This window comes from Manacus candei, unplaced genomic scaffold (assembly GCF_025592945.1).
Source record: "Manacus candei isolate 608988 ecotype Guabito, Panama unplaced genomic scaffold, ASM2559294v1 h1tg000017l, whole genome shotgun sequence".
NCBI classification, from domain to species: domain Eukaryota; kingdom Metazoa; phylum Chordata; class Aves; order Passeriformes; family Pipridae; genus Manacus; species Manacus candei.
The window spans coordinates 4,284,365-4,356,453 of NW_026138065.1; the positions used below are offsets into that span (position 1 = coordinate 4,284,365).

Consider the following 72,089-nt stretch of genomic DNA (forward strand, 5'->3'; position numbering starts at 1 on the left):
CTTGTGAACACATAGCCAGCAGCAGCTCCCTATTCCAGCCTCTGAATCTCTCTTCCCATAGTGCACTGCAGTCACTGAGGGCTTGACTTGTGTGCTGTGGATAATGAATAGCATTTTGTGGGTTGTGTGAATGAGATTGGAATTACATGGATTTAAAACCTATGACATAATATGTTTTGATTATGGAGGGCAAAGCATGGTGACTAACCTGGTCCTTTGCAGGCCTGTTTTCCCAGATAATTCTCATGATTTTCTAATTTCTGGCCACAAATACAAATAAATAACCTGAAACCAAGATAGCAGTGAGTCACATAAGAGATTACATAGCTTTTGAATGTAGAGAGGCTTATTCTATCGCTGTTATTAGTCACTTTAGTCACTGTGTCTTTTTGTTGTCTTGGTATGGAGTCATTGGTCTGTTGTGACACTGCTATTTCGATTTGGTTTTTGCTTCGAGCAGAATATTTGTTTAATGTATAGAAAGCTCTGACTGTTATGTTATGGCTAGTTGCAGAGCTGCTCTTGAGCTGTGAATGGTCATGCAATTGGTAGACATAAGTATCCTTATTCGAGGTTATATTTTGAATACAGATAGTAAGAAAAAAAATCTACCAGCTAGTGAGCAGTTACTTACCCTATTTGTACTCTGCCAGTGAGGCTGTTGAGAAACAGATTTTGACCAGCATATTTTAACTCTGTACATTCCCATCAGTCTGCAGGCTGGTCATAAGAGGTGTAGTACAGGAGAGAAGACTGGACTGTCCTCCCACTCCAGACAAAGATATACCATTGAAGCAGGGAATGATGTCTTTAGAAACATAGGTAAGCATTTAACTACTTATTAAACCATGAAATGGCAGTAAATATGACTTTGGTTTATTCCTTTAAATACAAAGAGGCTTAACTAGCCTTCCCTGTGTAAAGTTGGGACAATCTTTTGACATGTAACCTCCTGGGAAGGAGGAGGTTGAAACCCAACCAAACTTGAAATCAGAATAAAGTACTTTCTCAGGAGTGCTGTATCATTTCATGTGTGGGTGCTTATTGTATCCAGGTCAAAACACTGCAGCCCATTTACTGACTTACCTCCCTCCTCCCCCTAATATACTCGTACATTTCTGTGTCACCAAAGCACTGTACAGTGAGGAAATTGTTCCACGGACAAGGTCCTGTGCATGTGCAAGAGGGAACCTAGGGATGGGAAGGGATGGGGTCAAGGAGGATAACGATCCTGAGAGTAATGTAGTATCTCCATTTGGAGGAACTTCATCCCGAATGTACACTAAAGGGCAGAAAATATTTATGTTTTGTTGATCCTTGAGAAAAAGCAGGCATGGTAATGGTATAAAAGCTTTTTAAAGGGGCAATAAATAATAGTTATGATAAATAAGCCTTGGAGCCATAAAAATCCCTCCTTGGCCACCTGAAAGCTTCTGTATTACCATTATTTCATTATTTCACTATAAATAATAGTATTTTTCTTAGATCAAAGCATATAATACACGCGAAGTTTTTAGACCAAGTTACCTTATTTTCCTAAATGGTAGTGAGTGATATGTTATTTATTGTAAGATTCAGGTTAATCCTAATTTTACTCAGTTTCTGAAGAGAAGCTTAGGTCAATCTCCAATTTTTTAACTGCAGATGTTTATGAGCACAAAGAAACACTGGTGCCATCGCTGGCATTAGAATGTCTTTCAGATTTTTTGAATCAGATTTTTTCTCTTTCAGAAGGTAAGCAGAGACTGTGAAACACTTCAGAGCAGCAAAGAGTTGCCCATGAAAGGACATGGTGTCTGTTGTTCGTTTACAGCAGAATGATTGATACTGAACAGTGTGGAAAACAGCTGCCAGAGTGCAGAGCCCTTCAAGGCTTAAAGCTGTGACAAGCAGGGGCAAAATTGTAACTATATTTGCGTATACACTGCAGCATCTTCCAGGCTCAGAAACATTATCACCATTGATAAATACCTCTAGATATATTTATTTAGATGTGGCAGCATCAGGTCACAGCTACTCCTAGCATTATGGGTGGTTGTAGCCATTAAACAGCTGTATAAAAGGGTGCATGTGTTAGAAGCAAGTATTGCAGAGACACAGAGTTACTTCTAGTTTAGTAGAGCACGAGGGCTTGTTGTGATCCGATTAGTGAGAGAAGCCTCTGCCCAAATGAAGGTGCAAACAAGACCATATGCCAAAGTCAATAATATGGGTTTTAGTTAAAAATGAGGGTGAGGTAGATAGAAAGAAATAGAAAAGAGTGGAGTGGAGAGAGAGATCAGGTAGAAGGTAGTCACCACCTATGGATCCAGCGGTGTCCTGTTGGTCCTTTTTCACCCTGGGCTTCTTGGTGGGGGGGTCTCAAGGTCATCCAAAACTTTTCACTATTTATATATTTTAGCAAACAAAGGAATAAATGCGCATTTGTTACACAGTTCTCTATCAGTTAAATGATTCCCTAGCTTCTAATGCGAATTAGTCTGCATGCTCAGTCTTTCTCTTCTTTTGAATCTGGGGGTTTCCTGAGTCAGTGGGTTGTGAGTCAGTGCTTGTGATCTCTCCCTGCCAGAATTACCTTTTACCCAGTCAGAGCTGATTTCATCACAGTTACTGAGTTGGCTTTCCTTGTAGTCCATAAACTTTGCATTCTTTGTGTCCATAATCAGTAATACATTCTTCTCCCTCAGCTTTGTTAACCTCCCCTTAAGTCTGAAATAACACCTGGACAATAGTACCGCCTTTATCTTGTCTCGAGTTCCTGCTGTGGTAGCTTAACTTGCAGTCCAAGTTTCATGTCCTATTTGGCAGGGACTTCAGTGGTCATTGCAGATACCACCTGTCCCATAACTTGGGGTGATATTTGTTTGACCAGTGATATGCATACAACCTGTTGCTTCTTTACACAGTTCGCCCCAGTGGGAGTTTTTGTCTGGATGGATTATTCAGGAGGTACTATGACGGGGGGAGAGCTGTAACCCCCCTTATGTAAGACTCTGAAAGGATCACTCTGCACAGGGTCATGCTGTGACACAGAATGAATGTTTATTGAACATGGATGCCAGTTTTTATAGGGAGAGCAGGGACTTTTCTGGAACAAAGGGTAGAGAGTGGGAGGAGTATTTCAACAGTGGCAAATCACAGCAAAAAGGGGTGGAACTGTATGAACCTGGGCAAATGAGAAACTGTCTCTGGGGAGAACAGGTGAAGCAGGTAGGACAAATAAGGAGAGGGCTTATGTTGAACCAATAGGAAAAAAGGGTAACAGGGGTACAATACCGGGAATAACACATTTTTATAATAAAATATATTATACTAATAATAAAACCAATGCACCATGGAGTAAAGGCACTTTGAAACAAACACTCTTGCAGTCCCGGCAGGCACAATCAGTGCACCATGACATAAGTGCATTCTGATGTTATTTCTTCTTCTTCTTCTTCTGATTTCTTTTCACTAATTTCCCTCCACCACTTGTAAGCCTCCATTGGGGCACCTCCAACACTACTCTTGCCTCTGCCAGGCCTGGAGTTAGCAACATCCTGTCACTCCATTCTGTGCTTATCTCATGAGAAAGTCCTTCTGTGGCCTTAACTGTCTGAGACAGGCAACTGTTCTCTTTAAGTCCTTACAGGGCTGTATCTTCATGTTGAGAGAAAAGATAATAGCAAACTTTGAGTCATATGCTGGCTGCCAACACAAAGCCTTTCAGGATTCAGCTGTTAAATCTCCTGTCTTTTGGCATCTCAGCACATGAAGAGCTTCCAGGAGTTTCTCAGTCCTTAATATCTTTTTCCTTAGCAACAATCTTGACAAACGAAATCCACAGCATGCTGCCTGTCCATGTGATTATCCGGCAGTATGAAGAAAGGGACTAAAACACACACTAAATTGCACCATAATTTACCAGGCAAAGTTTATTACTATAAGGTATTTTTTTCCCACAAATGTTTATGTATGTATTGCAGTATTCACAGAACCACAAAACATCAGCTGTTGGCCAACTACTACCTGTATTACACTCCGTATCACACTCCTAGATGATACCTTTAGCTACCAATATGAAGTTCATCTAGGTTAAACTCCTGTTAAGAAACAGCAAAATTGCTAGCAGCAAAACTATTATTTATCCCAGAATAGTGAGTCTGGATACACCTGGAATAATACACTGAACAGTAGCAGAACCTGTTCTTTGTCCTTGAACCTGATGCCATAAGATCTTTAGGATATTTTAGCTTTTCATAGATTTTAAAGTAGCTTTGTAGTAAACATAGATTTTTAGTATAATTGTATAGTCTCTCACACTTTAGTACAGTAGTTAATACTTACCAAACCCTATTCCCCACTTCATGTCAAATTTTCTAATTTCTTTAGGCTTGTTTACCCTCCTTCCAATTCAGGACTATAGTAAATACACCTTGTTAAAGAACATATGCACCCCAGGCCGGAACGAGAAGATACCATCATAGTCAAAGCAACCTTCAAGCCTGGAACCTTGGAGAAGCTCCAGATACAGTACATGCCATGAAGAAGAGGAAGATGAGGAAGAAAGGGATCTTGTGACCTTTGACTCAATTCCAGGAAAGTGTACCAAGGGGACAGATTTGGGGAGGATCTGGGAGCAGATAGTTCTTGGATTGGACCATAAATTGTGAAACCCCTGGACATGGGTGTGTGTCTTTGTACTCCTTGTGCCAAAAGGCCTTCATTAAAGACCTTCTCTCTGTCTTACTTATTCTAATATGGTCTGGTGAGTTTTTTTCTCCCAGTTTTAGGCAACAAACCCAACCAAAATTTTTTTACTGTGCCTCTATTTTTAAATTCAAAACAGAGGGTCTGTATCCAGATGGCCTACTGGAAATGGTCCCTGACTCATCAGAAACCAACATTGTCCCTGAGAATTGCCTAAGAGAGTGTTATTTGCCCCTGTTCCAAAACCATGTTAATCTCCTTCCGACAGTTATGCAGTAAAGAGGCTACAATAGCTGGCACTATTAAACTTACTTATTAGTTTAGATGTCAGCAGTAAAGCTGGGTTGGGTACAGGGATGCTGAACCCATTTCTCAGGCGCTCTTTGGGTTTCTCGGTAGCTTCTGTGACCTTTGACTTGCAGGACTTCAGCATCTCTAACCACAAATACTTGGCCAAGTGGGCAGCTTGAATAATTTTAACACCCACTTTTGCCTCCTGAGCTTGGATGCATTGAAGGTCTGCCTCACCAGCACATCAGTAGGACAGGGATGATCACTTTAATATGTATTGTTGGGGTAATATTCTCAATCTGGGCAGCTTCTTTAGGCACTTGCTTCTCTTTTGACCTCTGTGTCTCTTTTAATAATTCTGGATAATATTGAAGATGAACTGCAGGCTTCCTTCACAGCTGGGAACCTCTGAGAGACTGTCAGGTGTTCAGGTATCTAAGTCTATTCAGATGAATTTCAGGCCATGTGCTTGCCTCTGCTTTGTGGGGATCAAGCTTAGTGGTGGATAACCCTAATCAACAGTACATTGTCTCCTTAGCCCTCCCTGCTACTTCCTTTCTGCTCACCAAGAATAGCACCACCTTCCCTGGACCTCAGATTTGTCTTCAGCTGAGCCTCTGCCCATGGCTGACTCTGAACTTCGAAGATTCCTCTTGCCTAGTAGCTCTAAAATGCAGATGCTGCTCCAAACCCTTAACTAGTTCCATCCCTCAACCTTTCGTAATTTGACTATTGCAGCATCCTCTCTTCTTCCGTCCTGCATTTCTCACGTTTATCTACAACACTGCTAACTCGGAGCTTTCCCAGTTAAGAACTTTGGTCCTGTCTTCCCTCTCCATTCCTCATTCTTCTTTGTCCATCCTTTTTCAGCTCTTTTTTTGTCCATCACACCTGAGAAGCATATTGTTTTTGCTAGGAGATCATCATTGGCTCTGTTTTGACTAGTAAATGAACAGGTAGAGGGGCAGAAGTAGGCTGCCTGCGCTGTTAAACTGTTCAAACAGTGCTGCAGTGTATTATCAATCTTCTAGGTAATTCCTGGGACAATTTGAGAATTAATATAGGATAAGCTATTAACTTTGGGCAGTTTGGATATAGTTTCAGGATGGATATGACTAGACTGTGCTACCTGGTCTCAAGACCAGAGAAGGCACTCAGGACACCTGTGTAGCGCTTCAGGCTTCCGGGGATCTGAAGCAGTGGTAGATTTCTGTTGCAGAAAGCTGAAGTGCATAGTACAAAGTAATTGAGATGTGTAATAAACATTGTCATTGTAGCATATTTTCTCTTGGGACTCACACTCCCGCTGTGTTACTTAGTTACTGTTGCTTAATATCCCTGTTCTAAACAAGCTCTTGGTTCCCCTGAGATCATTTCAGTCACCTTTACCAAAGTTTAATGGTCCAGACAGTGATTAAAATTTTGTTATCTAGAAATTACTCTGTAAAGAAATTGAGTCTCCAGACTTTAAAGATGTGTAGACATCTGCCTACGAGTTACTTTCTCATGAAGAAAGGAAGGATATTTTCCAAAAGTTTCATCAGTGTTATATTTAAAATCATACTGCTGTTATAATCTCTGCTCAGACGGCCTCAGATTTGCCTTCCCCATGTAGAATTTAATTTGTATATTTCACACAGATGCTTCATTTGTCAAATTTGTTGTTGCACTTAAAGTATTATTGAATTAAAATGTTGCCTATAAAATATTGGCTAGATACCAAAGCCTATCAAGAATAAGTCTCCAGAGTGAAAGTTTCAAAACCATATTAATATGTAGGAAAGCACCTGAGTGGCAAATTTTGTTACAATTGATTATGGAGGTAATCCATTTCTCTCTAGGTCATCACTACATTGCATTAAAAAATGACTTTACAAACACTGGAAGTGTCAGACACTGCAGAGACCACCAAAATGCAAATACCTTGTGTTTTCCAGAGGGCCTTCAGTTTCAGAGACATGTGAGTGATTGGGTAATGTTGTCCTCTGGTGGTTAAGATGGCCATTCATTTATTGTTGAGGACAGAACACTGGGCTGGGATTCAGGAAACTCATATTTATTTCCAAAGCTGTGTCAGCCTGAGGGATGACCTTGGGCAGTCACTCTGTCTTTTGTGGCTTGTTGTCTCTTCTGGCAAATGGAAAAATGACCCTGATACCTATGGATGAAAAGCAAAGTGTAAGAGATGGCCATTTTTATTATTACTCAGAAAACTTTATGTAATCCTTTTATTCTTTCATTTTTTTAGATACATAAAGAATTTTGCGTCTTTTTCACAAAGAAAATATGATGCCATAATGAGAAGCCAATTTTCTTCTATTGCTTCTTCTGCTTTAAACAAAGCATGTGACTTTCAAAACAAGCATGTGGAAAGTCTAGGTAAGTTTATGCATGAAAACTTGCAACAATTACTATTTTATTACCGATTTCAGCTACTTGTATTTTTCCACTCTCTTTAGTCTTCTACTGCTAGAAATAGTACTTATATCTAAAGACTACTTGCTGTACTTTTTAAAAAGAAATTGTACTTATACTTCTTATAGCACAAATTAAGTCACAGAAGTGATCTTAGAAACTTATTGATTGCTAAAAAATATTTACACTGATATGGATAAAAGGATGAGATGAAGCTGTGAAGTCTCTTGCAGTCTGGACTCTGTATGCTCCATCTTCCTCTTCCTTCTGAGGCTGCAGAAGTGGAAGATAAACTATTAACTCTGGAGTGTGGCTGCTGAAGTGAGCTGTGCAAGCAATGTGGCAGTTATCAGCACCTCCTCATCCCCTCACAGAATCATAGAATCGTTTAGCTCTGTAAAGACCCTTAAGATTATCATTTCCAACTCTTTGCCTGGCAATGACAAGTCCAGCACTAAACTATGTCTCCTACATGTCTTTTAAATACCTCTAGGGATGATGCTTCAACCACTTCCCTGGGTAGTGTGTTCCAATACTTGACAACTGTGTCTGTGAAGAAAATTTTCTAATATCCAACCTAAACCTCCTCTGGTGCAACTTGAGGGCAAGGGACTCTGACAACTACTTTCATACACAGGTCGAAGTCTGCCCTACAGAAGCCCAAGTGAACAGTTCTACTGACCCGTCTTCTTACTTCTTCAAGAATCTCCTACCATTTCATGGTCATTGTGCCCAACTGTCACATAACCTACCAATCCTTCTCTCTTCACAAGCAACAGGTCCAGTGGGGCACTTTCTCTACTTGTTTTACTCATCCACTGGGTTAGGAAGGTTTCTTTCACACACTACAGGAACCTCCTATACTGTTTCATCTCTGCTGTATGGTATTTCCAGCACATATCTGGTAGTTTCCCCATGAGAACAAGGACTGGCAATTACGAGACTCCTCCCAGCTGCTATTTCCTCTGCCTCTTCACCTGTTTGGGTGGTCTGCAACAGACTCTCACCATGGCATCTGACTTGCTGGCCTCCATCCTCAGTCTTATCCATAAACATTCAACTCTATCATCCTCATCATAAAACTCTAGACAATTGAAACACTTCCTAATATACATGGCTACCCCACCACCTCTCCTTCTTTGCCTATCCCTTCTAAAGCGTTTATAGTCATTCGTTGCAAAACCCTTTAGGTCTGGATCCTCCAGAGGATCTGTCCCAAAAACCAAATAGCATCTCTGTAAGCAGAATTGATCTGCATCTCTCTTGTGATGACTGACAGATGGGAACTGGAAGATGTTGGAGACAACAAGTCTGTAAGAAGGAAGTAAGAAGATGGAAGACAGGAAGTACAAAAATGGACTTCCTGAACTTTCTGCAAATCATTATGACTCTGCAAAAGCTGTGTCAGCATGAGTTTACTATTGCAGCCAATCCTGATGTATTTATACATGAAGACACCAATAGTAAACTGACATGTGTATGTTTACATGGAAGGCACCAATAGTAAGTTGACATGTGTGTTGTGTGAAAAGTATAAATGTCTACAACCTGTTACAATAAAGATCTCTTCCAACCTTCTTGCTATCCTGTCCCTGCTTTGGAAGAAGATTCTATGTCGCTTTGGCCATCTCAACATAACAGCGACAGGAAGAGAGGAGACAGAATATATTTTTCATGTCCTGTCTCTAACCTATAAAGTATTTGGAGCTCAGAAGGGGAATGTCTGTCATCTAAAAGGAAGAAGTTGAAAGTTGTTTTTTATTTATAAATTCTTTTCCCCCCCCCCACTTAGGATCTTTCTATTTTTTTGTCATCTCCTCACCCTAGATTTTTTTCTTTCTTAACTGGTAGAAATCCTTAAGGCTTAGGCACTGGAACGATTGATGAAATTTTTCAGAGACATAGGAGAAGTGCAGGCACTTCCGTGTTTCCTACATTTTGCTGTTTTCCAAATTAATGTAAGTTCTGCACTGCTCTGACAGATACAGCTGAGTTTGCCATGGGAAAATGCACAGCCACATTCTGTTTTTGTGTGACAAGTGTCACAGGTGGGAGTGGAAGGCTTAGGCAAAATTTATTAAAAAAAAACCAAACAAAACCCTGCCGTTGAGCCACAAGGTGCAGAAAGGACTCCCTTGCTTTCTAAACTCCTCAGAGAGAAGTCTAGGTGCAGTTGAATCCAATCTTAGCCTTGGATTATGTCAATGGTTTAAATTTAAGGAATTATAGAAGTATGATGGGATGACTTTTGTCCTGCAGGTTTTAATGATTGGCAAAATGAGAGTATTTATATAAAATGAACCATTTATTATTAAAAATGATCAGACAAAGATCTTAATCAGAATTGCTTACTACACAGCACAAGTGTTAAAACTACTAGTAGTATAGTATAAGATAGGACAGTACACTATATTGAAGCAATTATATTAAAGCTAGCAAAAAGAAATAATTATTAATTAAAGATTGATGTAACTCACTCATACCAATGCTCATGGGGAGATATCTTTCTCTCAGCCTTGAGGAGTATCCTTGGAGGGCATCGCCACCCAAGGGAGGAATCTCCACACATACACACCAAGAAGGGTTATGTCAGAAGAACCTGACTGCATGAGAGTTCTTTGAAAGAGAACTTTTATAGTATAAAGTGATTGACTGCTAGTCATACATTTGCAGGCCAGCTGCCAGCTTATCTGATTCGAAGTCTGGTGAACCAATATGGTTTTAGCATAATCAATACCAAGACAGCACCCTGGCGCCAGCAGTTGGACTTGCATGACAGCTTGCATAATGCCTTGCATTGTATGCATTCTCTGACTGGATTTTAGGTCTTACCAAGGTGGGCTATAATGCCACACCAAGATGCAAGTTGCTGCAGAGCAGATTTTTGTGTATGTTACAGTGGTGCCTGGGAGCCCTGTTACCGGCCCAGGTGCTGCTGTGATAGGGGTTGCACAGACACAGCTCTTGTCACCTGGCCCTTCTCTGGTTGCTGTACAAAATCTTTTCTTTCCTTTCCTATGGCAGGCTGAGTGTGTAAGTGGGCAAAGCTTGTTTGGTATCAGGTCTACAGATAGACCAGCAGAGCCTTGAGGCTTCATGGCTGTATTTCCTGTGTATATGATATCAAGATTTGAGTCAGGACTGCTTCCAAGAGAGAAAGACAAGAGTTAAAACATGCATCCTTTTTCCTGTTTCCTCCTCATTGTGTCTAAGCAGCTGTGTATTTGGCGTGCATGCCTTTTTGTTTACATCTCAAACTGCACGCTCCTTCTTTCTGTAGATAGTGTGGAAAAGGCCTCCGGCTCTCAGGGTAGCTCAGAGTTACACAGACAGAACTGGAAGTGTCCAATTAAATACTCTAAGGATCTTTATTTATTTCTTTGGACTAATTTCAACAGAGGAGTCAAGTTGGTACCTAATTTAGAGTATTAGCTATTTCACTGAATTCAATGGATAGATTGCAAATGCTCATGAATGTGTCCCTACACATCCTTGCCAGGTGAAAAGGCAATGTCTATGTACTTCCAAGCAGGAAGTCACAAGACCTAAACCCTTGGGGCACTCACATAGGTATTTACATCTTCCAGTAGTTTCTTTAGACTCAGGGGATGTTTTGTGCTTAAAGTTATACATGTGCTTAAATGATCTGCCATCTGTTTAAATTCCATAAGAGTAACAAGTTGTAATTAATTACTCAGAACAAATATATTTCAAAGAACCTCTGAATTGTATTGAACTACTTAACAATTTGTGAAATTTTGGGCATTATGGTGTATGAAAGAACAAATAACATGGTAGATAAGGAGACAGGTCTCTTCCCATGGAAGAGATCTGAGAAAAGAAGCCTTGAAAACCATTAATCCAAGACTGGCTGCCTGGATCTTGCCTGCTTGTGAAGACATCAGATACAAGTTGTTGCAGCAATGACAGAAGACAGCATTCACCTCAGGTGCTGGCTTCAGTACGCTGGCAATTTCCCATTATAGATTGATCCAGATTTTTCTCGAGATTTGCACATAAGTATTCATGTGAGAGAGCACAATTTCGGTTAGAATAAACACCATAGCAAATCTTGTAACACTGTAACAAAATACTGCAAGTGACTAGTTAAGAAACAAAACAAAACAAAACAAAACTGGTATGGAATGACATATTTGAAGCTTCTATATTTAACTACATTTTTGTGACATCTAGCTATCTGCTCTCTTCGCGTCTTCAATCTGTCTGTCAAAAGACACTGGAGACCCTATTGACTGATCCTCATAACACAGCTGTACACAAAAACAAGACAACCAAGTAGTAGTCTTGAACTCACACTGCTGAAGTCCAAATGGGATGTCAATTGCATCATATGAGGGAACATATTAGAGCAGACGAAGCATTTCTGAGTGATTCAGAAGCCAGTTTGACATGAAATAAATTCAGTCTGAGCCTAAAGAAAAGGTTTGGTTCAGTTATTGGAAAGTGAAGGTTATTATTATTATCATTTCATCTAGGACCTTTTAAGAACTCAATATATTGTGAGTCACTTTCCCTATGTTGTATTATTTTCCATTTTCATAGGACCTCCCTTCCTGATTTTAGCAAAGCAAGTTCCTAAGTACTGTGAGAAAGGCTGTTCTCCTAATAACACTGATGACGTTTGCAGAGCTGGGAAGCCTCATGAGAAAACTTGTTATGCAGATTGAGAAGGATCAGATAAGCTTCTTCTACTTCAATGGGATCAAAAGTGGAGTCACATTTTAAGAAAGCATTCAAGCATTAACAGAGGTTCAACTGACATGCATCATGCTGGGGAGCTCTGCCAGCCTACATCTGCTTTGTACCTGCTGTTGCAAAGTTCTCCCAGTGTTCTTTAGATAATAATTCAGCACATTAAAGAACTTTGGACTAACTCAGTGGAATTGGTTAAATGTTAATATATATTAAGGTGACTTGTAACAGCTGCAGATAAGGTTATTTGTTTCTTACTTGGTGTAAAATAGCTAGAAAGGGTGTAGGGGCAGAAAAATGAGGTAAAAATGACTCATTACCTAGAAGTATACTTGAGAAATAAAATTAATGGAATTTTGTAGAATGCACAATTTGGGTGATTTGGGGAAAACTGTTATTTTTCATTCTCATAGAAAGCTAAATTTGGAAGGTGAATCACCTGATTCAGGAGGAAGTGATTATTTGTTAGAACTGTGAATGTTTCTTGAGATAGAGCTGGTTGCTTCATATTAATTTAAATGCATTTAACAATGAAAGTATCATCTATAGCACTTCTACCTGTCAGAATGGAGTGGAAAATACCTTTTCCTCTTCAAGCTCAATAATTTTCTATGGGGAGTGTCAGAAACTTCCTGTAATTTCACAGTTTTCCCCAGTGTACAGGTTTTCCTGAACCTGGTGAAAAGCAAGACCCAGAAACCACAACAGCAATGTTGTGACAATGAACTAATATGACCAAGATCTGTGTATCAAAGAAGAGGTGAGGTAGTACATATACATGCACCAAAGATTAAGAGATGGTAATGGACAATATAACAGAAATTAAAATGGAATAAAGCAGTCCAATTATTTTTTAACAAGTCAAGACCTACCTAGAGCAATCAAAGCTTCCAAGTGAAACTTGGAGTTTGGGGGCTGACTAATTGTTTTGTAGATCTCTTGCTGACAGGGAATGTTATACATCTTATTAGTGTTAAGATCCGTATCAGCCCCTGCAGTGATCAGGCTGTGCTGACTGAAAACTTGACAGAATCACGTCCATCTGCAAAGCTGATAAAGTTTTGGAGGTTGGACTAGGTGATCTCCAGAGGTCCCTTCCAACCCTAATGAACTACTCTGTGATTCCACGAGTCTAAAGCTAAGCAGTAGTCTTGCAATGAGATTACACACATTGTAAGGAAGTACGTGTCCTCAGATTTAAGCTTTCCGTTCGTTTTTGCTCACAATACAGGAAATAACACAAGTTATTCAAATGGTAAAAAAACCCCAGAATTGTACTCTCAAAAAAAAAGATGGTTATAGGAAGTGAATGAACTCTTTAGCTCAGAGGCCAGTTTTTTTCTAGTATGCCGTTTGTACAGACTCTTCTTTATGAAGCTGAATACCTGACTTGCATTGCTCTTTCACTGCACTTCTTTAAGAAGTCAAATGGGAAAGACAACGGGCAATTTTGAAATCTGTTAATCTTTAAATGTTTTGCAGAGTTCTATTCCCCACAGTGTAACTGAAAGTCCAAATGTAGGCAGGAAGAAAGTAAAAATTGTTACTCTATCTCTTAAAAAGGCAGAAAATGCAACAGCACTTTTGCTAGTCTAGACTTTTACACCGAGAAAATAAAAAGGAGGACTGTTTTGCTTCAACCTAGTTTCAAAGACCGAATTGGTTGGTTAATTGGATGAGCCTAACATCAAATGGTATTTCCTAGCAATTCCCAAGGTGTTCAGGAGTGCACTCTTCCCCATGAGCTGAACTCCTCAGAGGATTACACAGCCCAGAACATAATGAAGAATTCCCCTCTGAACAATTTTGTGTTATATACTCTGAGATGAACATAATAATGAAGAGACAACCTGATGAGGTGGCTTACACTTCAACTCCTGAAAAGCATTGCAACTTAACATACTTGAAATTAAATGTTGTGCATCACCCCTGCTCTGAACTGGAAGCTTTTTTTTGCTCAGCACTTTTGAAATTAAAACTTTCAACATTTTTGAACCAAAATTATTGGAATTTTTTATTGTGTGAAAATATTTGATATTATAAATTTTGCCTATGCAAAGAGCAAGTACTGAAAGACACATGACGTGGGCTGGAAATTTGAAATTTGGTTGATATCACATTGCAAGGAAATTCTTACTGGCATGCAGTCCAAACTATAATGATCCTAAAAGGGGAGTAAAATGCCTGCTGTAACATTTCTGTATGCATGCTTCTCACTGTCATAAAGGGTAAAGGAGGGAAATACTTTTCAATGCTAATGAGACTGTGTTCCTCTGAAAAAGGCATTGCTGGCTCTGGGCTATTGATGGGGCTAACTGCAGAACTTCTTTAAGCCCTTATGTGGAAGGGCAAAAGTCAAGTTTTCAGTATCAACAATTAGACCGGTAATGAATATTGTCTGCAATATGCAGCACTTTCTTCATACCTCTCCTCTGCAGCAACCCTGAGAGGACAAAGTCATTTCAGAAATGTAAAAACTGAGCCGCAGCTGAATTAAGAACTTACCCCTTGGATATCAGATTCCTATTGGGTATGATCACCACTAAAATGTGCACTTGCCTTGTTAGAAGACTATAGGAAGTGAATTTCAATATGTTTTGTGTAAATGTGTAATGCAATAGACATGAACTCAGTCCAAGTCACTAAATGTTGAAACTAGCAGAGCTACCCCAATGAATGCTAAGAATTATTATAGTCAAAGGCACCACTGTGGCTGAGATTATGGCAAGCATTTTCTTGTCTTTATAAACTGGAAAAATTATGTATAAACTGTCAAGAAAATTACCTTTGTTCAAATTGTTCTCAGTAGCACCACTATATGTTTCAGTAATTTTTAATGTTTTTTATTTTTTGATCCATACAACAACGAAGGAATGTTCTGATATATATGTGCTGAAAACAAATTGTATTAATAAAATTATGTTTTTTCTGCAAACTTAGCTGGTTCCAATGCATTGTTAAATGCCAGCTACTCCAGTCTCAATTGATGCAATGAATGTAAGACCATTGATTTCAATGAAATTATGATAATTTAAATCATCTTAGTAATTTGGTCCCATATATTCCGTAATCATAAAAAAAGAATATAGATTGGTGGAATTATTTTCTTTCACATCTCCTCCATTGCTCTTTGCTGAATTTTTGTGCAATTGAATCATAAAGCAGTCTTAATGAGATTAAAATTACTCTGTTGTAATGTATTACCTTTACATCTACATTTCAGAGATCGCTTTAAGGAAACATTCTGTTGTTTTTTTCAGTATAAGTCTACCAGATGCATAATTATCTGTAAATTTTCCTGTTTTTTCACACACATGAACAAATGGATTTGGGAGCACTTTGTTGTAATACATGGGCCCTAAACCCCCAAATTCTCCACTGGAAGACATGGGCAAACAGGTACATTGTTCACCAGGAAAGTTATTGGAACTTGTTATCACTTACAGAGCTGCCCAAAATGAGCAGAAGGAATAATCCTGTTTTGGTAAATACAAACTTCAAATGCAATATTTATTATTTATTAGGGATAAATACTTTCTTTTTCCCTTCTGTGAATATCAAAATGCTGTAGCTAGAAGTTGAATCTAGCCTACAGGCTGAAGAAATTTTTTATGATCTGGTCCCTGTAAAAAAAAGACTGTAATTAAAAAAGATTGAACACCATATATCTCTGCAAGGCACTGTTTTCATGAGCTATATATTCAGTCATTCAGTATTTGGAAAGTTTCAGAATAGAGTTGACGTTATCATATTTAGCTTAAAATATGCCAGAAGGCAGACCTGGATTCATTTCATATGGGAAAATTATTCCATAGATTCAGATAGTTTCCACAGATCCAAAGAGTTTCCTGTCAGGTAGATTTAGCCAGATATTCAACTTATATGGATCTTCTCCAAGCTTTATCCCAATTATTTGGATCATAACTATCATTATTACAAGTTTAAATATTTGATTCCAATTCCAATCTTCAGACTAAAATGGAAATAAGACATATAACTGAATTTGAAAATATGAGGTACTGAAAATGTACTTACCTTTTTTTGTAATGGGATCTTAGATATTCAAGGACTCAAAATCAGTTTTTTACAGGTTTTTGCCCTATATTTGTTACTGTGGCAGCTTACCATACTGTATGCTGTAGTTTTACCTGCCCCTCTTTGTGAGCTGGGCTGCACTTGAAGGCCTTTACAGAACTTTTATCCTAGTATAAAAACTGAATTGCATTTAGTATCATTTGGACTGGTCAAATAATTCCCTCTAAGCCAAAAATTATATTGTTAAATCTACAGTAAACAAAAGGTTTCATGGCATTTCTTTAATAGATGAGCTGTTCTGCAGAACCATTTCTTCGTGAAAATAGTTTGGCCTGTATAAGCTTCAGAGCTTCACCACAATGACATTATTTACTATAATACAGCCTTGGGCAAAGCAAGTTAAAAACAAAATCGCATCAAAAGAGAACATTTAAACTAGAAGGCATCTTTTGTATTAGAAGTTACTTTCATTTCCTTTGGCTGAATAATTCTTTTGTGATAGTTATGTAGAGAAATAGCCTAATGCAGTAAACTCTGTGAATTGTGAAAGCTGCACAAATGTTATCACTAGACAATAACTAATTCCCAGAGAAGGTACCAAGACAGTTCACAGTTCTACCATGGCAAAAATTGTAGCAAAAGTTCCCTTTAAAAGAGCATTTTTACAAAGATAGACAGAGGTTTTAAAAATGGTGGAAGAGAAATAGAGACAGAATAAGAAAAAAATCTTTCTAAGATGCATAAAGACTGGGACGTGAAATTTATTAAGTCAGTTATTGAGACTTGAATAGATGATTGGAAGAAAGCACTGGATACATATTATAAAAGGGTAGAAACTTAAAAGGATTTTGTGTTATTAAGTGATAAAGAATGTATTTAATACATCAAGATATATTTTCTCAAATGTAAGTGATTCTAAGTCCAGGATTAAAGTTGACAGCAATAAGAAAAATTCCCTTGTTTTGTCAAAGAATGTGTCTTATATGAGAGAAGATGTGTATCAGGCACAGCTTTAAAGTAAAGTAAAGCTTTCAGAGAAAGCAGATTTATTTCCTTAGTCTTGTATTAGCAATTGCTGTAATTCATGTTTTAGATTTCTTCTTTTACTTGCGTTTGATTTTCACGGTAATATTAATTGGGAAAATAATTCCTTCCTCTATAGATTGGCAGTTGGTATAAGAGAGGTGGGATCTAGAAAGACTCTTGGATTGCAGGAAGTGCCACTTTCCTCCTCTATGAATATGTTGGTGGTCTCCAGAGAGGATAAATGAGAAAAAAAGGAGCTAATTCCACTTGCTGCTCATAATAGCCAGATGGCCAGATGTCTCAGCCACTGTTTGCTGTGGACAGTTAATTTGAGTTAGTGATGTGCTCTGGGTAGAATTCAAGAGCCTTGTTTATGTTGGGAGAAAGGATCTGTGACCCTATCTCTTCTCTGTGTGCCAGGGTCAGGTAGAGGAAGAGCTGTGTCTGAGCACTGATGTGCTTTCATAATCTAAGCACAAAATGGAAAAGAATTAGTTTGAACAGTGATTTACAGAAACTCCGTGGAGGTATGTCTGCAATACCAAGAGACACCTGAGCTAAGAGAGACCTCTTGCCTACTGGAAACTGGCTATGTTTCTTCCCAGCTGGTTATGATCAAATGGTGAGTGTCCCCCAATCTATCTCCTGGGTTTAAAAGCACAGTTTATTTAATGCTGAAACAGTGCAAGTGGATCTCATTGTTTTGAGTTGTGCTTGGGCTCCTTCACAATTTACATCTTTTCTATGCAAAGCCAGGGTTGGATCCAGCTGCTCCATGAACAAACCACTGTATGGCTGGCAGCACAAATCACCCCAGCTTCTCTCTGTTTCTCCCTGTTTCTCCCAGCAGGCTGTGTGTTTCTGTTTGAATAAGTTTAAGATCTTTAAATATTTACTCAGCTTTTTGCTTTCCTATTAGAAAATAGTGAGACAGTTTGTTTCTAGTATTTGCCAGGATCTTTTCAGCTCGTGAGTTTACCTTTCCTTAAATTACGAAGCACAGTCTTTACAGAGAGGGACGAGCAAGACATCACCGTAAGGCTGAACTCAGGTCAAAGAACCAGTTGTTGTTGTTGAAGGTACAAGGCCATCACATGGTAGGATTTTCAAAGTCGCTCTGAGGACTTGCACTCTTAGATCCATTAAATATTAACAGCCCTTTTAAACATCTACCTTTCTGCAGTGTTTTAGAAAACTTAGTATCACCCAGCAGGAAAGTGAGGTATTTCTCTCCTGTGGGAAATGCAAGAACAGTCAGGGGCTATTGGAAGAAAGGAGGAAGAAGATGGCCAGCACCACCACAGATGAAATCCTGTCCCCTAGAAGAAGGTTGCTATTTTGGGAAAAGGGAATATGGTGTCCTGAGACTCCAGGAAGAGGAGGAGCCCAGAAACAGCTGCAAAGAAAGGGCAGAGATGATGGCAAGCTGGAATGGTAACTGAAAATGTAGGAAAGGGGAAGAAGGGAATGGCAAAGCTCTCCAAAATGAATGGTGACCAAATGAAGCACATATAATTAAGTTGGATGCTTTCTGGGCTGAAGAAAACATTAGATGTTTACTCTGTTTGAGCAGTGTTAGTCATTACCGAGAAAGGTCTGAAGACCACTGGCTGACAAGACATTAATGCTAATTTTATTTTGTGCACTTAAAATACTTTAAATATATATATAATTGCAAAGAGTCAAACAATGTATATGGCTGTTTGTCAGATGTTTATGCTTCAAAAATACAGTCAAGCTATTGAAACCTCCATATCCTTGACCCCACTAATTGGAAAATGCTTCAGCTATGATTTTTGAGTCTTTGATCATTATATTAATGTCAAATGTGTCTTCAGTAATCACACAACTACGTGGTAGATGAGGGAAATCAGACATATAAGGTTCAATGATTCTTGTGAAGAAAAGAGAATATTTTTCCTGGTGCAGATGCGTTCAAAGATTAAAAAATACCACAGTGCATGCAAAATGATTACATTCTGTATTTATGGAAGAATTAGTCTTGGAAAATAGAACATAATACCTTGCTGGGAGCAGACCAGCTACTGAGATCAAATTCATTGGTATGCTCTGGCTGCTCGGTGCTCCATCAGAGAGTACAGCTGGTTTATGTTGTCAGAGCAATAGAAAGCAGCCAAGATTTACAAGAGAAATGGGGCCAACATGTGCTTTATTTATGATTATTATTTTTTAAGGTGAAATAAAACAACAAAAAAATATTGTTGAGCATCACAACACCGATACCTGCTTTGTGACATGGCAGACTGACTGCAGTTACTTAAACCCAAACTACTCTTGAGCATAATTGCTGTAGCAAGCATCCACCCACTGGCAATGCACAGAACTCTCAGTCACCATTTCTCTGCAAGCAACCAGAGGGAGACAAGAGAAGTCTGATGTACAGCCAGGAGAAGAGCAGATTCATCCTGGATTTGATAAGGTAGTTTTGGACCACAATCCCTGCTATTATCCTGCCTTCTCTGTGCTGTGTGAGGGAGTTCCACTGTCATGGGGCTATTCACATATCAGTGCCAGTCCTTGAAATGCTGATTTAATCATTACTGAAAACGTGGCTGGGAAAGGGTTGACTGCTTTGAAAGTACTTACCTCTGTGACAGGTTGAGACAAAGGTGACACATTGGTCACAGCTTCAGTCTCCTGCACCCTACATGCATGCTCTAAAGGCAATTTGTGATTATTTTTTTTTTTTACAACTGATTATATAAATTAAAACCTGTGACAATATTATCATTTATGTTACTGCCTTATGTTTTCTCTCGGAAATCACTATTGCCTCACCTGCAGTAGAGATGTTTGTGTGCTTGCTTCAATTCAAATTACTTCACTTGCAGACATACTGTGTTTTGACTGATTAAAGTAACCTAACTCATTTTGATGAAAGCAAACTACAGACTAATTGCCTCAGAGAGTCAGCAGATGTGACTGAAAAGTGTCTTCTAACTGAGGTCAGTCAAGAAGTTTTGCATCTTTAACTGGCATACAGGCCTGAAGACACTGTCTGTACACTGGCTCAGCAAGCCTTCTTCTGGTCATCAACCCTGTGCCAGCTGCTGGCCTCTGCTTGAGATTCAAAGCCTTGCTCCAGCAGAAATTAAGGCAAATAATGTGGTTTCAATCATCAGGCAAAAATCTACCCGTGATTATTTCTTTAATTGTTGTCCCTTTGATATTAACTTACCTCCACACAGGGAAGAGCCAACAAAGACAACACTGTCAAGTCATGCAGAAAAAATGCAGTGGTCAGTAACTGTATTAGGACCCGGAGAGCAGGAAAGCCTGGAACTGCTGCAAAGCAAACCCCCAGAACAAGAACTTTAGATGACCCTGTTACTCAGAGTAGTACTGTCATCTTCTGTATCAAATACCTCAGTAATATAAGAGATTTCATGATTTATTTTTTTCCCAGTAAGTTGGATTCTTTTGTTTAGTTCTTAGATTTATGAGGAGAAGTACATATTTGAGAGCCCCACTTTCTCTACACCCATTAAGTTCATAAACCCAGTTTTATAATGTACTCAGTACCATCCTGTTTAGATGACTCCTACCATGGACAATTAGAAAGTGATCATACTGTTAATCAGGCCCTGTAAAACTAGCAAATAGAGAAAATCTGTTTCTCTCTTGTAGCTGACATTAGGATAACAAAGGTACTGATACGGGTTGATATTTTTATAGGCATGGAGACAAGACTATTAAATTTCTCATTTTATTTTTTGTTTTGTTCTCACTGATTAGTGAAAATGGAGGATGAGATATATGACCTAGTGAGGGTTCAGATCAGATCAGTAATTGAAACAAATTCTAGATATGAAAGGACTACCTAGTGTTTAGAAACCATTAAAGGCTGAAAATTACTCTCTGTAAGGGAGCTGGAATAAAACAGTGTTTTGGAAAATAAGCAAAAACTTCAGAAATTGCTTTCAGAAGTTCTGCTGTAACATTCATTGTGCAACTGCCAGTTTTATAAACATTTAAATTCGAATTAATGTCTTGACTGCAGCAAACAGGCAGCAAAGGGCAACTGATCTTGCTTCCAGCTGTGCAATGATCAGTGACTTATTAATTGGACTTGTAAAATTAAAATTTGGTGCTTATTTTTTACTAAGCAGAATGGAGTTACTGCTGGTATTACTACATAATGTATGCAAATGAACAAACATTACCTTTTGCTGTATACAATTTGTGAGTGATTTTGTTGATATTTTGTGATTCATTCTTCTAATACCAGTGTATGCAAAATGTCATGCCTAAGAGGGGTCCATTTGTTTTGGCTTTTGCCTTCTGTTTTCTTTTGCCTTTCTGTAGTTAAGCTGATGGAGAGCTTCACACCAAACCCTGGTGAAAATGAGTTGGTAGTGTGTTTGCTCTTCATCACATTTCACAGAAACATCAACAGGAGCATTTTACTTGGGAAGAGCAGCTTATCAGAACTCCTGTAAAGCAAAAGTATTGCAGTTCTCAAGAGAGCCAAATAAACTGTTTCAGAAATAGAGAGCACTTGATACACTGCAACAGCTAAAGTTGCTGAGATGTTTCTGCCTCTTTCCTGCTGCAGGTTTTTCCTTAGTTCCCTTAGTAGTTCACGTAGTAAAAATACCCACCAACTTTTGGTAGGTTCTATCGAACTAGGAGACCTAGGAATTAATTTGTATTGACCCAACAGAGGGCTAGTAACCTCCAATGGCAAAGCTGGCCATCTGGCTGGTGGTCACCTGGCTTCCACACCATCAGGTACAGCCTCCTGCCTGTCTGTGGAGCACGGGGTGCTGTAGCAAGCTGAACTCTTCTGCTTCTTTGTCTCCTGACAGATGTTACCCAGGAAAGGGCTGTGACAGCAACTCTCAATACACATGCTATCTACCTCTCTGTTGCTATGTAACAGTGAGACTGAGTCTCATTGTTCAACTTACATTTTTATTTCTCTGGAAATAACTTTCTTCTGGGACCAGGAAAAATAAAATGTATTTCTTTAGTCTTCCCCCTTCTCATTCACTTATACTACCTTCTTTAAAGTGTTACAGTTTGTCCAGGGTCTCTTTATAACTTGTTTCTTAATAGGAGAAGCAAATCTCTACATAATGCAGTCCCTATTTCCTTAACAATCAGAAATCTTCAAGCCTTCCTGACACCACCACCAGATCTCCACCATAATTACAGTGACTTTCAAATGTATTAGTTCTCCTGCAGCATTACATCAGGGTATAATGATATAAGGAATATGAAAGAAGTCTTTTTGCACAGGAGTTTTAGAAGCTATAGGAACTAAACTACAACCTTCATTATTCAACTCCTAGTAATATTTTCTTTCTAGACCCCATATTCCATAACAGTTCAGAGAGGGGAGGGCAGACACAGACCCTAGGCTAGGGAGTCAGTAAAATCAGTTTTCTTGAGTCACACTCATCATGACCTTATCATCCTATTTCACTGAATAGCACTAATACCTCCCTAAAATATTTTATAATTAATGTACAAACTTTATCTGCAAGCAAAAAACCATTTAAGTAGGTATCTGAGATAGATTCTTCCTTTCTGTGAAACTGCAAAGTAATAAAAACAAACTCTGTAGCACAACCAACTACTGATAACCATGTGCACCTTATGCTATAGGCACCTGGAAAGCCGGTGGTTGCCTAAAGCAACAGCTTCCTGAGACGGCAAAATTATCATATGTGTGGATACAAATACCCCAAATTCATCCTACTGAATTATATACATCAGACGTTAAGGTAGTTTATGAATATGAATTGAGTATCACACAATGAGTGGAAATACTTTATAACATTGGTCTCTGAAGCTAGTGTAGATTGTTAAATATGTTTTCCTTCTTTGGAGGTTACATTCTTGGCTTGTTTTTATTTGAGTGACATGATGATTGATAGATGGAGTGAATGTAGCCAAAATAGTTGCACAGTTACTTGATTACAATGAATTCTGTTCATCCACCTTCACATTAACTTCAGGTTTGTTTCTCACAAACTTTCAGCTTCTGAAGTTTCTAGAGAAAATATTTTCAGATAATGAATTTCGAAACACTTTTCCATACTTTTTTTGAAAGTTCTTGTGCACTCTTGTCCTTGGGTAGCAAGACAGCATGGCACCTGCACACCTTGTTCAGGGCAACCCTGTCTGAGAGGAAGAGAAGGCCACAAGTAGAAAAGAGACCCAGGAGCCAGACTGGATAATCAGCCGGTCATTGTAATACAATGCCCATTTACAGTGGGAAAGAAATGCGATAGGTCTGTCTAGTATGCAAAGCAAAGACAGAAGGGTGTAATTGTACAACAGTGAATTTACCACCTCTAAACCCGTGCAGCTGGGTGAAGTTCAGGATGCCGTGATCAATTCATATTGTAAAGATCTAAAAGATAACCGTATGAAAATAATTTTGATGTTGTCACATTGTGAGTAGAGGCAGGAGCTAAACCAAGCAGTTTGTCCATGCATTAATGATACATTAAAGCTCACCTACTTGTTTTACTGTCTGTTATCTCTGCTTGCAAACATATTTCAATATTTTTGAATATGGAAATAACTCTAAAAAATTCAGAAGTCTAAAAAAATTCAAAACTACCAAATAAAAAAATTGTGTTAGAGATACTTATATATTTTTATTTATTCTCTGTTTTTCATCTGTACTTTGACAAACAGAGCTGATACTTAAAAGCAACTATGGTCAATCCCATTTCCTTGAAAATCAATACCTGTCAGAGGAACATGAATTCAGGGTCAGAGATTTAATTTCTATAAACCCCAAAAGTGTTTCTATGTTTAATTTAAATGGATAAATGGTAGAATTTAAAGTTTTTATTTCTTTTAGTACCACCAAGTTCTGATTAGACATACATTGTCTGTAAACCCTTGATTAGATGTTTATACTTAAATTTAAATATGCTTCTATCTTCTCCTCATAGGTCTTTGTCACTTTCCTCTAAAGTGACCCTGCTGAAGTAGTTTTTACTTCATTCAGAGACAATGATTGAAAGCACGTTATACTATTTATATATTTATTATATATATATAGGGGCCCCCTGGTGGTATAGTGGTTAGGATGTGGTGCTCTCACCACTGCGGCCTCGGTTCGATTCCCGGTCAGGGGACTTCCCTGGGCAGATGGAGCTCGCTTAGCCCTGTAAGGCCACCCATCTAAGAGAAGGTCACTCTAAACAAACCTACGTTCTGAGGACCTCGCTGCCACCATCCAAGCTCGCTTGGCCCTGGCAGATGAACCTTAGGATTAAAGGGTGGGCTCAGTTCAGCACACACTGTGTCTCACCTAAAAAATCCACTGCGCAGGCTCGAAGGGTAAAGACCTTTCCCAAATCTTTGTTCGCAAAGACTGACCATGATATATATAATATTTTAAGAGGAAGAAAGCCTAGCAATTCTTTCACTAGCTCAAATGGTGTCACTTGTTCTTTCAGAAGTGGCTGGCCAGCCACTAAATATCTGAGTCCTTTTGAGACAGCCTAGGGATATCCTGATCCACGAGTTCTTTAGGGAGAAATTTTTCTGTCAAAGGTGAAATTGATAATTCCCATTACAAAAGTTTGTCAGACCTGGAGCGAATTTCACATACAGCCCAGGTGGAAGTGGATTGAAAAAAAAGAGGGTTTGACTGCACCAGAAAAGCACACCAGGCTAATGGTTGCAGTGAGGATAGGAAAAGAAAGTTCTTTGACTTCAGGTCACCCTTAAATCTCATGTGAGTTGCCTGCTGGCAAGCAGAGGCACTTACCCCGAACAGCCTGGGCCATCTCTATTAATCATGTGAGCACACCTTCTGATGTATTCTAGATGTACACTGGCAACAAGCAATTGGTAATTTTATGGTGGAAATAATCATTTTAGAATACCTTACAGCAAAGCTTTGCATCATTAAAAATAAAATCCCTGAAAAATTCATATTTGTTATCTTTCTTTACTACATCTATTTCACCTGATTGCATAAGTGTTGGTGCATGTCCAGGAGCCAGAAAACATTAAGATTTCAGATCACAGAATGTAGGATAATGTATAGTCACATAGTCACAGTTGTGTATGAGGATGCAAAGCCATTCTGATACTATCCAATATCTGTAACATTTAGATTAATTACCTTTTTTTTTAAATATTTTTTCTTCTTTTAAAGAAATCAACATCAGTCACCTGAAAATCAAGTACACTGAATTATTTAGCTCAATGCTTTAAATCTTTTTTTAATCTGGATGCCTTTATTAATTACTCTTAGTCTTTATGAAATACTTGACAATCATAGCAAATAATGATGTATTGGGTAAGTAATCAAAGCTGAAGTAAAAAATATTGTTTTCTTTTGTAACAAGTGTACCAAGGGATAATTCATTGTTGACCTCAAAACTAATGGGACATTGTTATTGTTTTATATCAAAATGATGCTGAAGTTGTTTTGCTATAGCTGTACTCTTCATTACCATATCCGTATCTATCTCATTTTCTGCCTTACAATCCAATTACTATGTAGTAGTTTTAATAACCAGTAAAATAGAATACCCTCCTCTGCACCCTGTCAACACTACTCTTCAACTCCTACTGAGTAAAAAATGAAATGTGGAAATATTAAAGCATGGTTGTATTTTTGTTCTCCAAATAATTCAGTGAAACTAATCTTACTTTTTGGCTCCTGTTCTACAGCATGGTCAAGAAAAACTCTACTGTGTTCTCATTTCTATTTTCAAGTCTCTCCTCTATCTACCTCCTCCCTCTGGTGTCTGAAAATCCTGTCCATGGCATTTTACAAATGTTCACAAAGAAGAATAATATTTAGAGAGTCTTTAGTAAATTCTTCCTGTCTTTTTCAATCCTGTCATCACTCTTGGTACAGTCGACATGTGCTGGGGATGCTACAAGGGTACAGAACTGAAACACAAGTTTAAGGAGGGGGACAGGACATGTGGAATCATTTTTACTAGCTGCCATGATTTTGTACTCTTTTCCTCAGGCAGAGAATGAAAGATCTGTGCAAGTTGTTGTTTGTAAGGCAATATACGACTTTTTTTTTTTTGAGGAAATTTCTTTAACTTTATAATTTCTATCCTTGGATTGTGGTAACAGATGGTGAGGAAAAGAAATATTGCAGTTCTTAGCATGATGAGCGAAGGCTCTGCTCAACTTGCTTTATCTCAAAAACAGAGAGGTGGCAGTAAGGGAAAGAAATCATGAATATGCACACTTTAAAACATTTTTATATCACAACCACTATGGATCACCCAGGATGTGCAGTCAGAAATATTGCTAGTATACAAAATGCTCACTTGTATACAGACACTGATACCAAAACACATAACAAAACATGGGCTGCAACCTGCAACTTTTGTCCTTACATGAGCCTTTCTTCAAGGCCCAAGCTGCATCTAAACAGTGCCTTTGCTTTTTACGACAAGGAAGGCAATCCTGGTAGAGCAAAGCTTCTTTCAGTCATAGGGTCTGTAAAACCTCTTGAAGACACCCACTCCACTTCTACAAGTTGAATGGCTTTACCTGCAGGAGCAGAGTGAGAAGGAAGGGCTACACAGTCCAGGAGCAGGGGTGCAGAGATCTGGGTAGATCTTAACACGGTCACTCCTCTCTTGCAACAAAGGAAGACCAGGAAAGGGAGTTAGCATAAAACAAAAAAAAAGGCAGGAAAGAAAACTGAAGAGGACTTTATGTCTTTCTTGCAAATTCTCTTACAGAATGAGAAACTATAAAAAAGCCAAGTTCTTGTAGCAGGCACTGCTGCTTAGTCTATCCAGGTCCAAGTTCCTGAGCACATCAAGAGCTGGGAAGGCATTCGAGTTGACACTACTCTACTGTCCCAGCTATTGCATATGCTCAGCAAGACCATTTGAATGGGCTGAAACACATCTGGAACACCACATATGCCCCAGATCTGCTTCTGGGTAATTTTGTGATGAAATATGGTACTGCTTCTCATGGAGAGATTTAGGTGATGCTAAGTCTGCGGGGGAATAAATCTGGACTGTTACAGTGTGATTCACCTTGGACAGGCAAAGCTTTTCCAACCCATCTTCATTTCTATTTTTAGACACAAGCTCAGAAACTATAATTCGTAAACTAGGTTAGTCAAAATATGCAAGAGAAAAGGAAGGACAAAAGAAGTCAGTCTTTTATTTCAGACTCTCTGTTCTTTTTTCCCCATTTTATGCTCATTTATTATTAATATTTTACAACTATTGTAATATGTTCTTAATGGTTTACTAAAAGGGATAGAGAAACCTGTCCTATTTTTGAGATATGATATATATTCAGAGGAAACACAAGAAAAGTCCTTTTCTACTGATGCTCAACATGTTTTTTCTGCTGAGCTCCCTGCTGTATCCCACAAGGAGATTTTTCAAATTAATTCAGTCAGATTTCCCTAGAATCAAGAGAACAGCATAGTATTTATTTCATGCTAATCAGTTCTCTGACTTGCATGAGGAGCTGGCTAATTTATTTGCAGAGAGTGGCATTTGGATTACAGGCAATGTGGGTAAAAGATTAGGTTTGTGGCAAGAAAAATTTTTGTAAATATTTTGGTGAAACTGTGTGACAAGGAAGGTATTTCTTATGCTGTTTTAAAAATTATAAGCTGTTAGTCTTTCCTATAAATCTCTTGAGAACATTTATGTTCATAGACTTCTAAAAATACGTTGTACAGTATCAGTACATTTGAAGACACAGCGAGAAATTATTATTATCATCTAATATAAATTGCTATCAGTATATAATGGTCTTTTATTATTAGTATAACTATACTGTAGTCAAACCTGCTGTTTCTTCCTCTTAACATGGGTTAATATTTATTAAAATCAAAGTGTGATATGTTCCTTTATGCTTGGGGATTCACGTAATGTTTAGTAGTAGTTTCCTGGAGTGAAATGAACTTTTCTCAGGTGGGCAAAAGCATTGCTGCTGGGAACAATTATAATGCTGAATTTTGCATACAGAGGTAACTTACCAAGATTAGACAAACTAATTTAGTGTCTGTGCCTTCAGCCCTATGCCATGGTAGACTCTTAGAGTCTCAGTCTCAGTTGAAGCTTGTTTACCCACACAGTCCACAATTCTCTGTAGTGGTACAGCTGTGGAGTGTGGTTTTTCGGTTTTGATGTAACTGTTTTTCTACTAGTGGAGTATTTTGAGCTCTATCTCTGTCAAGAGAATGTGGCCATGGGTGCTGATGACAATTCTGCTGTGCCAGCAGTACCTCTGCCTGGTGGCTCCAATGGGTTCCTCATGTAGCAGCAAAATGTGCAAGCATAGCTAACAGTTTCAGATGAAAATTTTTGCATCTACATGAAAAATACCATCTCTTCTGCTCAAATGAGGAGTGTTTTTCCTGACTCAAGGGGGATTATGGTAAGGGTAAGCCTGTGTGACAGGCAACAGTGCAGCAGAGGTACAACCAGAGTTGCTAGATCTGAACTTGCAAAAATGGTGAGTCTTCCAAAATGTCTTGTTATCCTACTAGAAAGGGGAAAATATCATGCCACTTCTATTGTTTGTTGATATATTAATTTTCTCAACTTGCTGGCCTGTTTCCTCTTACATTTTTTTGGTCCCACTATCCCACTATCATGTCTACCATCATTTTGAAAGGAAGGTGCTATGTTCATGGGGGGGTTTGTAACTTGAAACCAGCTATCTGTACTGGAGTGTTTCTAACTCCTAGTGGAATGCAGAATAATTCATTGAACTAGCTTTATGGTATACACCAAGAAACACAGATGCTCCATGTTGGTTTCTTAGGAAGCATTTAAAGACCCTACTGGGCTTTGCAAATTCTGCCTTCAGCCTCAGATTGTAAGCTGAACTCAGCTTTTGAAGAAATATATTTGTATTCTTTTCAACTCAAACAACCTGCTCCAACTTTCCTTGCTGTTAGCAACTGTTGTACCTTTTCGGATGTGCTCCAGTCTTTCAGAAGAAATAAAATTTGTGAAAATCTGCCATGTGAGATGAGGCATTAGGAAACGAATAAGTAACTTGATGGGAATGGAAATGAAAGTTTCCATTATATAGTTATAGCTCCTTCAGCAACTGACAAGTAAAATATTGATAATAAATCATATGCATGAGCTTCACAGGTTTAGCCATTGGATTCAGTTTGACTACTGCCTATGGTGTCTGACCTGCTGTGAGGCAGCATAATGACAGCACATTCCTTTGAGAGAAAAAAATTCTTCTGTTTAAGCTGAAGATGGATGCTGTTTCCATCTGCTTCAAACTTTTCAGATTGGATAGGCATCATTTTAAATGGCAACACATGTTCTAGCTGACAAAAGATTATTTAAAATGGTAATATTTTAAATCATGAATTATGTCACATAACCAGGATTACATAAACTAACAGTTTATGTAAGTTTATTTTGTGGTCACAACACCAAGCCTGACAGAGTTCAAGAATGGTTTCGATGACACTCTCAGGCACATGGTATGACTTTTGGGGATGGTCCTGTGCAGGGCTAAGGGTTGGACTCAATAATCCTTGTGTGTCCCTTTCAACTCAACATATTCTGTGATTCTGTGAACATGAAATCACACAGTTCTTTAAATCAGCCATCACTTACAACACATACATGTTCATTAGGTGTCTTACTCCATAAAACAAAGACAAATGTTCCATTTTATGGATTATAACATCACTAATACATAAACTCTCTTTCAAATGCCTTTTGTGAAATCTCCTATTAAACTTTTCCTCTTTCAATTATGATTTTTCTAGCCCAGCTAAGTCAGATTTGGCTTTCTGATGTATGAAGTAAGCTATTGTTCATATGCTAGATCTTTGCCTTGGACTTTAATTTTCTGAGCTTTCGCAGATTCATTTTGTGGTACTATATTGGTGTCAGAAATACATAGATATTAAATTGAGGCTTCACAAAATCTCCAGGAGTGCATGCTAGATGGATTTCAAATCATTCTGTTTTCCTCTTTATTAGTTCTTTTATATCCCTCAATTTGGCTTCAATTCAGGGAAGCACTCAAGCAAGTGCTTAGCTTTGAGAATGTGCTTAAATCCATTTTTTTGTTGTTGTTGTTTTTGTTTGTTTGTTTATTTTTGGGGTTTTTTTGTGTGGAAATATAGGCTCATACTAAGGGCTTTGCAAAGCAAGAAATGTTGTTATTTTCCCACAGGATGTCCCCCATATTTTAGCCATGTGTTTGCCTATTACTCTAAGTTGAGGTTTCTGTCCCTCTCTTGGGACCCAATCACCTCTAGGCCTCTAGGTCCCTCCCCAGTCCCCATTCATCCACCCCCCTGTTCTGCCCCATTTCGCCCCTCGGCACACACCTTCAGGAATTGAGTCTGGGGGAGTTTGGGACCCCTCTTTCATCATCTTCCTCTTCATCACGGACAGTCTTCAGAATCCTTCCAAAGTTCTGGGCCTGAAGGCCATGTTTACATTCCTTGGGGCAGGTGTTAAGGTGCTTTCTGCAAATCTACGCTGAAAAGAAGACTAAACAGCTAACGGACTTAAAGGAGTTTTGATATGGGAAGGGGGTAACGGTGTTGGGAAAATGTGTAAACTACTGTGCTAAAGGGTGAGGGATATAATACAGCTGCTTTAAAATCTACATTCACTACATAACTACTTCTAAAGTCTATAAAAATTAAAAAATCAAAAACTCTAAGGCAACAATAGCTATGTTATTTTAACCTGGGATGAAGCTGCTTGAGCTAAGCATTTAAATAAACAAAATAATGTCTTTTGCAGCATAACTACTTTCAGACACAGTGCTAACATTTCTCTATTTCTATCAGATAATCAATAAAAATGCTTTTTCCCCTCACCCACCCTTTTTTTTGTTTTTAATGACCGTTTCTGGGCAGAAAGGGGTAGCTTAAAACAATCACTGCTAAAGGAGAGAATTTACAAATCCAGTGTGTTTCCTCTTTCAGAGGAAGACCCATCCAAATGAACGACTAGGCTTGTTAATGCAAAGTATCTGGTCTCTGAAGTTGTGGGTGCTTTTAAGGAGGTGCAGGTATGAATGTCTTGGATTATTTTGATACTACTGTAAACTAATAGAATAAATGTATTTGGCAAATCTTTTTGGTATATGAAAACAGGTCTCTCAGTTACTCAAACCAATGAGTTTTCCTTATGTAATTCTCTAAGCACATAGGCTTCTGCTGCCATGAACTTCCCTACCGGTGGGGAAAAGTGTTTTGAGGATGTTTAGTCTTGTACACCCCATATTCTTCCTATTGGCAACTAGACCTCCTTTAAGTCTATTTATCATAATACACAGAATGAAAACTGTGAGTCTGGAGGAGACTCCATCATGGCCAAGGAAGTCATCAAGTATCAGTCCTTTCTATTAATTCAAGGACAGTGTCTGACCATCAGAATTAGTTTTTGCTCACCAGGTTTTCATCTGTTCTGCACTTCTGTGTCAGACATTCATTTGCAGGGAACAGTTATGAGCATGTTTCATTTACCAGTCATGGCTACTGAGACCACAGAGAAGCTGTGTTAGGTGTGGACACGGAACCCATCTCCTAACTGTACAGTAACCAACATCCTTAGGGATCTGTACCTTTCCTTAATTTGAAAAGCCTATTGGAACAGGGGAAAAAAGGCACATATACCTGCAGTGCCAAGTGCCTTTCCTGACAAGTTTGCTTTAAATTGTCAGCAGTGTGCTGTGCCCTGGCAGCCAGGAAGGTCAACCGTGTCCTGGGGCATCAGGTAAAGCATTGCCAAACGGTCGAGGGAGGTGATTGTCCTGCTCTGCTCTGTACTGATGTGACTCTGGGGGATGGTCCTGTAATCCTTGTGTGTCCCTTCCAACTCAGCCTATTCTGTGATTTTGTAATATCAGAACTTTTATTTGTTTCGGTTTTTAAGATAGCATAAACCACAACATTTTCCATGGTACTATTTTCTGTGTGACTTTTTTTCCGACAAATTCAGACTCCATCACATGAAAGTCAAACCCATGATTAATCATGGAGAAATTATAAACAAATTATAAACAGATTTTGTAATATGTGTAATATTACACATATTTAACAAGACAGAGTTTCCCAGTGAAAGTCTATCTTTATCAAGGTCTTTCAGGTCCACTTTTAGAAATAAACTGTTCTGGTCTGAGGTCTTTGTATTTTCTATTCTAATGGTCACCTATTGGAATAGATAATTTATAATAAAATCATCTGAGTTCCAGCAGGATGGCATATAGCTTTCTTTTCAGTTATAATGTTTAGTGTAAAATATTAATATTAAAATTAGTTATTTTCTACTAATTTTACGACTCTAAGGCATATTGTAATTTTATTCATAATAACCTCAATTACTACTATTTTATGGTCTGAAATACACTTATCTGAGAATACCCGGCTGACTTAATGTAGAAGTCAAAGTATGGCAAATATGCTCTGCGCAAGCTAGTTCCTTGGATTGAAAACCAGACTTAGAAATTAATTCATTACATATTTTAGGGGAAAGTGACAATTTACAATGTTTAAGATGAATAATAAAACCTTACCAATGGCATGATTTCTTCAGCATTTCTTGTATTCCCTTCTAGCCAGAAGTCAGTGAGCGCTACAAGCAAATCTGAATGCAGTAGCTGACCTATTGAAAATTCAAAAGGATTAGAGAGTTTAAGGATTACTACAAAGTTCCTATTAATATTTAACCAACCAACCTGTCTGACTGATAGATACTACTGACACTTTTAGAAATTCATTTATTCAAAGAAACACCATCTCATTATGTGAGCTTATCTAATATCCTTCTTTCAAGTCGGAATTTTAAGCTAAGTAGAAATGCTTTGCTGGTTGGAAGACAGCATGTTGTTTACTGGATTTCTCAGCATGAAATTACAAACAAAAAGCATGTCATATTCTTGCATATAGTTAAAACAGATTGATTGTGGTTTTGTTTGACTAAACAATGACTTCACTGAATTTGTGGACAGTTATGCTTGCTTTAGAACATGGTCCATGAAACATTTGGAATTTGTTATCCAGCAGCAAGCTGTGTCTTTGCAAACATGCCTCTAATAGGCTCACTCTCCAGCTTTTATGTGGCAAGCTGAATGAGTCTACGAGTCTGAATAAGTTCTTTTCCAGTTAGAGACGTTTGATGTATATCCTATATATGAGAAGTTCCTAGAGGGGAAAAAAGCCAACATGGATAAAACAAGAAAAAAGTTCTGTAGAGCTGATCTAGTTTCCATCTGTGACCACTGAACCTGTGGTTTTGTGAATCACAGAAGTAGGCATATTTCTTAACCTTCATAAAACTTTTGAAGTCTTCCCCAATGCTCTCAAGGATGAACTTGGAAGGTATGACCAAAGTGGAAAGATGATTGAGTATCTCATATGTCTGATGAAATAACTGCAAGAGGGACATAGGAAAGTGAGAAAAACCAGTTTTATTATTTATTTAATCATATATTCCTTTTTTTTCTTTTTTTTTTTTTTTCCCCTTCATTTTTTATCATACTTGCTAAAGAAAAGTTAGACTTTCCACTTGAAATGTGGGAAGTCTTTAAAAAGAAGAAAAGGAATACTTTCTCACTGTCTTGTGTCTAAAATATGGTTTATTTAAAACACATTCAGTTAAAAGGTCTGCTATTTTTAAAGATAAGTGTTCTCACTATGAATTGCAATAAAAGGTTTAGATCTAATTCAGACCTGACCTGGAACACACTTTTGTCAGCTAAAGGCCTAAATTTGATTCTATGTTTCCACCTCAGCTGTAGCAGTTCAATGGCTACATTATCCCTGAAGAAGGCAGATATTGGGGCATTTATTAATAGATAACCCAAGAAGAAATGGAAGAAATTATAGACAACAATCAAATTTAATGAAATTATGATGCTTTAGTTTGCAGTCATACTATGGTATAGTAGTCAAGTGGACAAAGCTCAAACATTTAAAATGCAATAAGGCTATATTATATCACTCACGTACGCTATTTCAAAATAATTTTATAATATATTTCCACTTGTGACAAGCATCTGGGACCATAAGTATGAACTGAATTTATGGTTCCAAAATAAAAAAATTGTTTTCTTCGAGATAAATTCAGAGAGGATGTGGAATGCTGTTTAAAAGAAAAGTTAGACTAGAATTTAGCTTTTCAGAAGTGAAATCTGTTTCTGTTTGATAAGCAGACCCATAGCTTTTCTGCAAATACATATAAGTTTAAGGCATCAAAGATCTGGGATCTCTGCTGTTCTATTCATAATAATTTGTGTTTTTCTTTATACACAGTTGAATTCTTAAGTCAAATGTCTGTTTTATGTTGGTACCTTTATGTTAGTAATTTGCTGTTCCATTTTGGAAAGGAAAGATGTTTTACCAATACGTATATGGTTTTACAGGGACCATGCTAGACTCTTCATTGATAAAATTTATCCAAAGAATAAAAGAAACCTAAAAACATTTAGAACGTATTGAAACAATTTTGATATTAAAGTTTTTAAGAGTGTCTCTTTTATACTGCTTGAAAAAATAAAAATGCATAAACGGTTCTACTAGTATGGACCTGTTTAGAGCATATGCATGTCTCATGGAGAGAGTTTATGCAGAATAGGCAAGGGAGAAAACAGTCTTTTTGACATTAAATGAACTGTTATTTTTATAAATATATACTTGAGCAGTAAAACACTCATTTATGTAGCTAGAGGGTACTTTAAATTCATGTTCTACTCAGCTAAAAGGAAACAAGAATTAGTCCCGTAATACTACAATGCTCTGTCAAGAACATGAAGGACAGTATGAAACTTAAAGTAATTAAAATTTTGCATGAAAAAATTACTTTTCAGTCAAAACAATATTTGGAATCAATTTAAGGGACTAATAGGAATATCTCTCAATAACAGAACAAATGACATTTCTGATGGGGCATATCTGATCCTTAAAAGGTTAGACTTATCACTCCATGCATCTTGGAGGTCAAAAATTCTTAACTCTTGCTCTGTCAGCAAAATTTTCAAGTCTATTTTTGTCTGCAGCCATATAAGAAGCTCATTCTTTGCAGATGCTGATTTTTTTTTTCTATAAGATGAACATATGAGGGTTCAGAAAGCTTGGGAATATGCCAGCTGAGGAGGGACAAACTCACATGTTTTAACTCCTCACCTCAACAATACAAAGCAAATAAGGTGATTATTCAGTTGCTTTAAACAAACTTTGATTTAAGCAAGTAAAACAAGTGAAATAAAGCCAGACAAAAATATCCAAAGAACTATTGGCATTTCTGTCTCCTAAATTTTTGCCATGAATTTTCTTTTTGTTGGAAATTTTTTAGCTTCTGCCAAAAGTGGCGATTTGTCTTCATTTGAGAGCAAGTTTCTGTAAAGCTTTATGCCTTCAATCCATGTGGATACTTTTTTATGTCCTTGCCCTCCTAGAGTGACTATGAAAGCAATCCATCTTTTTTTTCCCTTGAAATTCAAAGATAATTTTCTTTATTTCACAAGGATTATAGGAAAAAAACCCCACTAGCTTGTTGTATTTTCCTGTTGCTCATACAAAACTGTTTGGTCAGCAGTCACAGCTATTTCAAAGTTCTGCAGAAATGCAGACCATATTTCATTTTCCTGTCTTGGCCTCCTCTCAGTTTTCTATCCATAAAACAATGAGACAGGACAGATGAGAGATTTAAATGGGAACAAAACAGGTAGCTAGAGGGGTTGTAAAGGGTAGGTGATATGAGTCAATAGTTTACTGGCCACACTGTTTTTTGTGTTTCCTATAAAATTTTAAAAAGAGATTGGCAAGGTTTAGAAGCTGTAGCAGGAAATATTGTTTTCCACTTACAAATTGTTTCTTCTCTTACACATTCCTCAAGTACAAGACCTCCTTCACTCCTATAGTCACTTTCCACTGTTCCTCATTTTCTGTAATTAGAGGACTCCTCTAACTCTTCATAAATCCCTTACTCAGACTTATGTGCCTGCAGTAAATCTCAGATGTGGGAACAGTTCTGGAAACTTGTCAGGCTATATCAGCTCCTAGGATATACTAACCTCTTCTGGTTTAGACAACCATCTAGTAAATCCTTTTTGAATACATACAACAGTCTTAATTCTGACATTTTAAAGATGAAGTAAATTCTTATTCGAGATCTATGTAGAAAGGGGGAAGTATAAATTCTTCAGCTTAAATCTCGTGGCACTACTGTGCTGAGATCTGAATTAATTGCAGACAAAAACACTACTGAGAGTTTCTACCAAATATGGAAATAAGTTATTACAAATAAAGACAGCATTTAGATATAGTGCTAAGCCTGCATTGAGGCATAGCATCTTAATCTGAATTATTGCTGCAAATAAAACAGGAAAGAAGAAAGTTTCATAACCCTTTAATATACCCTTAAACCTTGTCAATGCTTCATTCCCTAAGGGTGTTTGTTTCATTTTTGTCCAACCTAATACACGACAGTATAACATTTATTACAGTTTTAATGACAGTTTCTCACATTATATCAGGCTATCTGTATGAGAGATCATAAAGTTGCTGTATAGGCTTTTGCATTAACTTATTTGATTTTATAAGCACTAAGTTATCCAGAAAGTTTGACTGTTAATGTCAATGAATATAAGAAGAATAACATGATGCGTGTAATTCCTCTTGATTTTAGCAGGATTTAGCTACTAAACTATCTTAGTATATTTAGAATTAAACTCCTCTCCATATCTTCATTAGTTTTCATTTCATTTAAAAAGAGCTCAGAAAGGTATTTTCAAAAGGAAGAGCTAAAAGCTAATTTAGAAGCTAATTCTCTAGAAAATTCCTCTTGCCATAATACATGTAACTTTATGCAGAGACTGACTAAAAAGCAATCTTCTTGTCTGAACCATATCTCAATCAACAATATCAATTTTATTTCTTTAAGTAATACATTAATGTTTATCATGGAGAAAAAAACATTGATTTGTTTCTTGCTTCCTAACTTTAAAAATGGGCATAAAAATGCCATTCATATGAGTAAATGTGTGTGTTTGCCCAATCTTCCAGCACTACTAGTAGAGAGGTGCCTGATGCTTTCATGTGAATCATTCACCTTCGATGTGTTTGCTAATCATCATTACAATTGCTGAAAGGCTTGGGGAAGAGCTTGCCGACATCTTCCTTTCTTAAAGTGTGTGTTCTTTCTGCAGAACTGTTCAAAAGGTCTGTGGGGGTGGGAAGCAGAGAGAGGGAAACACTATAGCTCTTTTCTACTTGATTTACAAAGCATTTTACTTATATTCTTTCCTCTCTGTATAAGCTTGTGCAAAAAGATGCTCACACAACACTTCACAGAAAACCAACAATTGTAACCACTTATGAGCAGTTATGAACAGTTAATAGTTTCAGTGTTAATTTCATTGTATAACCTGTATAACCTTGAAATCTTTATTTAAAGGAGTTCTATTTCCCATAAATGCCTAAAGCATACCTATGCCACCTCATAAAATGATACCTTTTCTCCTTTTATATGGCTGTTGACTATCCAAATACAGAAGATAAAAAATAAGTTGGGGAGTGAATCTCATTCATATTCATGTCTGAATAAAAGTTTGAAAGCCATTTGCTTTGTACTTCACAGAGCACAGTGTCTGCAGAGTGTCGTCCTTTCAGAGATCAGAAGGAAGCTGATTATGGTGGGTTGTTCTTTCGTGGCAGACTAAAGCTCTGTCTTTTCTTCCTCACTTATGAGCAGAGGCTCCACCTGCCCAGGCATCCCAAGCCACTCTTAAACGGAACTATTTCCTTGGTTGACTCTATTTGCATCTTTCTCCAGCTCAGCTTTTCAGTGTCACTCCTGATGTGAAGATTTAAGTCTTCACAAATGTTCCCCATACTTGCAGCCTTTTCTACATAGATGTAGAAATAATAATTTGGTGAACTCCAAAGACACAGGGATTAGCCATAATACTTTCCATTTAATACCTGACATTTTCTGAAGACATTTGCCTGTGGAGACATTCAGTCATCTGCTGTCACGGTTTGTAGGTTTCTAATTTGCACATTCATATGATGGAAATAAGCTGTAACTGCTGAGCAGTAGTGGCTTCTTTAAAGTAATAGCTGTAATGATGATACTCTGTTTCAGAAACACAACTAAGTGTTAGTCATCCCCAGCAACTCAAGAGCAAACCTAGAAAGTTTGACATTGTGCATTAGGCAATGTTAAAATAGTCATTTTCCAACAAGGAACAGGCTCTTTGATATCAGGTATGCATATTGTGATTATGGGTTATGCTAATGCTAAATTGCTGGTAATATTTTATCACAATGTCTCATAATACTGAGATTTTACTATAAAATTTTAAATTTCATCTATCTGTCACACTGTGATGGCATTTTTTTTTTTGTTTGATTGGTTGATTTGTGTTGTTTTGGGCTTTTTTTGTGGGTTGTTTGTTTTGTTTTGTTTTTACAGGTTGGGATTTTTTTGTTTGGTTGGTTGGATTTTTTTGGTGTGTGGGGTTTTTTGGGGGGTTTTTCTTCCTAGATAGTTGAATAACAGGTTTGGGAGAAAACATTCTTTGAAATACATTATTACTTTTATTTGGACAACGTGACATGGAGAAATGAAGAATAAGTAACAGTTCCAAGGGAAAAATAGATAACTTCTTCCTGACTCCAAACAAAATTTTTTATTTTTCTCTAGGATTATAGTTTTTCTTTAATAATTCTCATTTAGGTTAAAATCAGTAGACTCTGATCCACAATTCAAAGTCTCTGTTATGTACTAAGAAAATGCCTAAATAACCCTGTCCCACAGAAATAATATGATGTTACTCAGCAGTTTCTAGGCAAAGATGACAGGAGCATTTAGGATGCTTTGTGAAAAAAAAAAAGAGTTGTAATGTGTCAAATATTTTTACTTTGGTAATACAGAAGCTTAAAAAATGATTGTTAAAAAAAGAAAATTTCATACCTGAAAGAAGTCAAAGCTCACGTGCCATGTCTTGCATTTCCCAACAAGAAACACAGTCATAGCGTGACAGCTTGACTATTTGATTACTTGATTCCTCAGTGTCTTTTATAATGCTCTTGTATTTTATATTGCTGTCTTTTACAAGAACAAGCATATAAGAAATCCCTTTCAACATTTTCAAGGCATCACACATTAGACTATATGCAAGTAAAATGGCTGCCAAGTATTTGTTATGCAAAAGTTGGTCGGGCTCTTTGTAATGTTGTGTTCCAAGCGTGTTAGATTTCTCTCACTGAAAATCAGACACAGTGAGTTTTATGCATTCCCAGTGACAATAATCTCTTCAGTACAAATAGCACTGGACTGCAAAGAAAGTGCAATAGTAGCTTTAAGTATTCTCTTTGTCATTTATCAAAAAACCCTTGAACTTCAAAATACTTTCTTTTCCATTGTCACGTAAATACTTCATTTTCCTAACTAGAAAAAAAAATTAAAAAGCAAAAAAAATCTTAAAATTTCTTTGAGTTCCAGTAAGCGCAGCAAACAAACTTCAGTGTCAACTTTCTGCTCTCAAATTCATAATTTGAACTGTGTGATCTGTTTGAGGAGCTCTGCAGTATGAACTTAATATCATGTGATGCAATGACAGTGAACCAAAGGGTAGTGCTGAGAATAAACAGCGCACTTCAATTTCTCAAAATGACAGATGCTTGGAGAAAGCAAATGCAAATTTAATTCAAAACCAGCACCAGCCCTAAGCTTCCCTTTTCAACCACACTTCTGGCCTAGTTCTCTGCAGGAGTGGCTTGCTTCTTCCAAGACATCATTTATCAATTGCCTTCATTTGCTGCTCTCGACACTTCACTTCTCACATGCTGAGTGATTGGTTTATTCCACTGCCTTGAGTGAAGGAATAGTTAGGTTAACAAATATCTAAACATGGCCATCCTTCACTCAGATTTTTTTTCTCTGCATTTGTGATCAATCTTCACAGTTTCTTGGAAGACCACTAACCTAAAGGCCTTTAAAGGATCTAACCATGTCTCTTCTAGAAGATGCAGGGCCTGAAGCAGGGACCTCCTACTTTCCCTCTTGCTGGCTCACTGGTCTATCTCAAACTCTTGCATCCTTGTCTGGGAAGTCTGCAGCTCTCAGTTTGGTATTTCTACCAAACTGAACTGCTGTGTGAGGGGGCAGGGAGGAGATCACTTCGTACTAAAATCTTTAACAGAAGTCCAGGGACTTTTTAACAGCTACGCCTCTGTGCTTCTTTTTGAGTATGCAGATGAGCTTTTATCACATAACCTTGTAAGAATGACTCAAACCATTAATTTTGTTCCACAAGATGATGAATTCTTATTAGTCAAAAAAGTAAAGAATACTGCTATGCAGCTGAATTTGCTATTGTTTTGCTGCCTCACTGGTGAAATATGTTTCTGTGCTTACATTCCCCTCACTGAATTTTAAACACACAAAAATTAACCTTTCGTCTGGTGCTACTCTGTGCCAAGAACAGGGGAACTGCTTTAATAAATAAATAATGAATTCCTCAGCAATGAACGCTAATGAGTGCAAACACATAAAGAAATTAGGTTTAATTAGCACTGTCTACAAGTCATTGCCATTTTTAAGCTCTGTAAAAGATGTACAACTTTAATAATTAGTTTTTGTACTAATAATCTACTGGTGACTGCATTATGTCTCTATTGGCACTGGGAGGGCTGGCAGCAGAGCACCCTGCTCGTGCTGCACCAGCCAGGGCGCAGGTTCGCCTGCGTTGTCTCGGGTCAGACAGCACAGAATAGACTGAAAGTGCTGCATATCACTATATGAGGTATTTGAGCACAAATTCTTTCCTCTCCTCGGTGGACACCAGGCTGTGAAAAATTCTGTGACACCACACATGTGGGCTGCCCTTTTCATGCGCTTACCCCAGCACTGACTCAGGTAACCATGCTGATGTCTTGAGGGTAGCGGAGAGGAGTGTGAAAGTAAGAAATGGTGATATTATGACTCAAATTCAGGAAAGCAAACAGTCATTGTGACTTAAAACAATCCTGTTCCCCTAGCAATCCACCTTCCTCTTCACCACCAGTTAGGGATGTTTTAGAAAGTAAGGCAGAAGCAGATGTGTTTGCATGCCTTCCTCACTACAGTTCAGCCTATTGTACAGTTGTGATCCCAGCCCTGCTTGTGGTTAAAGATAAGATGTCAGCTGCTAATATATTTTCACTTTTTCTGTCACTGTTGTGACAGAGGTGTTTGGCAGGAAGGTGGGGTGACAGCAACTTCCTGAATTGCCCTGTCTAAATTCACAGCACATCATGACTGTTATTACTAATAGTATAGAGGGCTCGAGATCACTCAGAAATTCAAAATATTCTACACAGTGTGTCCAGCTGATTGTTTTTCCATCTCTTCCTTCTACTGGCAGTCAGCAATATGTATTGCAACAAGATAAAAATTGTTTGATTTTCTAAACTGTTTAATTTAAACTCTTCAGTTTAAACTGTTAAAATATATTCCCACTCTGCACACATCCTAGTTTTCCCACTGTTTTATTTTGGTGATTGTCATATTCAACAACTTTCTTCTGTACACAGTTTGATGGGGCCAACATAGAGATCTGTTTTTGTAATGAGGAGTTTAAGGTAATAGATAAAAATCCAAGTTCATATATCAGAGATAGAATTAGTGTGGATTTGTAGGGTCTTTTTATTTTTGTTTGTGGTTTTGTTTGTGTTTTTTTTTCTTTTGTGGCTGGACATTATCAAGAACTAAACTATAGAAGCAGAAAAGATGAAAAAACAGAAGCTGCAAATGAAAATGACAGGAGGACTTCTAAAGGCTGCCAAAGAAACAGTTGGAGAGAGAAGAAGGGAATGAAAATCAGAAGATAGTGTCATGGGCACCAACAGAGAATATTATTTTAAGAAAGACTGTTTCTGATAGTACTAAGACAGCTGACAGGTCCAGATGGATGAAGCTCAACAGGTTCTGCAGTTTAGTGAAGAGGAATCCATGCAGATTTTAAAAAAAGTCTTTTGATAAGTATGAATTGTATTGGAAAGCACCTAAAATGGAACTGGAAAATAAAGTCTACAGGGAAAGAAACTAGAAATTTACAGGTGAGAGAAAAGAAGATGGGATGACAACTATAATATAGATAAACTGGAGCTGTGTTAATATGGGTTATTAAAAAGTTTGAAAAATAACTTGTGATGGGGTAAAGACCAGAAGGGATTCAGAGCAGGGATGCAGGAATGGGTTAACCTGTGGTAAGACAAGCTGTTATTGTTATAAAATCTATGACCATCATGAAATGGTCCCTGGAGCAAGACCTTCAGACTGAAAAACTTACCCATCAATGAATGAGGGAAATACGTATCAGATTTCTATATAGGTGTGAGTTGGCTTCCTTTTTTCTGATATGTAGCCTGCTTGTCTGCAAGAGATTATGGCAGTGTAGTTTTCTCCTGTTTTGCATTTAGAGCCCAGTATGTCTGTTAATGCATCCATACACAGAAAAGTTACTGAGAAGAGAAAGAGAGAAAATAAGTGAGGATGCAGGGTAGATCAGGAGGGCAACCAGGTCTCTGAGGCAAATAGGAAGGTGAGAAAATAAAGTGAGGTCATTTCAAGGCCTGTAACAAGAGAAAAAAAATATAAAAAATGTTGAGGAAAGAAAAGGAAGCCAAGCTGAGGAAACAAAAAAACCCTACCTAATGTTGGGGATGTGCTTTACAAAAGGAGCTGTGAGGTCAGAGAAGGTGAGTCAGTCCAAGGCAGCAGAGGTGCAGGAGCTGCTGCGTGCTGCCCTGCCAGGCTGAGAGAGTTGTGCAATCCAATGGTCAGCAGGATTGAGAGTGATGGAGTCTGTGATGGAGGCAAACTCCAGTGCATGCTTTCAACCTCTGACACTCTAAAGTGTTAAGATTTTATATAGATATTTATATGCATACATTATTATTATTGTGAAGTATTAGACACAGCATTGAGAGATTATTAAGTTCAGTGAATCTCAATTCCAACTTTAGGAAATTAAAATTAAAGGTAAAACACGGTCATATTGAAAATGTAGTAAAAGTTTAGCAATAACCCTTCCTTGACCTTCTGTCCATGTGGTAGTTTATCATCAAAATACTAAACCATGTGTGGAGATAGGTTCAGGCCTTTTATTCTGTGTCCACAGGGTCAAGAGAGAACCAGCATAGGCATGTAATTAGGACAAAATACTTCTCACTGTGTTTAACTGGAATAAACGGTAAGGCCACATCTCAAGTCCTCTGTTCAGTTTTGGTCCCTTCACTGCAAGAAAGACATTCAGGTGCTGGAATGTGTGCAAAGGGGCTGGAGCACAAATCTTATGAGGAGCAGCTAAGGAAGCTGGGGTTGTATAGCCCAGAGTAAAGAAGGCTTAGGGGGCACCTTATCATTCCCTACAAGCACCTGAAAGGAGGATGTAGTGAGGTGGGTTTCAATCTCTTTTCCCAGATAACAAGTGACAGGATGAGAAAATATGGCCTCAAGTTGCATCAGGGGAAGTTTTGATTAGATATTAGGAATTTTTTTTCACAGGAAAGGTTGTAAAGCATTGAAACAGACTGCCAAGGCAAGTGATGGAGTCACCATCCCTGAAAGTATTTAAAAAAAAAAGTGATTATGGCACTTGAAGACATGGTTTAATGATGAACTTGGTGGTGGTGTTACTTTGATGTTTGGACTTGATGATCTTAAAAGTTCTTTCAAACCTCAAAGATTTTATGATTTCAAAGTGCAGGAGTCCATAGTTCACAAACATCAGCTGAAATCCCCATTACCCTAGAATCATAGAATCATAAAAGGCTTACAGTTGGAAGGGGCATTAAAGCACATCTAGTTCCAATGCCCTGCCATGGAAAGGGATGCCACTCACTAGATCACATTTCTCAGGGCTCCATCCAGCCTGGCCTGAAACATTTCCAGGAGTGAGGCAACTACAACTTCTCTGAGTAACCTCTTCCAGTGCTTCACCACCCTCTTTCTAACGTCTAATCTAAGCCTGTCCTCATTCAGTTTAAAAACATTGCCCCTTTTCCTGACACCATCTGCCTGTATAAAAAGTCCCTCTACCTCCTTTTTATAAGCCCCCTTAAGATACTGGAAGGCAGCAATGAGATCTCCTCAAAACCTTCTCTTCCCTATGGTGAACGGATGTTGACAAGCAGTACATCTGAATCTGAATACATATGTAAATAAATCAAGGTCCAGGAAAGTAAGGACATATAGGTTTAGGCAGTTTCAAGTGTTAGTTGATACAAGTATGGTTACTGTATGAAACTTTTGCAGGCACATCCTTCCTGTTGTCCTGAATGTTTCCAATTGCATGGATAATGCAATATTTGTTTGCTTAATATATTACATAAAAAAGAGAGCAGCTTCTGAAGCAAAGTATTCCTCATTCTTTACTGTTTTCCTGTTTTTCTGTTACTTTCAGTAACTTGCCTAATTTTTTTTTTTTATTTATTGTCATCTCTAAAATTAATTCAGTCCACACTCTGGAATTATTCCAGAGTGATCTATCAATTGCTTATATGAACCTATCAAGGACAGCTCAGAAAACATGAACGCATGAGAAAAGACTGTTTTTCGAAGTACTTCAATTTGTCAAAATATTTGTTTGAAATGTACCAGAAATAAAAATTCTGCACCCAGACTCTTTTGCATTTACAAATCTTCTGACTTGGTGAAAGTGACAGCAGATCAACAAAGCCAGAGCAACAAACATGGAAACATGCAAAACCAGCCCCAATAACTTCAAATTGCTTTCTTGCACGCGCTTTTTCACGTGCGTAACTTTCTCCTTAGAACAAGCCCAATGTGAATGCAAAAAAAGTCAAAGCATTGATTTTCATTCAGACAAAAGCTAACACATCCCATGTCTAACAGGTATCAAAGAGAGAGTCCAGGATTTTTGGCTCATTTTATTGTGCTTGATTCAATTTAGATAATATTTTGGTTTAAATTAGTTACTGGGATAGCTTGCCAAATACTTGCTTTAAAGACCCAGGATGTCAGGACCTCAACACAGCAGAAATATCCTTTAATAATGTCTTCACATCTATAAATAACAAACACAAACCCTGCCCTCAGACTTCTGCTTCAATTTAAACAACAGTTGGGAAAACAATGGATTAGTATTTTGTAATTTTTAGGCTCACTTAGGGCTAATACCATCCTGATTGCTTCACATTTCAGACTCATTTGTCTCAGACTTTACCGCATGTCCAGATTGTAAATCTTGCATTTAGTAGAGATCAGGGCATGACAGGCCATTTTGATAGCTAATACTAATGAAATAAAAAAGTGTCCAGTTCTACCTCCTTTCTCCCTTGGGTATTCTAATTCTACCTCTTTCATAAGCGAAAACAGAAGTGTGATGCAGGAGCTGGTGGTTTCCAGACCAGATGCTCAATTTGACTGTGTTTATGACTGCACTTCCAATGACTTGACAAACTTGACAAATACTAAATTTTGGGAGAAAAATTCACATTTTGTCATGATTTACAGAATTAGAATACTTCAGTGAGGTTTTGGATTGCTAATTTTAGTTATAGTTTATATTTATGGTTAAATTCACTCCCAAATTTATCCTGAACTTTCATTCATTTTCTAAATTAATGATTTTACACTTGCCCTCTCATAGGTAGCAGTGCAAAGCAAGGCTTGCACATTGTGTGATACTGTAATTATTATTGTAATTAATCTTTGCTACAAGAAAAAAAGGAACTAATTTGAAATTAAATACACATCCTTAATCCTGATTTTCTTAACTTTTGACTGCCTGTTTTTGCACGCTAATTCCTCTGTTAGATAATGCAATGCATACACATAGGACAGATAATTCCATTTAGTTGGTTTCCTTGCAGAATATAATAATTTAATGCGCTCTATAAGAGGAAATACTGGAAACACAATCACAAGAAAAAAACAAGGAAGAAGTTTTGTAATTTTGAATGACATCCACAATGAGCATGTTGTTGAAAACACATTGAATAGTCCCATATTTTTGACACAGAAACATTCAGCGAGAAGCATTACGCAAATTATTTTTCCAGCATTTATGTATGCAAAATATCATAACTCAAGCACAGGTCACTGCCAGACAATCAAGAGAATAAAAAATTAAAGAAATGCCATATGTAAATAAAGCAGATTGTCTGTCCTTCTTAACGCTGCGTTGAGAATAAAAGGAACAAGCAGATTGTCTGTCCTTCTTAACGCTGCGTTGAGAATAAAAGGAACATTTGTTCCTGTATTGCTCACTGTATCCAATGTCATTTAAATGTGACTGAGATTTCTTAGCATGTGATACACGTCTTCATGTTATATACTTCAAAGTGAACATTGAACTAGACATTTTACAAAAGTTAGGACAGATTTTCATTAGTCAAAAACTGTAAATTCTGAAAAGCTGATAATCAGTTAAAGTGAGAAACTTTATAATTGTTGATGGTGTTAATAACAACAGACTCAAATTATTCTTGAAAGAAAATAGCAGTGGCTGATAGGATAGTTAAGATCAGGGTCCATTCAGTTTTCAAAAATTATAACTATAATTAGTCTGCCAGTCATCCTGGACTGCTGAATCTGATAAGGATATGCAGATGTTATAGCCTATCATCTACAGCAGCTGCACAATATATATTATTTTGAGTAGTTTAAAATTTGCCCTTATGTATACTGGATTTTCATTAAAATATTGATATGACAAAAATTCCTGTGTGAACCCAGAGCTGAACTCAGTCTTATACCAACCCAAGAGCTGTGGCTTCATGCGACTTCAAGGGAATCAAAAACATATATACGTATCAAATATTACAATCAGTATCAAGGCTTACAAAAATGCATGAAATATACATCAATAAAACAGGATCTTTGAAGGTTATAGATGGTATATAAGTTATAGCTATCAAATACATACATATACATATATGTATATATATACATATATGTGTATATATATATATAATTTGAGGAATTTTAATATACCTTTGTATTACCGACTTTACCAATTGTTGTAAGCCCAGCAGATGTTTAGCACTAGAGACTTTAGGGAACTGATTGTTCCACCTATGTCCATTCTAAACTAACAACTGTGTTGATTCTAGCTATTTATTCACACTTTTAATTGGCAAATAGGCTCATTCCCTCTCTGTCCTTCTTCCTGGAAGTAAAGAAAATTTTTTTCTCTTTTCTAAAATGGTATCAGCAGAAGCTGAGTAGGAGGACAGAATGTCTAGATCATTTCGATTTTACTTTTTTATCTTTCCTTTGATTTTTAGCCTGATTTTGCAACCTTTAATCACATGAGAAATATTGATTGCAAGATAATATTAAGACAACTTCAGATGGTATCCATATGAGTGCTTCATATTGAATTCTTCCTTTAATCTTTCAAATAAGATTAAATCTAGAAATATCATGCATTGAACAGCAATTCTTTCCTGAAGTTTCTCTCTCTGTTTCCTCTATCAAGATGTGTTTTGCTTAGGCAACTACTTTGTTTATTTGTCTCATACTGAGTAATATCGCTAATAGCTATTACATACATTGTGCCAACAAGCAGTTCAGAAAATGAAATATTCATTTAAAATGCACATAACTTAGCATTGGTAGCTCAGAAGCAGCAGCAGCAAGCACAGACACAGTGCTTGAATTAATCAGAATTATACCCTTTGGGGTTTGTATGTGCTCCTGGAATTATAGGAATGTCTTTACTGTTTCATCCCAAATATCAAAGTTAAATGTGAAATCTTACTGCCTTTTCTACTACAAGAGGCACATTTTTATGAACTTCGTTACATATTTTGCTTTATTTTTCAAGTATTCCAGTTTACCATAGACTGATGCCAAGGTAACACTAAGCTGATAAACCACACACTTCTTTCACCTGTGTGACAAACTTAGATAAAAAATTGGTATTTCTCTATTACCATAGATGGTAACTAGCACATTGAACATTGATTTTAAGAAAGTGTCCTGGGTTGACCCTTGCTGGATGCCAGGTACCCACTAAAGCCACTCTCTCCCTCTCCCTCTGCAACTGGACAGAGGACAGAATAAAAACCAGCTAAGGATTCACGAGTAGAGATAACACCTGGGAGAGGTCAGTTACTGATTACCTTCACAGGCAAAACAGACTCAAAGTGGGGATATTACTTAAATGTATTACTAACAGGATAAGCACAAAAGAGTGAGAAATAATCTTAAAAACACATTCCCCCCACCCCTCCTTCCTTCCATGTTCTTCCTCCTCCCCCCCCCAGCAGTGCAGGGCAACGGGGAGTGGGGGTTATGGTCAGTTGTTGTTTCTGCCGCTGCTCAGAGAGAGGAGTCCTTCCCCTGCTCCTATGGGGTCCCTCCTGCAGGAGACAGTCCTTGATGCCCTTCTCCAACGTGAATCTATCCCTCAGGCAACAGTTCTTCCCAAACTGCTGTCCTGTGGGTCACTCCTCCATGGGGTGCAGTCCTTCACGAACGAGCTGCACCGACGTGGGTCCCCCACAGGGGTCACAAGTCCTACACAGGAAAAACCTGCTCCAACATGGGCTTCCCTCTCCACAGGCTGCAGGTCTCTGGCAGGACCCTGCTCCATCTTGGGCTTCCCACAGAATCGCAGCCTCCTTCATGCATCCACCTGCTCCAGCATGGGCTCCTCTGTGGGCTGCAGGGGCACAGCTGCTACACCTGGAGCAGCTCCTGCCCCTCCTTCTGCACTGACCTTAGTGTCTACCTTGTTGTTCCCATGTTCTCACTCTGCTCTTCCGTGGCTGGAATTCTTCCTGCGCAGTATCTTTCTGTTCTTAAATATGTTATCACAGAGGCATTACTATTACTCCTAATTGGCTTGGCTTTGGCCAGCAGCAGGAAGTCCATCCTGCAGTCAGCTGGCCTTGGCTCCACCAGACAGTGGAAGCTTCTAGCAGTTTCTAACAGAAGCCACCCCTGTAACTCCACCCCACTACCAAAACCCAGCCACAGAAACCCACTCCAGAAAGGAATCCTTAAATTTTAGATAATATCAGTGTACCCACCTTCCTTTCTGATTTAAAAAATTACCATGCTAAGCAATAACCAGTGTTCCCTCCCTCTTCACCGTTCACAAATATCTCCAAGAAGCTGCACTGACCCTCTGTCTCCATGGTTTGTTCAACCAGGATTTTTATTCACATAAGTTGATAGTAACAGTATGAAGACGGGAATTCTTCCTTCAAGATAGAAAGATCCCACTACTGACATGGGGATGTGAGCATCTGCTTTATTGGGTGTGATGCTGGGGTCCTCTCTATTGAGAAGCAGAAGGACTGTTTCATTGAAAGGTGACACTGGCAGCTTTTAAGAACTGTGATTCCTCTCCCTGACAAGGAGCCCTCTAAATGTCTGACTGACCATGACCCTAAAATACAGCAATGTTATTTGTGCTTGCTATTTGGTTGAGTGTTATATGGCACACAAAAGTACAAATAGGTTTGAAGTTATTTTAGCTGCATCTCTAAAGCCTATAGAACAAAGTTTACTCCAGTTGATCAGGCATTCTGGTTCCAGTTATCATATGATCTCAACACTACAACCATTTTATCAAAACAGAACTTAATTCACATTCAGATATTGTGGTATAGCTAATGACAGCTGTCTCCAAACATACAATGATGACAGGGCTAAAAAGTTGCAAGCAAAATTGAAGTTCCAAATATTTTTCTCTGCTATGCCCTTTTCATTTATATAGACATCAAGAAGCATCAGGGACCCTGGAAAAGGGTGTTTTAGTGCATGCAGGCTCCAGTTAAAAAGAAGGGAAAAAATAATTCTACAGAGATCTTCTGTGACAAATCCAAAAACTGCTACAAGGAAATCTTGACATGTCGGAACGTTGCTAGAAATCTGTGGTGCAAAGCAAACTGTTCTTTCTATATTTGTTTACATCTTCATTTTATGGCATTCTATGTTAATGATATGGTCATTGAGATAAATAATAATAGTAATATATGAAATAATAATAGTAATATATGAAATAAGTTTTGCAAATTTAGGAAGATTTTTATTTACTGAAAAATTTCACATTCCACTGATTATTTCCCATTTGAAATTATTTGAAATAGCACTTTATATGCTGCCTTTTATACTCATAAGGTGGAGGAGAATAGTGAAAGGACAACAAAGTTTTGTCATTCTTTTGAGTTACCCCAGGCTAAATTTTGAATCATCCACTCTCAGTTCTATGAGACTGTTTTGAAATTATATAAAAATTTCATGAAAAATGTAAGTGGTGTATAACCTTTGCTTGAAATGATGTTAAGCACTGCATTTAAACATACTTTTCTTTGAAATAAGAATTCAAATAATGACGTAGTACTACAGATATAGACAACTCAAACACTATTTTAGGGAAGAGACAACCAGGCTGGGTATATCTCATCCAATATCCTTGGATGAGATATATTCAGAGTTGTTAAGTGGGAAGCAGCTGACTTAGTCAAGAAATCATCTTACCTGACAACTTTCGGAAAGGATCAACTATCAAAATATGTTTCTTATTTTTCCCTTGTTGGTCACCAAAAACCACAACAGAAGACAGGATAACACATCAAATGGTCTGAACAAGTATGGTTGCTCTTACACTATGTTCTTCTCACCTCACAGAAACATTATTTCAAACTTGTACAAGCCTAGAAAGATGGATCATCAGAGTGGAGACCTTGTCATGCAAGAAGGTCATTAAATACAGATATAACCAAGATATAAATAGGTATAGAAACATGGAGGCTTAATGCTTCTTTATAATAGTGAAATTAAAACTAAGAGGAACAATCCTATAGCTTATAAATATATGTGTACATCTCAGGAAAGAAAAAGTGTCTGCTGCATCCCTGGAGGACCAAGCTGGTCTAAAGAACCATATAAATTAAAGGATAACATTGGAAAAATCGGTATGATCACAAAAAAGTGGAATTTCTAATCATCAAAATAAATTCTGGAAAAATCTTTCTAACAGGGGAGAAGCAAAAACCTCAATGGATTTTTGAGAAAGAGTTTTGCAAATGGCATTACCTGACAAGGTGTCAGTGATAGCATAGGTCTGAATACGGCTGCTCAAACAAAATCCTTAAGTTCGTATGCTTCTATGAATATTATATAAAATAAGAACATTCTAGGAACAGTCTTTGTGCCAATAATGACAGTACTTCCATACGATATTCTGAAGGAATGACCAGGAGGTTTGTTGCAGAAGTGAAGCCCTGAATACAAATACCAATGAAGATATGCCTTTAGTTTATTGAAGTTTAAGATATTAAAAATAAGTTCCTAAGAAACTGGCAGAGTTGTATGAAAGATAATCAGTTGCTGCTTATCTTTTTGATCATGCAGAGTCTTTTTCCCTGGCTTCACTTTTCCATCAGGACCAAGAATTCTGAGGGACCTGCAGGCTGTGGAGAAGCAATGCTTGCTGCACCCTGGTTCCAGAAACTGGGACATACCCACTACATGTAACAAGGCAGTCCTATTGCAATGTAGAGTCAACAACCAGAATCTCAAATGAAATATGTTTGCAGCTCATTACCCCAACTTCATCAACTTTGCTTAGTATTTTAGTACTTTCAGTTCCTGTACACAAGTCATCACCAGCAGTTCTGGGGTCTCAGAAGGATTTTGTCTTGCTTGGTGTCTGTTGGTCCCTAGGCAGGAATGTAGTAACTGATCCTTGAGGATCATGTGGTGGCTCAGCCGTTGCACTGAGTGGGATACTAACCTAGGAGTTAGATTATCCTCTGTTGGGAATGGGATGTCCAAAGCTGATGCACCCACATTACCTTCTCTTTCTTTCAGTCTCCGTACCAAGTCTTGATGTTTTCTTCATAAGTTTTCTAGCAATGTTTCTACTGAAATGAAAACGAGGTTAGAAAACTTGAGGATATCTTCTTGTGGTAGCTTTGCCATAGCTGCAGCTCTTTTCATGAATAACAAACCCTCTCTGGTTTTCTTATTTGGAAGAAGGAAATATGCCTCTACACTTGCTATTTTTCTGTTTAAATGTCATGTTTAGTGTCACAGTGTTGTGGTAAAAAAAGATTTTTGGTCACCAATAATGTAGACATTTTTACAGAGAGGTTTTTCAGAATATGCAGACAGATGGTCATGACGGAACTCAAAGAAAACTGAAAGAAACTCAAGGAAAAGACCTAGATTCACCTGTAGTAGCTTTATCCCTTAGCACCCTGTGCAAAGGTGACTTCTTATAGCCCTGGACACCAGAGTTATTACTTTTACCAAATGAACTTCAGCTTATGTTACTCCCACAAGCAATGCCCCATCTGCAGTCCTGCCGCAGTCTGACTCATTGTCTTCTGCTTTCAGTTAATTTAGTCAATTCTTTCACTTACATCACAGGCAAATGTCAGGCAGTGTTTCTTCTACTTTTAGTGTATTGATTGCTCTCTCTCTTTTGCTTAAGGAGTCCCCCTTGTTCACTGTAATAGATTATATCCTTTCTGATGAGTTTTCCTATTTTTATTAGTGAATGGAGTGGTCTTAGCTTGTCATTACTGGCATTATCAGTGGGGGCTGTGAAAATACAAATTTTTCATTTCCGCTCTAATACCAAAACAACTGTTAAAAGCCCCCAGAAAAACAATCCAGTCAAAAGATATTTTGCTAATTTCTTCTTTTTAAAGGAAGGCCATGAATTCTGGCACTTAATTAAATGTGAAGTGTGTTATTTAATTTGAAAAGGAGTATTTTCTTAAAAGTGTCAAAAAATAAAAGCAAAGAAAATGGGTTTTGATTTGCCAGACTTCTAGAGGAAGTGGCAGTTATGATTCTCCTTGTTCTAACCATTTAAACCATCACATTATTTCTGGGAAACTCAGGTACAAAAATGTTGTGTCATAACCTAAATATCTTAACGATATCCTAAAGACTCTCCTAAAATAACCTATGTGGTTCTTTCTGTTGAAACTACTCCACTTTGAATAGACCACAAAATGTGTAATGTAAAAGGGGAAATTTCAGTTTAATGAGTAGGAGTATAATAAACATAATTTTGGTCTGGGCTTCAATATTTCTATCTGATGTCTGTATGTAAGTGTATGTATGTATATGTATATACATGTCTATATGTATATGCATGTACATATATATGCAGACAATATACCTATAAATGCATCTTGGAATATGTAAAAAAACCACCCTTACATGTATAAACACAAAAATACACCTATGCATACACATAAACTTTTAGTTTTTATATATTGTATGATAAATAATGTTTCATGATCACTTATGTGAAGCCAGATCAGGAAGGTTGATTGAATTCTTCTCCCCAGTGCAGCATTGCTAGAGCTTCAGGAGTGTTATTCAAACCCCTTGCCAAGGTGGGAGCTAACATCCATGCTCAGTCTTGGTGCTCTGACAAAGTACCACTTCTAAAACTGCAAAGAGTCACTCTTCTGTTTTGTGAAGTCAGCAAAAATATTTTTAAATAAAGTCGTGGAGTAATTTAACCTGAGTTTGCCAATATGCAGTCCAAAACTGCTGGACCAGAGAATTGTCATTTATTTAAGGAAGGACCAAGAAGAGCTGACATGTTTTTTGTATTCTTTTTCATTTCATCTTATTCATATTATTTTGGAGCCCGTTGTCACTCCATCTGTACTTGACCTCTAAACTTGAGCCCTGATTATTCCTATTGCAATCAATGTTTAAAAATCTTCTATGATGGATTAACCTTAGTACCAACCGTTTCCCTTTGCACTGTTTAGCATTGTCCAAGTGGATACTCCTGAATTGTTTTCAGAAATTTTGTCCTCTCCTCTGTCTTTAAAACATCAAGATTTCTTTGGTAAATGCTCATTTTATCCTTTTCTAGTAATAAAAATATTTACTAAAACATAGGGGAAAAGGCTTATTTTTTATTTGCCTGAATAAGAACAATTTCTTCAAATATGAGGTATTACAAAAGCTCACTGACACTAAAAATGAATCATTAGTTAGGTCATCATCACATCATTCCTCCAAATATTTTTTTTCTCCTTTGATAGACAATCTCTAGGCTTAAGTGCATAAGTATGACTGATGCCTCTCACGCAGTGAGAATTAAGGGAATAGGATTAATAGTTTTAGTTACCAAACCAATGCAGTTCAGTGCAATTTACCAGTGTAGTTACATAAAATATTAAATTTATTATGCAGACTGAGAAATCTAAAAAACAGAGTTTGTAGTAACATCTAGAAGTCACATAACTTGTAATACACACGTAACTGTGCATTCATACAACCTCAGTGACAAACAACTCCGAAAATGAGCTGTACTCCTCCACAGTACCAAGTGATAGTTCTTTGACTAACAAGTCAGTTCAAAGAGAAGTCTGTTTACAATGTTATCTTTTTGGAGAAGGAATTGTAATTCATTATATTAGGAATGTAAACATCATGAAAACAGAATTTACTCTGAATGAAATGACTACAGTGATACGGAATCCAGCCATGGCTTTGAGATGGTGAGCAGGAACACTGCGAACTTACCATAGGTGCAATGCCTGATAAATTTCCCAGCATATCAGACTTGAACTATATGCTCTGAGAATGGTACTGCGCAATTTGAAAGGTCTGGATTCAGTTTCTGACTCTGCTACAGATTTCCTCTAGGCAAGTCACTTGCATCTTGCTGTGCCTCAGTTGTCCATCTGTAAAAGGGAGATAATGATTCCCTGCCTTGCAAAGGGTTTGTGGAGATCAGTTCATTAATGTTTGAAAGGCGGAGTTTTGGAGAGCATATCGCAGTCAAACAGGTTTGGAATACAGCCGCAGCAATACTCCCTGAAGCTCGTGAAGCATGCTTTTTTGGGGATATACATTTTGTTTTCTCTTCCCAAGGATGGTGAATGGCTGCAGCTTTCCCACTTCACACAGTGCACAGGCTGGGGAGAGCCTGCAGTAGAGGGAACTGCCTGAACATCCATTTGAAGACTCAATTTTCTGGTTTTCTTACTCTTGTCTCTAACTAGGTTATGGTCTGATTTTACTATTGAGTCTATTTGATATACGCAATTGTCTGACATGCTGAGAGGTTTATCTGCTTTTTACTGACTTCTCCCTATCCATTGCAGAATGCAGCAACTGTTGCTTCCTCAATAAACAAAAAAAAAGGAAACTATTCTCTTCCTCCTTGCAGTGCCATTATTCAAACAATATGTAATTGACAGTATTTTTTAAAATCTGCAAATACAAGATTTAACATAATTGCTACATTATCCAGACCTGACAGCTCTCATATACCCTACATTTGAAAAGAGATGACCCAGGAAAATGTTATCTCTGTTATTTATCAGAGTTAAATTTCCAAACCCTCCCTCTGTAAGCTTAAGTCTTTTGACCTCAAAAGCAGCCAAGAGGAGGTGGAAAATCCATCCAGAGTCAGTGAGGGGGCACTAGGCCATGGACACTTGCAATGCTTTACCCCAGAGATATTATACTAAGTAGTAGTCATAAGTCGTTTATGAATAATCTTCATCAGAAAAGGATCAATGGTAGAAAGAATAGTCTGCAGCAACTGTGCTATTTTAGACAAAGAAAAAATTCAACTTTACAGTCTCTCTGATGAAACTTGCTGCAATCTTTTAGGGGTGAACAGTTTCATCTGAAAATATTGTGAGAAGGCAGCACTGAAGCAGAAAAACTGAAAACCATTTGAATTCATGTGACAGTCACTGTTTCCTCATTAAAATCAGCTGCAGGAAAAATTCGTGCCTTTCTTACACAGAATGGTCCCACTCCACGTGATGATCATCCTGCACATATAGTCTTTCAGTGCAGTATTTCTTCAAGCTTCCAACTTAAATAGTTTAAAAAAAAAGTCAGGTGAGTCAAAAGACAAAAGTAAACTGAACACATCTTGACTGAGGTGTTAATTAGCTAGAAGGAAAAATTGCTAGTAGCATGTCGATGGCATGTGGGTGGCTTCAATGATAGCTGGCAGCTTCTCTGACAATATTACCCATTTTCCCCTCTAAAAGATGCCCCCAAAAATCTATTTGTGGAAGGGTATAGCTTTGCAAATATTGCATCTGTCATTCATAGAAAAAATAATTTAAGGAAACGTAAGAAGAAAAATTCATAGGTTTAGTAACTAATTGCTTTCAGTAAAAAAGTCTTCATAATTGGTTCTACCATATAATAGACCCATAAGATTATTTGAGAACAACTTCTATTTATTTCGTTAATCACCTAGCAGAGAAATAAAATCTTGCAAATCACCAGTCTCCTGATATTGAAAATACAGCTCTTTTGCATATGATTCTTGCACCCCACTCTTTATTAATAAAATATTAGAGTTCCTTCTACTCATATTAAATAACAAATTAACATCTATCAGCTGCAGTTCTTTCTTTCTCTCTTTTTCCTTTAACTTTAAAGTTTCTCTAAAATGGTTTAATTGAGAGCAGTGGAAATAGTTGCAGAATGAATCACAGAATCACAGAATCATGGAATGGGAAGGGATCACAGCAGGTCATCTGGTTCAAACTCCCTGCTCAGTCAGGGTCATCTTTGAACACATTGCACAGGATTGCGTCCAGATAGTTCTTGAATATCTCCATTGAGGGAGACTCTACAACCTCCCTGGGCAATCTGTTCCAGTACTCAGTCACTCGCACCATAAAGAAGTTGTTCCTCAAATTCAGGTGGAACTTCCTGTGCATCAGTTTCTGTCCATTGCTTCTTGTCCCATTGGGTGGTACCACCACAAAGAACCATCTTTTTGTCACCCCACCTTTAGACACTTGGCCCAGCTCCCTCAGCCTTTCCTCACAAGGGAAATGCTCCAGTCCCTTGATCAGCTTTGCAGCTCTCCACTGGACCTGTCCCAGGAGCTCCATGTCTCTCTTGTACTGAGAAGCACAAAACTGGACACAGCACTCCAGATGTGGCCTTACCAGGGCTGAGCAGAGGCAGGATCACCTCCCTCAACCTGCTGGCAATGCTCTTCCTAGTTCAACCCAGGATATCACTGGCCTTTGTGGCCACAAGGGCACACTGCTGGCTCATGGGTGAGGTGCAATTCAATGTGATGTGAGAACTGGGGTTGATGTAATAAGGGATGAGAGCAATAAAATGAGAAGAACAAGTGACTTTACCCATCTGTACACTAGAGTGCAAAAAGCTGGATTCCCTTCCCTTCTCTCTTTTATGCAGCCGTTAATCAAGCTATGTAAAAGCAAACACAGTGAAAGCAAGTTGGATTAGATGGCAATAATGCATTATGGTATCCTTACTCTGCAGTCTGACTTCTGTTCAACACACCACATGACCGTAGACTGTGGTGTGGGAGACAGGCAAGATCTATAAGTTGTTCATGTACTTAGGAAAAAAAGAACAAAGACCATGATGTTATATTGTTTAGGCTTTCCAGCATTCCTGGAGTGATAGTCTGTGCTCCATAAAAGGACTGACTGGCACAGTATGTAACCGCATGCTTAGTCTTTTGTGCTGTGCATATACCCTTCTGTGTTTAGAATTGTTGGTGATTACTCTTTTTTAAGTAAAAAACAATGGATTGGCTGTTATTAGGTTTTTACACAAAATGTGTTAAGAGATTATGATGAAAAGCTGGGTTTAGATATAACAAAAGGAGTGTATTTGGCATATATCTATCTATATATATACATATATGTATATGTATATTTTCCAAATGTATGACTCCATAGAAAATATCAATTACTTATTCAAAGGTGAAAAGAGTGGATCATAACAGGCACAGAATGTCCTGCAGCATGGCAAGGAGTCTGAAATAAGGCCCTGATAAAGGAAAGCAGGGTGGGATTTCATCCTTGGTTCTTGCCCATAAAATTATTTCTTTAAAACTGCACCTGATAACTGTCAGGGTGTTTAATGTTAGCTCATCAAGAGAAATTATTTATTTTTTCTTCCACTAGTCATTGCAGTTCCCTATAAAGCCCTATCCTGCTGTAAGTAAGTGAAGCTGCTTGTACTTAGGTCTTGGGCACCTAAAGAAGTATAGTAGGACTCTTCTGAGTAATTTTTGACAGTTTATGAATTTATCCACATTATAAAGGTCATTTTGCTCTGTGAATAACATCTCAGCATGTACACCTTTAGATAGAACTTCCACTTGGCAGGAAGAAATAGCAGAAATCACAGATGAGAGGAAGTATTTCAGAAAGGTGATACTGAGGGCAGGGGTTGGGGGTTCTCCTGAGGTCTAGTCACAAACAGAGGGTCCAGGGGGATCCACTCTTTGTGTTGGTGGGCTACTTGTGTGACATTGAGCTCAATGGACTGTTTTCACAGAAATCCACCTTAGTTCATGAGGAGGGGAAAACCTTGCTGCAAGCAAGTAGATGGGAAACTGGTTGGTCTTTCAGTGATAATCTGCCCCAGACGTGTATGAGTAAGTTACTGTGTGAGCAAAAAGGCACAGAGATATTTGTTACCAGCTGGACTCCAGTGTTGCTGTGTATTTGAGGGGCCAGGTGGTTCCAGTGGTGCAGCAGATTTTGTCCCATGGGGTAGGTGTTGCTGGGCAGGGAGATTGTGGGCAGTAGTGCCTTGGCCAAGGGATTGTTCAGGCTTCATGGGGAAGGGTGGCATCAAGATTCAACGTGCCCATCTCAGTCTCTGTCACACTTGTTTGTCTCAGGACTAAGGTTTTCAGTGGAGATTCAACCATGGATTTCTGAGGTTTCTCCAAGCCCCTGAGAAGGAAGGAACTGGACTTACTGCTGATTTTGAGATTCACAGAACACTATCCTGAAGCTGCATCTGTTAACAGACATCTCAAATGCAGCAATAACCTCATATTGAAGGGAAGAAATAGGAATTCCTGGTAGTGAGAGAAGCAATATGCATTGAGTAAAATGGTTTACCACTCAGAAATGGGCCAAAAAGAAATAACAGCAATCAGATGTAAGAAGACTACTCTGATGAACATTCCTCAGGCTAAATGATCCCATTTGCCACAGAGAATTTTTTCCTTCAGAGAAATGGTTTCTTGGCAAAAAATCCTTCTGCATGGTTAAGGTATAAGTAATTGCAACTAATGCTCAATTATTATAGTTGCAATAGAAGATATTAAATAATAGAAATTTAGTATTTATATAAATATTAAACATAACACATGACCTAATAGTCATGTGTGTTAAAGTAATTCTTTCAAGCATGGGTTTGTATGACCTTAGACTGTGAGATCCATGTGAATTTTCTTTGGAATTTTTCTTAGGTGTATACTGCAAAAAAGTATGACATTTAACCTGTTTTCAGACAACTGAAATTTCTGTACATTTAATACCATACCTTGCTACTCTAAAAAAATAATAGAATTTGTTTATATCTTACCAAGTGATATGTTCTTTTGATATCAATCATCTGTAAAGCCTATAACTGGACCTAGAGTCCATATTTCCAAGATTCATGCAGCTTCTCAAATAGGAAGAGTTGTGGAGTTGGACATATTTTGACTTAATGTAAAAAGCAATAAAAATTTAGAGAGAAGTGCAGACAATTGGCTCAAAGCTAGCAGCATAGGGAAGTTGAAATTCCCACCTCTATGAGGTGGCAGTATAAGAGGTCATTATTTTAAATCATTCACAGAGCAAAAGAACAACCCTTACCCTGACTGTGAGCAACCATGCAAATAAATAGGCCTTTGTTTCCAACTGTGGAAACAGGCTTATCTTTTCGTAAACTCCCTGGATATTCATCTCTCTCTGTCTATGACTCCTTCTTTATAGAGATCCTATATTTATAGATATTAAAAAATTTTAATCATGTAGTGAGGAAGACTAGCTCATGCTGCATGATTTAAGTAGCCTGTCACACTACATGGAAAAAGTCAAAGTAGCTCCCTGAAGCCTGTTTTTCAAAGCCATTCATAGATTCTAGTTTTCAAGCCATGAGCCAAGCATGGAATAGCAAAACATATTGAAAATTTTGGAGATTTATCTGGAACGAAAAGGGAAGAAATGTTTGCCTGGCAAGTTAAGATGAAAATTTGTAAATATAAGAGTACTTTCCCAACCCTGTGCAGACCACCAGCAAATAAAGGTACTTAGAGTGCAGAAGTCATGGGGGCAATTAACTATGCAGTTATGAATTCATTAAATCTTTCACTGTTACTTTTGCTGACTAAATGAACATATTAGCAAAACATACTGGTACTTCCCAATGTCCTTGGGTTGGAATTTGGGAAATCTTTATTCTTGCATTAGAGTAATTTTGTTTCAAACATGTTCTTATCCCTGCAAAAGGTGAGTTACAGCCACTCTGAAGGGACTGAGTTCAGCTCAGGACAAAGCATATAACTGGATGTCCTACGTTACAGAGTAGCTTGTATTAAGTTACCTAATGGACCATCAAGTAGGCTTTTAATCTCTTTGTCTATATGTGCTATCTCTAGAAATGAGGATTAAGTCAAAATATTCTGTGCCTACTTTACCCTACCAACACTTTCACTCGGTACAGAATAACACATTGATAGTTTTATTTTATACTACTATTGTACTAATTGTTACTAACCCTAGTTAGTACATATTACTGATTAGTGTAGAAGTTTGTGATACAAGCTCAGTTGTCGTGTGACACCCACCAAAACATATTTTTACAGAACTATAACAACTGAGCCAATTGCCTAGATCAGTCAATAAATTATATTGTTGTTACAAACTGAACCCCATTTAACCATCACAGTGGATGTTTGAGCGAGGTGCTCCAACTCCTAATTGTGACTGTGATTGCAATTGTAATTGTTTTGACTGAAGACAGATGTTTAACTGTGCAAATATATGTCAGTCTTTCAGCCTGAATGAAGAGCAGAAGTTTTCAAATAAACTGCAAAGGAGTAATTAAACTCATCTGAATGAAGTTTAAAGAAGAGAGTTTATGATTATGCACTCGAAGTAAATTCCTTGCACAACTTTTCTCTTGGTGCTCTGTTATACTCTGAGTGGAATTAGTCGCATTTTAATAAAAAGACTCTTGCCAAGTAGTATGAGATATGTTGTGAAGCAGAGCAAGTTTTTCTTGGGAAGAAAAAGTACCTATAAATTTCGGATTGGTTTTTATTTTTCTTTTTCTTTTTTTTTTTTTTTTGTTTAAAGTTTATTTGCTTTTTATGCAGCAATTTTTCTCATGGGAAAGTTTCTTAGACATGTGTTTTTAATAGCCATGTGGCAAACAAGAGAACCTTGAACCTTGAAAATAAAAGGTGAATGCTATCAAGGAAAGGAAATAGAAGAAAATTATTAGCCACATACTAAGAGTGAATGTTTTTTTAATCTCTGTATCAAATGCAAAATAAAAATTCAATTAAATGAATTTTTTTGTAACTGTTATGAAACTGATTATAAGAGATTAATTTGAATTTTTGGGGGTAATATTGTACTTTCCTTGCAGTAAACACATTTGAAAAGTGGCTTACTGTTTGAAGCAGTGTTCAGATTTTCCCTTGTCAGATGTACAAAAAAGAAAAGCTATAGAGTTAAAAAGTCAGAGGTTACTAGTCATTCTGAATTTCCTCAGTCTCTGTTTGATCAGTAAGAATATTAAAACTATGTGCCTTATGTTCTGTAGCATAGTGAGCCAAAGTTATCACAGATAAAGTATCAAGGTCCACAAGTTCATAAGGGCAGACAGTAGTTTACTATAGTCAAAGATCTAAAAGACCTAAGTAACACCAATATTATTTTGGGGATGCAAGAACATGGATTACTTCTGCAAGAATACTTAATAAAATCTATTTTGTCCTCTGAAGAATTATGTATATCCATTTCTCACATATAGACCAGCCTTTAATAGATAGCACTCAAGTACTTATTCCGTACTGCAGTTCAGACTATCTTTTGTCTGACAAGACCATAATCTTCAAAGCTATAAGGTATCTGGACTTACAGAGACAGATGTTTTTGGTAGGGTAAACAAGGACAAAATCATATTATCCTGACAATATTAAAAATGTAGTTGAAGAAGACAACTCTAGAGAAAAATTTTTAAAAGCACTTGAACAGTGAAAAGCCTGGAAAGCCAGTGGAAAGCAAGTGATTCAAGCTGTTAACCAAGAGAAAGATTGATAATGAAAAACAGGAGGGGGAAAAGGTTAGGCAAACCTGTGAAGTTTATTAGGTATTTTTTAATAGATTCATTTTTAACCTTTGCATAAAATATTTTGGTTCTGACAATCAAATATATGCTTTGTACAGAGAGGGAGATTAGTGGTCCTGGAATTGAAAAGGAAGATATTATTTTCTCATTCGAGTTATCAATACATTACTTTATCTGATTCTCTAACTCTAGGTTAAGTTAGGGAATTCTTTGGTTTTTTTCTTCTTTTTTTTTCCTCTTTTTTTTTTTTTTTTTAAACTTTCAGTTTGTTTGCTTTTATATAGAGATGCTATAAAGCCTTCTCAGGATTATTCTCTGAGAAGTTATCATATGAAAACATCCACAGAGTCAGCCCTCAGACATAACAGCTCCAAAACTAATTTGATTTTCTGCCTGCCTAGGAGTATCCTATTTTCTGGTCTGATTAATGAAGAGAAAGACTGAATCTTAAGATTCAGATCCCAAAAATTACCGCTATTGTCTATGTTCAAGATCTCACTCTATGATTCCATGTGGTACTTCAATATTTGGGCTGCTCAATTACAGAGGTGAAAGCATAGTGCTTTTTTATTTCCTTTAAAAATACTTCACAGTTTATTTTAATGGACAGAAAAGTCTTACCAGATTGTTGGGTATGCTTGAAGTGACTGGCTGTACTTCTGATGGAAGAGTAAAAGCTGGGTGACTCTTGTGAGCTGCTCTTCAATAGGTCAAGTCTCGGTGAACACTACCATCCTTGTCCTTACTGAGAGGAGGTGTCAGATCGGAAACAAAGATAAACAATGAAATTGCGAGGTAGGGCTCATCTGTACATTTTACACTCCAAGACCAGTCCTAGTTGAGGAAAAGAGAGAGTCCATTCATGTTCAACCCAGGAAGGATTGAGGGGGAGGCATAAAAGCTGTTATGAGCCAGTATGAACCAGTACTCACAATTCAATGATGTACTCAGCCAAAAGAGGGTCTTAAGCAGATCAGTTTAGGCATTCTGACTATTGGATGATGAGTTATCTAGAACTGCTACCCCTGTACATTAAAAAGATTTAACAAGCCCTATTAAAGTTTACTTTTTGTTCTTTTCCTCCCCTTCCAATATTCTCAAACTTGCACTTAGTAACTCTTACAGAGACATGATGAAAGAGCTTCCATGTCATAAACAGTGGGATTTCCTCAAAGAAGTGTTAAAGAAACCCAAACCAGGCTGACTATGCCCCTTCTCAAAGATGGATTACAAAGCACAAATGTGAATGGACCTCATGGTGGTAATGAAACGATTTTGTAGGTATTGTTATGGTTTCACAGAAGCTCTGTTGACACAGCAATTTCTCTTCCACCTGAGTTTACAAAGAGGATGTCAAAGAGCTGATCTTTCTAGCTGTAAATTCACAGTCACATTACTGGTAAAACACTCCTTTGGGCTTTCAGGGATACCAGACTATGGATGCAAGTCAGAGACACTGCTGACCTCTGAAGCGCTACCTCTGACCCTGCACTGCTCCACAGTTTTCTTTCTCTTTTGGTCTTCAAAAATCTGTGAAAGAACTGAATTTGGAAAGGTATGAAGTCAGTCCCAGCAGCACAGGGTGGTTCATGGCTGAACAAGGGATAAAAGCTGAAAATGTTACAGTGCAAATCATTAAAGACAGAGTGAAGAAAATGGAGATCAAAATCTTAGAAAGTCTGTTCCTTTTCTAGGACACAGACAAAAGATTCTTTCCTTTTAGCTCAAAATCCTTATGCAGAAATTGAAGAGCAATTCTTATTTAATACAATTGAGACCTGTATCCATCTCCATCGTTGCGAGGTACACCCAGACTGGATCAAGAGAAGTCACCGAGTCGCAACTGAATAATTTGCTTTTTGAAGGTTTTGGACTGTGTCTGAATACTCTCCAGAGATTCTTATGTTTCAGCGAAGTCATTAAAAACTTTTTTTTTTCTATTGAAACCACATCTTTCTCTGAAGTAGTTTTTTGTCCTTTCTTTAAGCCACAGCCCTACATTTTTTACAATGTGTTTTCTTGCTACAGAGGGAGATTTCATGATTACAGACGAAAATTAAGCAGCAGGAATGCAGAAATTGAGAAACAAAGATAGTACTGCTATAAACTGACTTCAGTATTACAAATAAAGAAGAAGAGAAATAGCAGAAGAATAAAAATAGGCAGTTACCCAAAATGACATTTATTTCACATATTCTGTTTATTGTGAAGAGGTCTTTCAAGCAATAGCAAAATTACTAACATGTCACCACTTCTTACTTACAAGTGTATGAAATATTTTCAATTTTTTGATAGGGAGACTCCAAAGCTATGTCAAATATTTCAATCTAATTATGGTTAATGTTAAAATTGGCAAGGAAATTTGCACTGAAAAAAATTTATTCATAATTATTTCATAGGATATCAATAACAAAGTTTCTAGTGCAGCCTTTTGTAGAGTTTAATAGAGTGAAAGAGTAGCACAAGATTTGCACATAAACAGAATACACATGCTCATATTAAACCCTCTGAAATATTTGGCTCTAGATACAAAACTTACTGTGTCCCAATCTAATGCCTGTTTAATCCACAGAATGCATTTGTGCCTATTCAGATGAGAATTTCTATTATGCTGTACTGAGGACAAGAAGATTGTTGACGAAGTCCTATATGGAAGGCTGTTCACTTTCCTGCATAACATAGGTTTAAATGACCAGACACTAAAGCTGACAAAGAACCCAGTCTCACCCAATGCAGCCATGCCTTTCTGTGAGAGAAAACCTGGATATAAGTAGGCCAAACCTGCCAACTCCTTTTTGTCATTTTGAAATCAGAAAATTTCACAGTCTGTAGCTCAGCCTCTCTTCCCTCAAGGAGAGCAGCCCAAGTGTTTCCTTTGCACAACAAGCACCTAATGATCTCTGTGTTTGTTGCTTCTGCTTTTAATGCCTCTTTACATATCCATCATCACTCAGCAGTGAAAGTGATGGTGTCCAACGCTAATTATCCAGAAATTTCCACTCTATCAGCTTAATATGACACTGACAACTGGCGAAGGAGCAGAAAAAACAAACAAATGATTGTTACATAAGTATATAATGGGGAAGATTTTAAGCAAGTCATGTTGAGTAAGTCGAAAAATGGTGAGCAGACCATTTTGTATTTACTCAAGGAATATCTGACAATAAAAGAAAATGCAGGCAGCATGAAAGTCTGATTTTATATATGTGTGTATATATATATATATATATATATATATATATATATATATATATATATATAAATTCTGAGAATGTTTCATCCTAATGATCCTGGGAATGTTTTTGAGAGGAAAACACAGAGGATTTCTCAAAAAATATTGGGTTTGATAGCCTCTCTCTTCCCAGATGTGATGTTCTGCTCTCATTCGATGACTTGTGACACCTTCTCTGCACATGATTTTTAATTCATTCAGAGCTGTAAGATTTGGTTTACATTGCAAGAGTTTTGACTGAGGTTTTTTTGGTGGGGGGGAAATGGTGGGGAGTGGTTTCTGTAAGAAGACATTAGGAGATGCCTCCATGTTGGCCACTGGCAATTTCAAATGGCTCCAAAATGGACCCATGGTGACACTGGTGGGGTAGTGACTAATGCTAGTGCCAGTACCTCTCTGATAACTTATTTAGGAAATTATAGGGAAGTGCTGCACAGCATCTGAAAGAAAGAAGTGAGAATATATGAGAGAAAAGCTCTGCAGACACCCGGGTCAAATTAGGAAGAGGTGGAGGAGGGGCTTCTGGTACGGGAGTAGAGATTACCCTTGCAGTCTGTGGAGAAGGCCGTGGTGATTCAGGTTGTCTCCCTGCAACCCATGGAGCTTCAAAATTGATTAGAGCTGTGAGGTATAGGATGAGGGGGAAAGGATGATTTTTTGCTTGGTTGGGATTTTTTTGTTTGTTACTGTATTACAGTTCTGTAAATAACTTTTATCATTCTTAAGGGGAAAAAAAATCCCAGAACTAGACCCCCACTCAATCATGCAGACGGCTGAGTAACAGAGGTCAGCTGTGCCTAAGTGTACCCTTCTCTAGGGGCAAACCTTTGCTATTACTGGTGTGTCACTTTCTTAATCAAAAGGGCAGAAGAACTGAGCAGTAGCAGATACCACCACGGCCTGCCAAGAGGAAGGATGCAGGAGGTATTGCAGTAGTATTTTGAAACTAAAGTATAACAGGTTTTTGAGAAAAATATATGAGCTTTCAATTGTTTTCCATCAGTAACTCAACTTTTTCTACGGAAAGAAAAAAGTATTTTCTGCATCCTTCTAAAGTGAATGTTTACTGTTACAGAGTTATTGTAGTGTTTTAAAATGAATAGCCAGGAACATTTCCCTGTGATTAGCTGAGAATAAGAAGGATAAAAAGAAATTGTCTTGGGACTACTTCAAGTATAATCTGTCACCACCACAATGATGAGAGCTAAGTTCCCATTTCTGAAGGTTGTACAAGTGTTGCAAATGTGCTTTCATTTTACCTTATTATAGGAAAAGGGCAGCCAAATTTATCCTTTGGGACTGTGGTATTCAATCCCCTTCTTTTGGTAAAGTTAACACAGACAGCTAAAAGAAAGAGTAAAGGAATGTCTTTTGATAGCAGAGAATATCTTTAGGGATTCTTTTCAAATCACATTTATAGGCTGCTAATACAGTGATAATGGCTTAAATTCATACCCGAAGGCTTTATAAATTTCATCATTTTGTTATCAGGCAGTAATGATCTGATCCACAGCACTCTGCAGTCAAAAAAAACCCCACCATATTACCTCTGGGAGAATAAGCTGTGGCTTGTAAATCGAATGAGAGGAGAAAGTTGCAAGTATCTGAGCTGGATTACTTAGTCTTCATTGGGTATATAAGTCACATTGTTTGTTTCCATTCTGTTATGAGACTGTAGTGTAAATAATCATGATAACAAACACAAATTTCAGATTATGCCTGGTCTAATATGTGATTAAAACAGTATTCCTGTAAGCATTCCTACCATTTTTCATTTCCTAAAATATTCACAAGGAGGAAACAGAAAAAAGGCAGGAATACTTGTCTTGTGGATTTGTTTGCAAGTTGTAATTTTAGTATCTGTAGAATCCAACTGTGGTGCTCTATTGTTTGTTAACAATATTTTCTTATCAAGCCACACTGGTTGAATTAGCAATGGGCATGGTAGAGTCCTGAGGATAAGGAAAATGATGGCAGCGAGTATCAGCGAGTATCAGGAAAATTTACTGAAAAATTTAAAAAGGATGAAAAAGAGAAGACTGAGGCAAGACCTCACTGCAGACTACAACTTCCTTGTGAGGGGAAGAGGAGGGGCAGGGACTGATCTCTTCTCTGTGGTGACCAGTGATAGGATTCAAGGCAATGGCCTGAAGTTGTGTCGGGGAGGTTTAAGTTGGATGCTAGAAAACTTAAGTTCTTTACCCAGAGGGTGGTTGGGCACTGGAACAGGCTCCCCAGGGAAGTGGTCACAGCACCAAGCCTGACAGAGTTCAAGAAGTTTTTGGATGATACTCTCAGGCACATGGTGTGACTCTTGAGGATGTTCCTGTGCAGGGCTAAGGGTTGGACTTTGATGTTCCTTGTGGGTATCTTCCAGCTTGGTATATTCTGTGATTCTGGGAAAACGAGTGCAAGCCCAAGAACTTAATCTAGAACTAAGAACTATTTTAAAACTCCAAGGTGAAGCAAAGAATAGTAAGTAAATATCTGTACAAAGATGTGCTTAAAATCAAATCAGTTACAGAAAACTTTCATATGCATGCCAGGTCATCTTGGGCATATGTTATTTTAAATAGGCATAAAACACATGCTGTATCACAATGCCTTCTTTTTCTGTGGACTTTGCTGTATGTTGTAATCCTGTGGAAGAAATAGCCTAGGTGAAGAAACTAACACAGTTTAGTGACATTTTAAACTATTATTAATGTATATTGAAATTGTTGGGAAACACAAATTTATGGACCCTGAGGAGTACCATTTGTCTGGAGAGTCTCACTTCAGCAAAGATTCAACACAGGGTAAGGCGATAAAAGAAATCATACTTTTTTGTCTTTTCCTTTTTTTTTTATTTTGTCCCCTAAGCCAAGCAGCAAAGCATCTTTACACAACCAAAGATACGTGGAAAAAACCCCACTAACCAGACATCAGACAATTGTATTAAGAACAACATAAGGCATATGCAGACATTTAGAGAACTATAGCATTCCTCTGAAGTAGGATGAGAATCACAGATAGATAAAAAGCTGATAAAGTGACACCTATATTTATTGCTGTAGAGATCAAAACAAGGGAAGGAATTAAGACCATTTACAGTGCTTGCTCACCAGATACCAGGTTGTACCTGCAGTGTAACAAAAGGTCTATGCTTATAATTTGTCTGCACTAGGAAGGATCTATAATTTAAACAACACATCCAAATGTCAGTTTTAAATTTGGACTATGTCTGCTTTCTCTCTCTATTTGACAGATAAAGGAAATAATTTTATATAACAATCTCTCCCCTTCTTCTTTATTTGTTATTTTAGATGTATCTCCTTTCAGCAAATTCCTGCCACTTTATCTTTGAATGATGAATGGTAGTTGGATGACAATGCTAAAATGAACCTCCACGCACTGGAAGGAAACTCACAGCCAGAAGCCCATTGCTGTATAGTTTTCGTGATGTACTGATACAGCTATGGTGTTAAAAAAATGAAGACAAAGGAGCAAGCACAAGCATCTATGCTTCATGGTAATTAGGTCACCCTGTCTGTGTCTTGGACTGCTCCAACTACCCCTCTCCTTTGCAATCTGCTATCACGAGGAATAGCCCAAAGCAATGTGATTGAAGTCAGGCTGTATACTTAGCTTTGGGCCCAACTTATGTCCCTCAGTGACATGGGCATAGCCTAGGAAGCTCTAGATGCTGCCTAGAAAAGAAGCTGAGATCCTATGGTAAGGCTGCTTGGAGAAGTCCAGTATGTGTGATGGCATCCTGTGTCCTTTAGCAAGAGAATGAGGCATAGCTGGATTAGTGGGTGTCTTTCCTGTGAGAGAGGACAATGGAGTTGTCAGACAGCTCTGTTTAATGGAACTTCATGCTTTCAAAACTGTGGACAATAAAAACTAAGCTTAAGTATGTTTTACAGTACAGCTGAAAAATGTATCTGCTCTGCTGTTGTTTTTAGAGATGTTTTAATGATGTTCTCAGGAGAACTAATGCTCAGAGACAAAACATCGTCTTTCATTTTGATTGTGTCACCTTGCGTTACTCAAAATTTAAGATCGTATTATTTTTATACCATGAATAGACATGGTTTAGGTGTATTTAATGCTGTCCAAAAAAATCAGGCAATGACCTACAATTATGATATGGAGTATCATTTATTCTCAGAAGTCCTGTGACATATGTACAAGTATGTGAATATACTTGATATTTCATAGATATTTCTTCAAATCTTATGCAAAAACCCAGGAATATTTGTGAGGTTTACAACGGTATTTAAAAAATATACTCTGTGCCCTCATCTTAAATCCGAAGCCCTTTCCAGAAGGTATATGTTCTAAATTCCTTTGTGTCACTACAGAGTGCAGAATTTCCATAAGGCTGCATTTTCTTTGCTTTTTTTTTTCTCTTGGCTTTTATTAGCATACTTGATTTAACTACATTAATTCTTGCACTGAAGGCATTGACAAAATGTTAATTAATGGTTAGATTTTTATACTATTATTGCACATTTGACATACAATTTTTAAACTTAGAAATGTCATGAATTGAACAGTATCTAAATCTAAATAGGAACAAAGGCAGTTTATGCATTTCACTACGTCAGATTTCCATCCAAGTGATACCAAGGTTGACTGGGTTAATCTTTCGACTAAAGAGCTGACTCATGGAAGTGCCTGAACTTGAAAGGAAAACCACAAAAAGTTGTTCTGAATTAATGTAAATGGGCATGAAAAATACTGTCTTCCTCACTGAGATCCAGTATGTTCAGGCTTTGAAGTGGACTCATTCAGCATTTATACAGTAATGCTGAAACCCAACATGGACTTATATGTCAATCCATTGGGCTTTTTGTCTATCAACTGAAAGGAAACTTACCTTTTTCCTTTCAAAAGCTGCTTATGAGAAATTTAAGAAATTGGATAGACAAGACCAAATACTTCTCATATGCAAAAGATATGTTTCAACACTAGCATCTTCCCATGTGGTGTCCTAAGGAATGAGTTTGCCACTGAGAGAAGTGGTGGCAGAGCAGTGTGCTCCCTTACTGGCATATCTTCCATTTCAGGATTTCCAGAGGATATTAAGCCAAAGGAGTAAAGTATTACCATTTGTTGATTTCTGTATGGTAACATCTTTGCACTAACCACTGCACAGAAGTAACTTTTCTGGGACAAAATGATTGTGCCAAGTTCCTAAAAAAAAGATTAATAGGAAAAAATCAATAGAAAAATAAGTGAGTGAATAACTGAGTGTGCAATGGGTTATTGAACTTATTAGCTCAGCTTTGAAGGGAAAAGAATCTCAGGAACAGCATGAAAAATAAGTTTACACTGACTTTATCCTAAAAATACCAGGCCTATTCTTATCTATAACATTTCTTTTCACTTCTTCCTCTCAACCAGTACAAAAACATATTGCTTTTTAATAGGAGCAGATGCATACATATGTGCTAGAAAGAGTGCTCTGCATACATCATGGTATATGGTTATGCAGTCTTAATGATTTTAAGGATGTTGCAATCATTCTGCTCTCCCAGTGTAGGACAAAGAGGATAATACTTAGCATGTCTTTCAACACATTAGCTGAAATATAAACATATGACAATACTGTCCTGAAGTGGAGCTTTGAGCTACTTTACATTTTTCCTACTGCAAACATTTATTAGTTTTGATCCTATAAAAGGCTGTGCTCCTTTGCCAAATAACACCTGTTATGGTCCCCTTTTGATTGTATTCTGATTTACGTGTTTCTTCTCTCACACAACAACTTTTCATACTCTGAAGCAGTTACCAACTCACACAGAGTAAAATTCATTGTGCCCAGGAGAGATTATATCCCAGCTATCTCAGCTGACACCTTTTTGAGGGCTACACATCAGTGCACAACAGGAAGGATTTCTGTTCATGTTTCAGTGAGTGGAGTTTCAAGGCTCAGGAAAGAGGACATTAAAAACACTGGGTCAGGCCCAATGTTTTTTTCCTTCTCAGTGTTGCATTAAGGGAAATTGTGATTTCTACTTCTGAGCCAGCAGTAAGGTGCAATTAACTAATTGTCTTATTACAGAAACTACATGCAGGGACCACAGTATTCAATGCCTTGAAAGCATACTTCCTCCCAGTGTCAATAAAACTGAACAACTATATATTCACTTCTTCACATCCTGGGTGCCATTTATAGCTATGGCATTGACTTCCTCCTAGTTTACCTTCTTCTACAGAGTTGATAGCAGGCAGAACACAGTTGTTTAACTTTGGCATAAATTCAGAAGTTCAAGAAGTTAAAAACCAAACAAATGAAAGATAAAACACTTGTAAATACCAATTCTGTGATTGAAATGAGGATATTAAGGGAGCCTGGACAACTCATCTCTCAAGAAACTTGAGGGAGCTTTATTTTTGGCAGGTAAGATTCACTAACTTACAGAATGTGCCTTTTAAATCCCAGAACATATGAGTCACTCCTGTCTGGCTCATGGCAAAAGGCTAGGGAGGAATAGTTTCTGCAACGTGAAAAACAAAGCAAGAGAAGACAGCATATAGTTAGTGCATTGACTAAAGCAGAAGCATGGAGTGTATTACTCTCGTCACACAGAGAATTTTCAAACAGGCCTAACGTGCTTCTGCTCTTTTAT

At 37.6% G+C, this 72,089-nt stretch overlaps 1 long non-coding RNA gene across 4 annotated transcripts; it reads right to left on the reverse strand.

Annotated features, from left to right (window-relative positions):
• Nucleotides 1-2,748: 2,748 nt before the first annotated feature.
• Nucleotides 2,749-32,801, reverse strand: LOC127469457 (uncharacterized). 4 transcript variants are annotated; one of them, XR_007903987.1, is made up of 6 exons: nucleotides 32,689-32,796; nucleotides 30,488-30,641; nucleotides 26,689-26,776; nucleotides 20,369-20,475; nucleotides 7,582-7,668; nucleotides 2,749-7,138 (listed from the first exon to the last, which is right to left on the reverse strand). It is a non-coding gene; the product is annotated as an uncharacterized LOC127469457 (long non-coding RNA). The 4 variants fall into 4 exon arrangements; XR_007903985.1 differs by lacking the exon at nucleotides 7,582-7,668 and adding an exon at nucleotides 23,488-23,551 and having other exon boundaries at nucleotides 2,750-7,138; XR_007903986.1 differs by lacking the exon at nucleotides 7,582-7,668 and having other exon boundaries at nucleotides 2,750-7,138; nucleotides 30,488-30,653; nucleotides 32,689-32,801.
• Nucleotides 32,802-72,089: the final 39,288 nt, after the last annotated feature.